Source organism: Mustela nigripes, chromosome 3 (genome assembly GCF_022355385.1).
Source record: "Mustela nigripes isolate SB6536 chromosome 3, MUSNIG.SB6536, whole genome shotgun sequence".
NCBI classification, from domain to species: domain Eukaryota; kingdom Metazoa; phylum Chordata; class Mammalia; order Carnivora; family Mustelidae; genus Mustela; species Mustela nigripes.
Window position 1 is genome coordinate 143,481,473 of NC_081559.1, and position 72,089 is coordinate 143,553,561.

A 72,089-nucleotide genomic window follows, 5' to 3' on the forward strand; every position below is an offset into this window, starting at 1 on the left:
CACCTCAGTTCTCCTCCCTGAGATAATACACAATACACTGTAACCCACAGTAATTAAAATCTCTGTTAGCACATCTTGACTTCCACAACTTCCTCTTCTGGCTGTTAAAGATTTTAAAAAGTTAACAAGGGTCTTCTACTGATATGAGTTCTATCCACCTATGTCCTTTAGGAAATGGGCAGTATATAAATAAAGGAACAATAGTAAACAGCTTATTCACTGCTCCCAACATGAGCTAAGCAAAGAAAGATGGTTGAAAGTATCACAATGGTTTCACCACGTTCAATCCTTTTGAATTATGTTCAAGAGTGTTTTATTATTGTCATTGTTAGTTCACAAGCATTTACGGACTTACGACCATGTGAATCATGAAGCCAAGCACTAAAAAGGACATAAAGATATACACTACCCAGTTCCTACCCTTAAAAACTTTAAAAATGTATTGGAAATCACAAACATAGTAGGTATAATTTATTTAGTATCCACAATGATTTAGGCTGTTTATACATGATAACCCTCAGCCTACCCCAAATCCTGGAAGATAGGTAACTTTGGGCCTTATTATACATTTTACAGACCTAGTACCTATTCCTTAATTTGGATATCCACCCATCCTTATCAAAACCACTTGGTTCAGGCAACTGGGTGGCTCAGTTAGTTAAGCATTTGCCTTCAGCTCAGGTTATGATCTCAGAGCCCTGGGATCCAGCCCCAAATTAGGTTTCTTGCTCAGCCAGGAGTCTGCTTCTCCCTCTGCCTGCTGCTCCCCCTGCTTGCGCTGGCTCTCTGACAAATAAATAAATAAAGCTTAAAAAAACAAAACAAAACAAAACACTTGCTTCAGGGAAAGCTGACTCTTATCTCCGGACTGTTGGGGCCTACTCTACCTCTATGTAGTTAGATGAATAAAAAGGAAAAAAAAAAAAAAAACACCTTTTATTATCAGAGTCAGTTTGGTCATCTTTTCTATATTTTGCAACCAAAACACTCTGATACACAGGACAATGTTTGTCCTCCAAAATTAGTAGCATTTTCTTGAAAAAATGGGGGTTACATTTTCTTTCATTGGGTATTTTTGAGACATTAGGGAAAAGGTTGGCTGATTTCATACTATTAAGGCCCGAAATTTCATTAAAAATATTTGTTGGGTGAATGAATTAGCTGAATAAATGAATGAACAATTAATAAACTACTGAATATAAGATAATTCTCTGTTCCTGTTTGTCCCTACCCCCCAAGCCAAATCCATGATTGAAATTACTATCTTAAAAGAAAAGAAAGAACAATAATTGATGATAAGTCAGCTCTTTGAATTTATTGAGTTTTTCTTCGTCACTTGATGACGGTGCTATCTCGATGTTCTATAGTTAAATATACTAACCTACCCTCTCCCCTGCTTGACATTACTTGAAAATCACACATAGATGAGGTTAGGTGGCTAGCACTCAGAAAGTCAGAAATAGAAAAGAGAAACACATGTGACAGTTGTCCCTATGTATACTGACCTCCTTCTCATATTTCTATCCATTAGTAAGTCATGTTCACCATAGGATGAGAGATTAGACAGTAGAATGTGTGCTTTGTTTTGTTTTGTTTAATTAAAAGTGCAGAAGATCTTATTCAACTGCTATGTGGTAATTATTAAAGACATTAATGCCATGACTTAGGGATCTTGTTCTCCAAAGAAGCTAAAGAATGTGTAAAGATGTTACATAGCCTGAGGGGGAAGGGGGCGGTTGGGAGAAGAATGTTCTAAAGATATGAGTCACACAGAATGCTAAAGATCCTTCATCTCATGACTGGTAACTACTCCACTGAGAAGGAATTAGTTCTCACATTTAAAGTGGGAAATGACCATAGAAAGGGAGAAAATGGTTATTTATTTCCAGACCTTGCCAACTTCCATACTATACTGCTCTATTGCTGTGTCATAGCCACAGACCTGTACAATGACAGGAAAAATAATTTCTAATCTTCCTGTTCAAGAAGTAATTTTATTGATCTCCACTTTATCTATTATTTTTCCTGTGATTCAGCAGGTCAGAATTGCTCTAGTTCCAGTACTTTCTATCACTCAGCGAGATGTCCATGGAGTTTAAATGTCTCAAAAGTTAATAGGAGGTGAAGAAATTTATTTCAGCACCAAGGAGAGTTCCTGTGGGGTGTTTTGTTTTGTTTTGTTTTAATGGTTTTGTGTCTTCAAAATTGCATATTATTCATGAGGCTATGAAGAAATTTTGAAATGTGACTTAATAGAAAGTTGCTAAGAATTTATTTCATTCATTAGAATAATCCCAATCATTTCTTTGTATAAAATTTAAAATTGCCAGGACTTTGTGTATGTTCATGATTTCAACAACGTGTCATTCTTTCAACTTTCAAATGCAACGGAATTAACAATCCTTTGCCTTTTTTTCAAATGTCAAAAACCACATTTTCTGAATGGATCTAGAATGGAGGAAGGCGCAGTGAAATCACAGAAGTGTTAAATTAACAGAGATTAAAATCTCTATGAGAACAAGGTCTAAAATCTTTTTCACCATTGTGTCCTCAAATCTTGGCATATGATAAATGCTCAGTGAATATTTATGTGAGTCTTCTGAGAAAGAATGAATTAATGAATGATGTTCATTAAGTCAACAGGAATGAATTAGTGAATGTCTTCTCTCTAATGACAGGTCACTTTTTGCACCTGATCTGGGAGATACTCGCACACCACATTGCTCAACCTGAAACCTGAACACATCTTTCTTTGGTCCATATCAATGGAGTCTCTGGATCTCTGAAGAATCCTGCTCCAGGTCATACCTTTCATCTCCATGAACTGTTCAGTATAAAGGTTTCTCCTTTAAGACCTGCAGAAATCACTGAGATCTCAGTCCCTATAATCCTACATCTCCAAGTCAGAATGGCACTACCCACCCATGGTTCCTCCAGTGCTCCAGCCAATCAGCCAAACTGGTTCTGCCCTGTAACCAGATGAACAAGACAGGAAACTGACTTTCATCCTCCTCCATGAGGTCCCAGGTAGACCATAACTATTTGTCCCTGTTCCCAACAGCTCAGACAGCCCCTTCCTTCTGTGCCAAGAGGAGAAAACACCAGGCCTCACTCTGCTGAGAGAACTTCAACAGTCCAAGACATCTGAGCCCAAATGTGCTGAGAGACAAAGGACAATAATGCAGTTCTGTTTCCAGCTGCCACCATAGCAAGACACAGGGTCACCCTGGGAGACTAGACACTACCAAAGCAGGGCCAAAGGTGAAGGAGAAAACATGAACAAGTAAACCCACGATGTTCAAACAGATGTTTCCAATAGTCAGCAAGTTGTGAAGACTTCTCAAAGCTCTAAATCCCTTCCCCTTTTTATGTCTATTTGTGGGATAAAACATGTGTGAATAAAGTCAATCCTCCTGGCTCCCAGGTAGACACAGCCCAGTTCTTAGCTCCTAGGAGGCTTCTGGGCTAAGGCTCCACTCTACTTGGACTGTACTAACAGGCCCCCAAAACGGGGGGGAGCTGCCAGGGAAGGACTGATTTCCATTTCAAACTGCATTCTGGTACTTTGTACTCCAGCACCATTGGCCGATCAATATTTAATGCTTGGAGATTCTGACTCTGCGGGAGTCATGTCAGGGGACCTTGGGAGCCAATCTGCTTGAGCTTCTGAGTGATAATTATTCATGGGCTCCTGCCTCTTGCTCTTTCTCTCGCACGGTCCCACTCTGCAGACTCAGTGCCTTATTCAGTCTTCTCTCTCGCGCTCTCCGCTGCTGTAGCTGGACCCTTCGCCTTCGCCACCGCTCAGCATCTGCACATCCCTACAATGGCTAAAACAGCAATGGGTAAGGCATCGCGCCTCCTTCTCCCTCGGCTCGACCTGGAGCCCACCTTTCACCTTCTCTCTTAAGAGCTTTTAAGGCATTGGGAAATATTTTATAAAGAGAAAGATGTTAATGATAAAACAGAAACCGAGAAGGACGAAGGCAGTTCTGGGGCTTTGAGAAGGGCAAAGAGGGGGTCCCTGGAAATCTAAAACTAAATTTTCTTTTGAAAGGAAGAAGCAGGTAAGTTGCCTTCCCATGGGAAGAGAATTTGTTCTGTTTCCATGTTTTAAATTAGGGCTCAGTCGTGGGGGGGAGGGAGCTACCTTCACTGTTTGCCTTAAATGGGGTTAAGGGACATTTTGGAAAGTGCTTGTAACATCCTTTATTTCTTCTCTAGTTAAAAAAAAAGAAAAATGGGGAAGAGGAGAGGGAGGTGGCGGAAAGGAAAAAGAAAAATGCGAAGTCAAATCGGTCCCTTTTAGGTTGTTTGAAAGATGGGTGGAGACGGGGGGTGGGGGTGGAGAACGGGGCAAATTTTATGGTATTGTCTCGTCCGAAAAACCGCTAGTCCTGGGGCGCGGTGCGGGGAGGTTAGGGCGGGGGATGGGGTGCTACGCTCCTTTGTTTTAGGGAAAGGGAGGGGAAAGAGAGAGGAAGTCGGGGAGGGCACAGAGGGCGCGGGTGGGCAGCTGCAGGGGCGGGGAAGCGCGCGGTGGGGAGGGGTGGAGGGACAGCGGTTTCGCAGGCGCTGGGGTGGGGTTTCTTTGTGTGTGGAAGGACGGTCCCAGGGGGAGGCACCTGCAGGCTGGGCGCACAATGCGGACGGCCCCACCCTGTGAGAAGCCGAGCTGGCGCCCTCACTCCTCCCCACCGCCGGGTGCAGCAGCTTCAGCCGAAAGAGGGCCTGGTGGGGAGCGCAGCCCGACACCCAGGAGCCCAGCCCTGGGGGGAACAGCCGCGCCACGCCCCGCGCTTGTAGCTACTGACTCCGACTCGGCTTCCGAATGAGACCTGACCATTACCCCTGCCTTCCCCACCCTGGCCTCATTGTTCTGTTTAACCAAAAGGAGGGAAAAAGTGGGTTAACATTCTTCTTTTCAAAACCACATTGCATAGGGTAACTAGACATTGACGCAGATAAGGCTTCTTTGAGCTCATTAATCGTTTTGGGTAAAAGCTTCGGGAACCTAGATAAGTGTAGATATAATAATACAGATACAAAACAGGTCAACTTCTTAATAAATTGAGCCACGTGAAAATACCCGTCTTCTAGGTCAGACAGGGCCAAATAATGGCAATTTCCATAAGCTCAACCTATATATCAGGGAAACAGTTGAGACCCGAGAGATCCCCAACTGGTTGTACGCCTCTAAGTGTCCCCATGGTTCCAGCGCTCGGTGGCCCCCGGGGTGGACAGGCAGGGATGGGCCCGAGGTCTGGTGACTGCTGGAAGCACCCCTCCCCCGGGACACTGGTGCAGGATGCGGAGAAGGGATCAATCGAGGGACAGGGCTTGCTCCGCACAGCCCCGCCCTGCCCCACCCTTTTTGCGGTGCTGGGAAGACCTCCGGCTCCGAAGCTTGGCGAAGAAATGGAGTTGGGGAGGGGCCGTTGAACGGTCTGCTGTCCTAAAGCCCCCCCTTTTTTCAGCCCCGCAGTCCAGAACAACCCAGACACCCCCTTGCTTTGCGCAGACACCCGGTATTTCCCCAAGTCCTGGTGCCGAGCCCCTCCCAGCCAAGCGGGTGTCTCTGCAGAAAAGCTGGCTCGAGCCCCGCCCGGCCATACAAAAACGCGGCCCCACCCCAGCCCGCGGCAAGACCGCAGAGGTGACCCCTTCCCAGAGGTGCGGGTAGGGTTCTTCTCTTCTCGCCCTCCCACAACCCACGGAGTTCAGGCTACTTTCCCCCCAGTTGAAACCCTCGGCCCAAGCGGGGTTCTATATCATTTCCCGGGACGTAGTCCCTTTGGATAGTCTCTCCAGAAGGGACCCTCACTAATCGAGCAAGGCGCGGCTCGGCCCCACCCCTCCAAGCTGCGGCCCGGACTAATCAGTCGCTGGCCGGGTGGGGGCGCTCTTGGCGAGCCGGCGCGTGGAGCGCTGCCAGCCCTGCAGAGCCCCGCACCGCGCCCTGTGCTCCCCTCCCCGAAGCTGGGCGCTCGCCCCCGCGTGTGCAGCCTGGGAGACGCGTTTCTGCGCAGTGTCCTAAGCTACCCCCACTTCTCACAGTTCGCGATTCACCCGCAAGTCCAGAAAGGTTCTCAGAATGAGGGATGGGGGCGATCTCGCTCTGCGTTCGGCACCCGCACCGGGAGGTTTCTGCTACAGGAGGGGGGGCGACAAACTCATCACTATCAGTGTTATTTCACATTATTATCATGATGATGATGATGATGATTACTACTACTTCATGATTCGATGGCTTTATTTGTTCAAAAGGTTTGAATGATTGAATTTAAAGATTAACCCTGTTGCACTCTCTTTTCTTCCTTCTACTCTTCCCTTCCTTCACCACCCCTTAAAAAAGGAATTTTTTGTCCTGTTCATTTTATATTATAAAGCGAATGTGTTTTCAATTCCTGTCTGGATTACATATGTTCTTGTGGGTCGGGTACTACCTGAAGATGCTTACTAAGGATAGGGTTTGTGCGCCAGAGATTGCTGGAAAATTCTTCGCAGATAATTGTGACTGCAAAGGGTAAAATTATACGTATATAATTGAGATGTAATGATCTTCACTGTGTATTCCATAAGGTCATATCTACCAATCAATATACATAGGTTATGCACACATTTTTAACTGTTTCTTTTCTTTTTTTCTGAAACTGTTCTTCCAATTGCTGATTCTTGATAGTGTCTCAGTTCGGCACAGAAACCTGGATCCTGAAATGGTAGCCACCATTCCATTAATAAAAATCCCACCCAAAGTGTGACAAATGCAAGGGTTCTTTCTGTCGTGAGTAAGCTGTATTTGCAAATCGTGAAGAGAAGCACAACCTCTGCAATACTAAAATAATGGATTTTGAACTCGTTTCAGTTGCACAGCATAATCAGTTAATCACTAGGGCAGGTGCTTTTTCCTGATTCATTAAACAACTATTCAACATGATTGTCCTAGGTGCATATAGTATTCCCCATTATCTACTCTAATAAAGTGGGCACCTTTTAAATGGATATATAAATAACCAGAAGTGGAAAAATGAGGATTTAGTCAGGATTGCAACATAAAACTGAAAGAGAGGGGCACCTGGGTGGTTCAGTTGTTGAGCGTCTGCCTTCAGCTCAGGTCATGATCCCAGAACCCTGGGACTGAGCCCTGCATCAGGCTCCCTGCTCAGCAGGAAGCCTGCTTCTCCCTCTCCCATACCCTCTACGGTGTTCCCTCTCTCCCTGTGTCTCTCTGTGTCAAATAAATAAATAAAATCTAACAAACAAACAAAAAAACTGAAAGAGAAATAGCAGTAGCTTATCAATTAATTATATATATGGTTAATACCAGCTAGTAAGCTGAACCTGTAGTAAGCATTACGTGACCAGTGTAGCCCTATACAAAAAGTTAGTATGATGATATAAATTCGTATACCTGGTGGCATTTGTTGACACATGTCAAAATTCTCTGAAAGTGTACTTTAAAATAATAAATAAGATTGAATGATTTTTAGCATTAAAGTCTGGAATTTTTTTCAGTCACTATTCACAATAGTTTTGCGAAGTGATCTATGGCTTTGTAGTAAATAGTTTTATCCTAAGGAGGAGGGGATTATCTTTATTGTTAGAATGAGTGCCTCTGCTCTTAGTCATTAACATTTTTAGCAGGATTTTATTTGCTGTACTAAAAACACACTTATTTACTTTGGAGATTCTTAAAATTATTAATGGATAGAAGCATTCAGTCATTGGAGCCAGTATGTCTTCCATCAAGTAGCCTGTGATGAAGAGGCTGTAAGAGGCTACATTTTGCTCAGATTCCACAGTGCCTGGCAGTCCTTTCAGAGTGGATAAAGCCGACGCACGCAATAAAATAGTTCTTCACCCTACACTGTAGGATCAAAATAGTTACTGAGTTCTGTGAATATCTAGTAGTTTCTACCATCCAGAATTGCAAGTTAAATCTGTAAGGTTCAAAATGAAATGGGAAATGAATCAATCATTTAATTGAGCATTTTTGTCATTAAAGAATCCAGACCATCTTTAGGAAAATTCCTCATGTGTCAATCACGTTTTGTTTTGTTTTGTTTTGTTTTGTTTTGTTTTTATTCCAACCGAGCAGCACTGACGACATGCCCCATTCCATCTCAGGAGCTCCTTGCTCACAAGGCTGGATGATGCTGGCCCCGGGCAGGTGGCTACCTGCTCTGGGGTGTGGCCATTCCCAAGCTGCTAAAACCCAATTCCCGCTCACACCAATTTCCTATTTGTTTCTTGAAGAAACACACGCTATACTGTTGTCACAGGATCTGTGACCTTATATGAAAAATGCAAGAAATTGGCCACATAAAATAGCAAATTAGCCGATGACCCAGATGTTTCCAGAACGGAGGCTGGTTCTCGTTTCCTGTTCTCTCCATTGGAAAACCTTGGAGTCCGCAAAAGCTTTCACCCCACTAGAGGGCAATCTAGTTCTCTAAATAGGTGATTGATATATATATTTTTTTTAAACCCAGTTTCAAATACTTTTTAATAAAATCTTTTTTTTTTAATCTGGAACATTCAATTGCTTATTCAATAAATTAATGCCATACTTTACCCTACTGGATGAAAATTTGTGCACATTTTCAAGGAGACTATTAAAAATGAGTGGGAGTGAGTGTTAACCCTCGTTAGTCCTTCTCTTACGATTTTACTTTCTAGTTTTATTACATTGTTATTATTATATCATTTATGTTACTTTTGGGAGTTTGTAGTGGATGAATGGTAGAAAATGGTCAGTAGTAATAGCAATATTATTTAGGAACAGAAAGTTGTAACGTTTAAATAAAGGAATAGGTAAACAATGTTTTTGTTTACTTATTCCTTTATTTAAAATGTGCTCAAGATGTTGGGGACATACCTGAATGTCAGTGTCCACCTTTAGGGAGCTTTTGGCTAGAAGTTAAAACATAGATACAAGACGATACTGAGGAGGCGGGTACCAAAAACAAGCCTAAACTAATTTTTAGGATCATCAAAAGTAGTTCTTTTCCATGTTTGAATTGGCAGGGATTTTTTTTCTCTTGTGTTTCATGTAACTATAATCCATCTGTAAAATATTTAATAGTTTCATATTACTGTGCTCCTCAAACTTTAATGTGCATATGAATTACCTGTGATTTTCATTAAAATGCTAATTCTGATACAGTAGGACGGTTGAGACCAGCATTCCTAACAAACTCCCAGATGATGCTGATTCTAACCACCCAATAAGTCAGTTTCAGAAAGAGAGAATTGTGATAGAGGTGTTCCTCATTTAATAAGCTTTGGTATTGGGTCTTAATATTTTCAAATGCATGGCAATCTTTACAAAATATTTCACTTCCCCTTTATACTCTTAGGGATTTATTCCTCTGAGACTTATGTGTTCTCTGCTATCAGTCTCTCATAATTGGATTTTTAAAAATATATTCATATTTTAGGACTCAGCAGAAGACCTTCAAGAAAATGTGGAAAATGAGAATTTGGCTCTGTGTGTGTGTGTGTGCCTAAGAAAAAATGAATATGGCTTGTGGCACAGTGGAGAAAGATACTAAATCAATATTGCTAGCTTAGTGTTATTTACAAAACAATGTGCAGAACAAAGAGTTCAACTCACAATCTTTTAGTTATGGGATAATCTAAAATTTGCCTAATTCAATTTGCCATATAGCTAATCCCATTTGCCACAGAGATAATTTGCTACAAATACTCCACATGCTGTATAAACTAAAACAGATTAAACAGCACTAAAATTGCCTTTCAACATAACCCATAAGTGTTACTTACCAAATTATTCTAACAGAGAATTTCTTCCACATGAGAAAATTATTAATAATTTATTGAGTATGGCTGCATAATTGAAAACAGATTATGTATGTGTTTTCTCCTTACTTAAGCCAATAAAGGACCTCCATTGTTCCATACTAACTTTGGAAGAAAGTCAACCTAAAGGGAAAAAAAAACTGGACTTCGAAAAATAGCTCCGAAAATACCATATGTCAGTGCTCCCATGCAGTGGGGTGCATTCCTATGTTTCTGGAAATGCTATCCTACAAAATTATACTATACATAAAATATTTCAAATTAGAAATACATTATTCCCCAAATAGAGCACTACAAAGAGTCCCCAATAAAACTGGCCCCACAGCTGTAGGATATACTATTATGCAACGTGAAGTTGGATTAAGCCTCAAGATTATCCATTTCTGTTTTGTAGCTGTTGTTGTCAATCAACAGTTTTCCAAAGCCACTGTTCTCTTTCAAGATTCATTTTTTCAGATAGACATAAATTTTAGAGTATCTATAAGAAAGGATTTACTGATTGATTTAACCCTTATATAGCATATATAACATGCTGGGCACCAAGCCTTTTACACCTATTAGTTACGCTAATCATCCAATAAGCCCAGAAAGTAAGTACTTTTACAGAGGAGGAAACTGAGTTATGGGGGTAAAGTAACTTTTATCCAAGGTCACACAGTTAGATACAGAACTTGAACCCAGGCCATCTGGTTCCGGAATCTGTCCCTTTAACCAGTACCAGTTACTCTTATAAATGCTCCATGTCAGAGGTGTTCCCACCATGGAGGTCAAACCTGTGAGACTACCATTTTGTCTAACAAGCCTGAGATGGTCTTATCCTTTTTTAGCACCGATTCACTTTAAAGACGCGATGCCTTCAAATTGATGGCTACCTTTAATTGCTAACCTGGGACTTATTAAAATAATTGCCTTGATTTAGGCTTTGGGGGAACAAGAGCTATGAGACCTTGGGGGTTGTAATGTATGGAACACATGGCTGTCTGAAGGCTAAAAGAGAAGCCTTCTCCTGTGTGTCCACATGAGAAGTCCACTTCTCATGTGGACACACCATGATGACCAGTCTGGAAAGAAAGAAAGAAAAAAAAAATCTTGACTTAATCTAATCAGTGTCATCATGGTTATTGCATTTTAAAATGCACACTTACCTCCTTACATAGACACTAGATATTTAGCTTTAATATTTTTTTATGAAACAAATCTAGAACTAAAAGAGATATACCGCCTAGGCATCCACATTTAGTATAATCATTAGATATTACTTCAAGACTCTTCCCCTTATTATCTCAAAAGCAAGCGGGCAGGAGGAAGGCTCTGAATCCCTTGTGAAACATTTTTAATTATCTTTTAATAAAGGAAACGGGTCCTGTCATTTGTCAAGGAGACATCTGCCGTAGTAAAACCTCTGTTTATATAACTCATTTTTATTAGCCATGATTAAAGATAACATTTTGTGTACATTTGTTCTCACAAAACATTTTTATGTGAATATAAAGGTTAATTAATGCATTTCAGCAATCATTTTGTTAGTCATCTGGAAATACAGCTTCTCTAGGAACTGTACTTAAGAGAAGCAGTCATATATTTTACTACAAAACTGTAACAAAATTTTTAAGATTTTTCTCAATTTCAATTTTGTCGACCTCCTGATTAAAATATCTAATACTTGGAAAAATTACGAAATTCAAAAAATTTGACCAGAAATAGATAATTATGGTTTTTGTATAGTACACTAAAAATAACACTGTCGGGGCCTGACTTTTTTCTTTTTTTTTTCAAGCGAAGTTGTAAAGCAATGCCTGCATGAGTGCTTATTTAGCAGTTATTCTTTTAGAATAAGACTTTTGATGTCAGAGTTTATACACCATCCATTGGACAAATAATTAGTCTAACAATAGATCATCTGAATATCAGTCTGTCAATCTTTCAACCATTCAAGTAGCAGGTCTTTATGTCAGAATAAAAAGAAATTGATGAACTTTATCTAAACCTTGTTCTAGAAATACTTGTACGAGAAAGCATTGTAAACTTCAATTTTTTGTTAGCACTCTATTCCCTCTTTTGGAAGATTTCCCCATGCACCGCAGCCCTGGTTGATTTCCGTTCAACAACAACATTCACAATGAACCTAATGATAATCTTTCAGTTCCAGGTTCCTAGTAGATAGAAGTCTAACTCACGTGACCAAGTTCAACCTGCGATATACTGACTATTGCAAAACAGAGACCAGAAAATCTCAAGACGTTCCTTGGTAGCAATCTCAGGGGAAAGGGCACCAACCTCGTCAGGCAGTTCATCAACCCTGGAGTAACTGGAGGCTCCCTTGGAATCTTGCTATGGAACATCTTGTCCTTATGCCTGCCAAGTTCTTTTTTATTCCCAACACTAATATCTATTGTTGTAATTTAAGTCTTGCAGCTTTCTCTGAAAAGCACCAGTTAGCGTCCTTCTCATTCTCATCATTCAAACACATGAAAAATTACCAGAGTCAGTTCTAGTCTTTTGATGTACAGATTACATGATTATCCAAGACTCCTTGTCACTTTAAAAATCTTTCCATTCTACTTCAGACTTACTTTTCCTTTCATATTAAAAAAAAAGAAAAAAAGGAGACTGAGAAATGTTAAAGTTTCAAAAGAAGAGTTAGATAGCATGATCTATCTGTAAGGACCTTGTAGTTCTTAGAAAATACTTACTTCCTCTATCCTTTTTAATCTTCACACAGTCCCTATGAAATGGGCATAATATACATGTTGCTTTGTTAAAATGAGTCAGTTTAAGCTCAAAGAATTTACTCAGTCAAGTTCATATGTGGTAAGCTTCAGGGCCAGGGCCAGAACATGTGTCTAATAAAGATATATAGATAGATAGATAGATAGATAGATAGATAATTATATATTATAATCATATAGACTAGGTATATTCTATAGAATATATCATATAGAATATATATATATATATTCTATATGATTATAATGGTATAATATATTATGTAATAAAAATAAAACTAATAAAGTTTAGCACTTACTCCTCTAAGTCCTATAAACAAATGAGCATACATGAGGGAGGTCACACACTAAACATATTTGCCTCTAGTCCAAAGTCATTAATAGTTAATAGTTAATATTTAATGATAAGACTTACCAAAATAAAATAGATTCAAGCACTAATTCTCTTCTGAAGCTTATGCTAAGTATCATGAGACTATAAATAAACATGATTCTCTTGCTTGGGGGAATTTAGTCTTTTGTAGAAGACAAGACTCTGTACATACAAAATAGTTGAATGCCAGTAGTAGTAGCTTAAAACCATAATTGGAAGTCTCCACCATTTTAAAAAATTTTATAATACCAATCCTACCATATTACAAGATAGTACATAATGCTGCACAAAAAACATCAGTTAAAAGTACTGTGATCCACCCAGAGGATACAAACTTAAAATATCTAACTAGTGTCCTCTATCAACCAATCCAGCCAGGGAATCCCTTAGTTAAAAGGTTTCTCCACCTTAACTGAGCCTCAGCAGCATTCAGATCCCATTCTGCACAAGCCCCCCCACCCCTGAGGTTTTGATTCCCATTCCCTGGCTCCCATTCCCTTGCATTTCTAACAAGCTTGGGAGGTGGGGGGCACATTGCTGATGCTCCTGGTCCAGAACCACACTTGGATCAAACCTAATGCTGGTGACCAGTGGGGTACCTAGAACAATGTGGGGAGCAGCATGGCCCCCTCGTGTGATCTCCCTCCTCTGAACAGCTCTGCAACTCTGGACTCAAGAGAATAAAGGACTTAAGCTCTAACAGCTCTGCCCCCTCTCCACATGCGGCCAGTGTTGTATTGCTGGAAGAGCCCAGGAGCAGGATTCTGAAGCCCTGAGCTCTTGTCTTGACTGTCTCAGCTAGCCAACCTTGGTCAGGTCCCTTTTCCTCTCTGTGCCCCTATTGTAGCATTATAAAGTGGCAAGATATTGCCTTGTCTGTTTCAGAGGGTCCTTTCCGGAGCCAAGGAAACAAATGTGAAAGTGATTAGTATCTGTCAAACACTGTATAAATACAGCCGTGGCATTATGTGTCATCAGATAGAATGCCTGGATATTTTACCCATGTACTGATGCACATTTAGAATGAATAACGAAGGAACAAGGAGCACAGAAACGGAGTCATTTGGTTTTCTTTGAAAAACACTTCCTAAATAATAAATTAAAATAAAATGTCTAGTGAATTGCTTGAGCAACAGTATCTGATATTTTGAAGGTCTTGTGCTTAGGTCCACTCAAGATTCTTCTTTAAAAGCTTTTTTAAATGAACATCGGCTGAGAAGAAGCAACAAACTTCTCCAAAGCTTAACTTCTTGCAATCAGTCCCCACCCCCATTTTATCTCCAGCCCAACCTTCTTTAAGGGAAGGGTGATGAATAGTGGCCCAAGATGGCAGCCATCAAGGTAAGAGAATTGTTGGGCAAAGTAGGCGTGGCCTTGCAACTAGAAATAGAAAATATCAGAGGGTTGAAAAGGAAAAGATAAAACTCAATACAAATTGTTATGCTGGTTCCATGTTTGCCCCTTACCAGCACCATCTTGACGTTCTCTATCTTCTGAGTCTGCCCCATCAAGCAACAGTACAAGCCCACCTTAGATCAAACAACCTAAACCCAAATGTTCATGCTGCTGAAAGCTTGGTTTAAAGCTGCCTCCAAAAGTTAAAAACAAAAGGGAAAAGCTTTGTATAATAAGAAAATGCAACTTGTCACGGAACTCAAAAGAATGCAAAATGCTATGTAAATTAAAAACAGCCCCCTCCCCCCCAAAAAAACTTAGGTCAGGCAGATTAGAGGTGGGTTGCATATTAGATGGACATAGTTTTGAACCCTGCCCTGCTACTCACTATCAGATAATCATTGAGCAAATTATCATTTCTATACCACAATTTTCTCAATTATGAAATGAGAAAAATAATGCCACCTAAATCACATGGTTGTTATGAGGTGTCATTAAACAATTGACTGTTAAGTACTTTTTAATAAAAAAATTTAATCTCCTTCCAAGTCCCCCTAAATAGATGATGAAAATACTAAATAAAAGTAATCCTTTAAAGTAAACTTCTAAATTCTTATGCTCTGTGAATGTAGTAACAAATCTACTAGAAATTACTTGGAATTTAAGAAATGGCCACTACTCAACAATTCTTTGTGATACAGAGAGAGCTGATATTATATTTATGATGCAGCTGCCAATATAGTATATCTCCAAGACAGATCCACTCTGGAGAATGCCTCCGGAAAACACACCTCTCTTACCTTTATTTCTCATCACATGTTTAACAGTCATATTTTATATCTCATCCAACTTCAAATATATATAAAACTTCAATAAAAGTGACCGTTCTTGTCTGCCCAGTAAGGCTCACCTACGTAAAATGTCACATTCAGTAGAAATAATTAAGAAAAACAATAAGATGTAAAAGTCTACGCTGAGCAGGAAGAGGGGGCATCTTGGTGGCTCAGTGGGTTAAGTCTCTGGCTTTTTATTTCAGCGCAGGTCATGATCTCAGCGTTGTGAGATCTGCCTGAGCCCCTTGGCAGATGCTTACACATTGGGCATGGAGTCTGTTGGGATTCTCTCTCTCCTTCTCCCTCTGCCTCCCCCACCCCCCGCCACCTCTCAAAGAAAGAAAAAAAGAGCGGAGAAGTGGGGATTATATCATGTAACATACACACACCACACACGCAGAGTCTCTTCTCCTTACAATCTTATAAACCCATCAGTTTGAGCCACACAGTGAGAATGTAATATTCCTTGGATGACTGTGATGGGAAAAGACTATGGATACGTAGAGGTTCGTATTATTCCTCAGTCATTGATGACAGTAATATCTTTTCAATCGATAGTGTTTCAGGTACCAGCCAATATAAATCTGGAAGATGTTAGCAGAATGTAATCGTTAGAATAATAAAGCTATCCTGAGAAATCAAATTAGCATTCATCTGACATCTGACTTTACAAAGGCTTAAGGGAGGAGAATTGACTACCAATAGAAAAGAGCATTTTAAGTGTTTGCTTCCAAAATTTCATATAAATGTATGGTACATAAACTAGGAATTATATTTGTGACATAACTGCAGACATATTAATAGAATTGTGTGCTTACATTTATAAGTGTTGTATAGGCCTTTTTTCAAATTAGTTACTGTTGATTATAGCTCTCTCCGTATAAAAGTCCTCAATATTTTTTCACATCTAAAGGCCATAAAATACAGGTAATAATAGACTCCTACTTTCTCATAAACATAGAATAATGACAAAGGAGGAGCTTTATATAAAAGCCTTACAACAATGTAAATCCTCACAAGTTCATAATACATGCACCTGGTAGGAAAGACCAGCTTTAAAGAAAATGTAGATATTTCCCCACTTAAAAAAAAATCTAGCAGAGTTCTGAAATAGCTACCAAGCACAAAGTAGAGAGCAAAGAGCTGCACCTCTCTATCAGACAAAAACTTGGCTTAAAAAAGAAAAAAGTTGGGATGCCTGAGTGGCTCAGTTGGTTAAGTGTCTCCCTTTGGCTCAGGTCATGATCCCAGCATCTGGCTTCTTGCTCAGCAGGGAGCCTGTTTCTCCCTCTGCCTGCCACTCCCCCCTGCTTAAGCTCTCTCTCTTTCTCTGACAAATAAATAAATAAAACCTTAAAAAAAAAAGTTTAGTAACAGAACAAAATAAAAGAAAATGAAAGTCAGTATTTAGAGTGAAAATTTTTTTCTAAGTTCAGGGCTGACATGGAAGAAATACTGAATTAAGTAGCTTTGAAAGAATTGGATTTCACCCACTGAAATGTTTCTTAAAATGCAATCTCAAAATAGTGTTCACAGTTGCAGTCCATATTGGTTACCAATTGCTACAAGCTATGTTACAACATATCCAAGAAAAGAAATGCAGAAAGATGTAGCTTGCCCAGAACACTGGACTCCGTGTCCCGCTTGCCTGGTGAAATTTATTTATTTATTTATTTATTAATTGCAAGGGGAACGACAAATAACAAACAGCCCTGAAGTTTTTCTCTGCAGAAAACTACCGGTTTTATCACTTCTGCTAAATTTTAGAAACGAATGGGCAATAAGTAGGGTAGTCAGCTAAGAAGTCAAACAGGATTTCTCAGAATTGCTTCTGAGAAACGATTTGCTCTCCTTGAAGCATATTCTACCAGCTTTCCCAAGTCTGGCTTTCCTTAATCTTCCCTTCCTGAGAACTCTTACAGCCGATTTACTGTCTCCCAGTAAATGTGGGAATTGGCCATATATCGTCAAATACACATTTTGCTAACATCTTCCTGGTCACTTATTTCTTCCCTACTACGAGTGAACCATCCACATGCCACACATCCTCCTTCTGTTCCTTTTCCCCATTTAATTTTTATGGCAATCCCCAAACAAGTTTCATTATCCCCACCTGACAAGGAAGGAAAGCAGAAGCCAAGGGAAGTTAAGTGACTTGCCCTGGGGTACAGATATTCAGAGCAGTGCTAGGTTTCAATCTAGTGCTCACCTCACTACACTCCAGCTTCCTCATCGTGAGCTGTTCTTAGTTCCTGTTTTACTGCAGACCTTTCTTTGTCTTTGATCCAACTATGCTAAGGGCTTCTTTTAGGACTGAACCATGTTCCACTTACTTTGTAAATGGCTGGTAATAATAATACTGCTATTGGCTAACGTGTACTGAGTACTAACTCTGTCGGGTTCTGTGACTATGCCAAACACTTTCAAGGGGTATTATCATCCCCATTTTCACAGGTGAGAAAGGGAGAGAGAAGTCACACACAGCCTGGGATGGGTCACCCCCCCCCCCAGTGATAGCTCAGGATTCAGTCAAATCAGTCAAATCTCATGGTTCACCCGCTTAACCACTATGTCTCTCTTGGACATGGTAGGAGCTCTGTGTTTATTGACTCAATGAGATAAGGGTGAACTAAGAGAAGCAGGCAGAACTGTACAAAACACTTTAGCCAAACACAATAAAACTTCAAAAGGTCACTCAAAAATATAGATCAGTTGGGGCGCCTAGGTGGCTCAGTCGGTTGGGTGGCTGCCTTTGGCTCAGGTCATGATCTCGGTGTCCTGGGATCGAGCCCCGCATCGGGCTCTCTGCTCAGTGAGGAGTCTGCTTCTCCCTCTCCCTCTGCGTGCTGCTCTGCTTACTTGTGATCTCTCTATCTCTCTGTCAAATAAATAAATAACATCTTAAAAAAAAAAAGAATATAGATCAGTTTATAGAAGAAGAATCTTCACTAACAATACATTAAGTCAGTACAGCATTTCGATTTCCTAACATATTCCTAAGTTGATCCTTACAACAACATCCTATCTCCATTTTGTGGCTAAATAAACTCTTCAGGTTTAATAAATTGTTCAAAGTGGAAAAGATCCTGAACAAGAGCTTAAGTCTTCAGCTCTATTCATATTCTTTCCATGGGCAGGGGTGTGGGGGAGGAGGGAAAGAAAGCCACACAACATACATGTAGAGGAAACATTCACTTGTCTCCTTTTTCTCCTGAATAGAGAGACCTGATTACCTGCTGTTGTGAAAAATAAAGGTGGTGGGGGTTTCTTAAATTTTGTCAGGGAACCACACAACCATAGTTGTGCCCTTTACTAGTGCCATTTTGAAACTATGCACACAGCTACAGCTAAGGGATAAGCGCTAGGTGAGAGAAGCAAACAACTTCAAGTATGCAGAAATACCGGTCTGTAGCATAACATGAAGCTAGTACATTTAGTCGAGAGAAAAGTTGAACTCAATCTGGCTCCAACATCTGGGCTCTTAACCCCCACTCTGTACCTACTTTCTTTTTTTTTTTTTTAAAGACAAAGACCTTTAAGATCGTAAGACTAGAAGAGGCCTTTTAGCTACTATATACCTCATTCTAGTTTCTTTTTTTTTTTTAAGATTTTATTTATTTATTTGACAGAGAGAGATCACAAGTAGGCAGAGAGGCAGGCAGAGAGAGAGGAGGAAGCAGGCCCCCTGCTGAGCAGAGAGCCCAATGCTGGACTCAATCCCAGGACCCTGAGATCATGACCTGAGCTGAAGGCAGCGGCTTAACCCAGTGAGCCGCCCAGGCGCCCCTGTACCTACTTTCAATGGGAGAGCTCCTGGGCCACTGACCCATTCAAATATCATTTGCAGCTGATGAACAGCCCTATCCTGCTTGGCCCCCAATGGATAAGGGTTCACAGAACACTTTCTAACTTTCTAACTTTCTAACACTCCTACATGTTGGGGGAAAACTATAGAAAACATTAAGTGAGACACCTTTCCTCGTCCTCAAAAAACCTAAATATAGTCGGGAAGAAACAATAAGCAGCAAACAAAATGGTAGAGGAATGAGGGCTAACCTCTACGAAACAGCCAGGAAATGATTCTTTTTTTTTTTTTTTTAAAGATTTTATTTATTTATTTGACAGACAGAGATCACAAGTAGGCAGAGAGGCAGGCAGAGAGAGAGAGAGGGGGAAGCAGGCTTCCTGCGGAGCAGAGAGCCCGATGCGGGGCTCGATCCCAGGTCCCTGAGATCATGACCCGAGCCGAAGGCAGCAGCCCAAACCACTGAGCCACCCAGGCGCCCCGGAAATGATTCTTTTAAGAGAAGAAACTCAAAGGCCCTTGCAGTGGAAACCGGTAGGGTTGACTCACTCCTGTATTTAGGGAGCTACAAGCCCAGCCTTATGGAATTGCATGAGTCACAGCTGTGGGAGACATTTCTCAATTGGCCCACACCCCAGTACACAGATCCCCTGTCCTACTCCATCTATTATTATTTGGCAAATGTTTTGAAGATCTGAACAATATTCCCAATCACAAGGCCACTCTTTTATGAATAATATTTGGGCAGAATAAATCTAGGAAAAAAAGACCATAAGATAAAGGCAATATTGTGCCTTCAAATATTATGTATTACCACGTTGTCATTTGTAAAACAATATCAGCCACTTATGCCACATTCGAACCCACATTTGTTTCTACAGATCAAACACTTGATTCCATTTTTGCTTTCCTTTTATTTTATTGGCAATATTTATCACCAAATCATATGGTATTTGCTGTCACAAATGAATAAAATGCATGGGCTCTTTCAACCTCAATCAGTAAAACAACATGTAATCCTTCACATATCTTAAGAATGACTATTATAGATTCCAAAAGAGTTCTAAATGGTATCCAAGAAGCTTACACTGTATGCATCATTTGTTCTAATAGTGAAAATTACATATTTAAAACCAAAGCCAAAAATAAATCTTACATGTGGGAAAGTGAAATTTGTCCTAATAGATGGACAATTTGAAATTTAAAACGTGAATTGTTTTATGAAGAAAATTATATGTTATAATATTTCATGTCATACAAATATTTATTATGGAATATCAAAATTTGGAAAAAGATGGGGCACCTGGATGGCTCAGTGGGTTAAAGCCTCTGCCTTCAGCTTGGGTCATGATCCCAAGGTCCTGGGATCGAGACGCGCTTCAGGCTCTCTGCTCAGCAGGGAGCCTGCTTCCTCCTCTCTCTCTGCTTTCCTTTCTGCCTACTTGTGATCTCTGTCTGTCAAATAAATAAAATAATAAATAAAAAAATTTTTTTAAAAATTTGGAAAGAGGCAACATTTTTGCCAAGTAGAAATATTAAGTTTTCTTTATGTAATGCCTTGGGACACCTGGATGGCTCAGATGGTTAAGCGTCTGCCTTGGGCTCAGGTCATGATCTCAGTGTCCTGAGATAGAGCCCTATGCTCTGGCTCTCTGCTCAACAGGGAGTCTGGTTCTCCCTCCCCCTGCTCTTCCACTCTTGCTCTCTCCCTCTCAAATAAATATATAAGTCTTTTAAAAAAATGCAATGCCTTAAAATAATTTGTTAAAAAAATATAGGTAAAGAAAAATGCCTACTGCAGAAAACACAACAAGATGAATCTGTAGGTAACAGGAAAGTTACTTATTTAATAAGACAAGATTACTAAATTTGTAGGATCACAAAATTTCAGAGCTTAGAGCTATTAGTTATAGATGAGGAGAAGGTCCAGAGTGGTTAAATGACTTGTTCAAGGTCATAAAATAAAAAACCTAAAGTTCTGAAAAGATCTTTAAGGTCCTATAACACAGTTAGCATCTCAGGCTTATTTTCCTACCTCTCACGTGGGATTGATCCAGCCAAGGGCAACTCCATGGGATCATAGTTTCTCTTGAAAGGATCTCCACACATTTCATGATTTTTCAAAGTAGAAGAAAAATCTGTTCTTCCTGAAAATTCTGTGACTGGAAGGAATTCTGGAAGCAGCTATAAGCACGATGTATCCCAGGAACTTTTTTTTTTTTTAAAGATTTTATTTATTTATTTATTTGACAGACAGAGATCACAAGTAGGCAGAGAGGCAGGCAGAGAGAGGAGGAAGCAGGCTCCCTGCTGAGCAGAGAGCCCGATGCAGGGCTCAATCCCAGGACCCTGGGATCATGACCTGAGCCAAAGGCAGAGGCTTTATCCCACTGAGCCACCCAGGCGCCCCTCCCAGGAACTTTTGTATCCACACCTGAGGCAGCAGTCTTCCCACACAAAAAGAGGATTTAAAATATGTGACCATCTTTGAAAGGCTGCCCCCAACTGCTCTGAAAGAGGAAATTAAAGACTTCCCAGGTCCCTGCCACAATGCAAAAAAGATTGCTTCTTACCTCCAACATAAAAAAAGGTCAGACTTAGAAACATGAGAGTCAAATATTGAAGAGAGACATTGATTTATTAAAAGCCTGCCATCACTTTCATTTAGGATGCCCCTTTCCCATTTCTGTTTTCCATTCTGTCTCTGCCACAAGCATCACCTCACCATCGATCACCCCCAAAGGGATCTAAAGGTTATTAGATCTGCTTTCTTCATCTATAAAATAAGAAAAAAAGATGATTTCAAGTGTTCCTTCCAGGCCTAAATCGCTGTGGCCAGTGATTCCAACTGCTTTAGACTATGTTGTCTTTTTTTTTTTTAATTAAAATGTTTTTTTAAGATTTTATTTATTTGACAGAGAGGGAGAGATCACAAGTAGGCAAAGGTGGTGGGGCGGGGCCCCGGGGGGGGGGGGGGGGTTGGCGCCTTCCAGCGGAGCAGGCTCCCTGCTGAGCAGAGAGCCTGATGCTGGGCTGGATCCAAGACTCTGACTGAGATCAGGACCTGAGCCTGAAGGCAGAGGCTTAACCCACTGAGCCACCCAGGGGCTCCTATGTTGTCTTTTATATTTCAACCCCATTTGTAGCAGCGATGACCCCAGCTGACCTTAGAATGCAGACTTCGGATGCATTACTGGCTTTGTATGTTGCTTTACGTTCCCTGCAGAAAACTATACTAATTGAAGCGCCAGGGTGCAATCTGAGGAATCCTATTTCAGAAAATGAGTCTTTACCTGGCAGATCTTGAGGAAGTAACATTTGATTTTCAAAACAAAAAAACAATTTTCGTCACCTTCCGGAATTAACCTGAAGGGTTTCTTTCATGCCTGGAGATCTGACGCTGAAGATAGCCCTGCGGACACAGTTAACGTTAAGGTGCTTCTCGTTCCCCTCCAAGGCTCTGCTACTCCCACATCCTCCCGGAGCAGCTCAAGAATATTACTACAATAATTTTTTTTTTTTTTTTTTACTATCAGGTAGTTCAAACCTTAACAATATTTATATTTACTATTTTTTTAAAGATTTTATTTATTTATTTGACAGACAGAGATCACAAGTAGGCAGAGAGGAAGGCAGAGAGAGAGAGAGAGAGGGAAGCAGGCTTCCTGCGGAGCAGGGAGCCCGATGTGGGGCTTGATCCCAGGACCCTGAGACCACGACCCGAGCCAAAGGCAGCAGCCCAAACCACTGAGCCACCCAGGCGCCCCTATATTTACTATTTTTTAAAAATGTATTTGTTCTTCATATTCTCTGTAACACAGAGTGACCGGGGCACATACTAATGTGACTAGCAAAGTCACGGATGTATTTTCGGTCAGAGGGAAAAATTACCTGATTGTTCAGTTTTGGTTTACTCTACCAATTACAGAAGCATGTAATGTGAGGTTTTTGAATGGATGGCTGAAATAAAACGCCACTGAACGTGATTTAAAAGATCTGACTTTAGGGTACCATTAAGTAAATGTTACATACTGTGCATTTTGCAAAATTTCATTAAATGAGATCCTGGAATTCTCATTAGGTTTTTGAAAGCAAGCAGAAGCTTGCCTTTCCATGAGGTTTTTGCAGCCATTGCCCAAAATAGTTATTTTCTATTAATTATTTACATACCATTTAGGTTTCCTAAGAAAACATTTAGGGAGACTAATCTGAATTCAGTCTGTACACTATCCAGATAAAGATTCTATCCAGTGGACCCTTAAGAAACGTTTGACAATCACACCAAGGTGAAATACCTCTATTCATGGTTGATGCTAGAAACTGTTCTAAGTAGAATGTATTTTGCAGAACACGCTCAGAATTAAAACAACAATATAGAGTTTTTTGAATGCATAGAAACTTCACACCATTCCAAGGAAGCAGAAGTTTACATAGAAACTCTTCAAGAAATATGCTTTCAAGTTTTAGTAAGTTTTCAGCCCAATAGATTAATTAAATCAAGATTAACGGCTAAGGCTTGTCACACAAGTTGCTGTGGAGTCTCGGCTTAATCCTACTGTGTTTCTTCACAGTGTTTTTTATAAATTAGCGTGTTCCTTTATTTGCATACAGACAGCCCATTCTTGTGATTTACAGATAAGTTTCTCTGAATTCATTTTCTGTATCCTCAGTATCTAAACCACTGGTCCATTCAGGGGAAAAGTCCCATTAACTGAGATAAAATCATATAAATCTTATATGAGAGTTTTTTTTTCTTTTTTGCACTTGTGATAAAAGTCTTGCATTTTCCATTTCTGAAAGGTGTTGCTTTCACGGGGAACATAGTAGGTAACTTACTGTATTTGTAGTTTCACACCACTTTATTCAATGCAAAGACACACATCATGGACTTTATTCTAAAACCCACATGAAGGGGTGCCTGGGTGGCTCAATGGGTTAAATAAAGCCTCTGCTATCAGCTCAGGTCATGATCCCAGGGTCTTGGGATTGAGCCCCACATCAGGCTCTCTGATCAGCAGAGAGCCTACTTCCTCCTCTCTCCCTCTCCCTGCCTGCATCTCTGCCTACTTGTGATCTCTTCTCTATCAAATTAATAAATAAAATCTTTTAAAAAATCAAATAAAATCCACATGAAATAGAATCCAGGGCTTTTTTTTCCCGGAGAAAGGTCACACATTATAACAAAGTGAAAGAGGAAACTGACATCCTTATCACTGATAACCAAAACATTTTGGATTCTAGAAATTGAGCCCACAAATTCAATAATTAGTCTGGATAGGAAGTATGAGTTTTTGCTGAATTAAGAATGGATGGGAAGTATTCTTCCAGTTTTCAGCCAATAAAATTAAAAAGTAATGGGAAGGGGAAAAAAGTAATGGGGAGTAATTTAAATTACATAGATGCCCGAAGAAGCCATTTTGCAGGCATAATTCACAGAAGGCACAGCAGCCTCAGATGAGAGCTGCTTCCAGCTCAGGAGGCTACAGGAAGGGAAGAGTCATTTAGATAAGAGAACTCCATTCACCCAGGTGAGCCGACTCTCCTGAGGGTCTGAGATGGCGTTCTCTCATTTAAGTACTCACCAATCTAGCTCTACCATTAGGCTATCATTTTATTCATACTACCCGGTAGTGTTAAGGCCTAAGAAAAAATTTCCTTGAATAGTCAAAATTAGGTTGGCAATAAAGTCTTGAAATATAAACAGAATAAAGAGTTTTCATTACTCCGGTAAACCAGTGTAGATCTCCATGTAGAACTGTAAGAATGTCTTTCATTAGAGGGAGAGAAAAAAAGGGCAAGGCCCTGCCTGATAGAGTGGGATTCTCATTAAACTCAACAGGAGGTTTAACTGGAATCAAGGGGAAGGTGAGGTCTCCGATTGGTACAATTTACTGCTCTTATTACATTTTTGATCACAAGGACTGATTCATGTCATCCAATTTCTTTTCCTTGTCACAGCTGCTTTGCCAAAAATCAATCAAATTGAAATTTAAGAGCCTCATATGTTTCTGTACAACCCAGCGATGGGTTGTACAGCTTTGACCTTCTTAAATGTCCCCTAATTTGATTTGATATCTATTCCTGCAGGAAAAGTATGCCGTTTCAGCTGATCAAACATTAATCTTTCAAACCCTCCCTGGTCATTTTATCTTAGGAAACCATAATTTGGGGGGTGGGGAGAAGGTGGGTAGAATGAATGTAGACTGAATCCATTTTTGTGCTAAGCCAATTAACATTACATCATCATAGCAGAAATATCTAGAACATTACCTCATATCAATGATATTCTGGGATGTTAAAATAGACCTTCAAAAATGGGAGATTTATTTTTCATGTCAATGTTGAATCTTCAATTACATATTCATCAACTATATTCATCAACCATTTTTTAAGGTCCAAATTCAAGCTAATGTGGTATACAAGTGTTTTAAATAAAATCCATTTCATTTATTTCCTCTTTCAAGAAGAAAATCATAGTGATAGAGCACCCAAAAGTATTTCTAAATAGGATAACAAATTTGACTTTTAGAAAATAATCTGACCTCAAGCTCTAGGACCCCAAAGCAATCAGACTATCAAATGCAACACACACACACACACACACACACACACAATATGGTCAAAATCAAGTTAAAAGAAGGATGAGGAGCTTAATTTATGACACAGAAAAAGGTGCCAAAGAAAGCTGTAAGATCACTGATTCTGATCTACGTGAAGACTGCATATTTAGAAGAGTGAGGAAATCATTATATATGTGTTTGTCTATTTCATATTTTACTAAGTACAATTAATTTCTCTGCTACTAACTTAATCTAAGCCAAGATCTAATCTATTAAATCTCTAGTACCAATTGTATTTTTCTCCTGGATGCTCCTTGTTCTTCAAAGAAAAAAAATCCTCAGATTCACACACACACAAACACAAATAGAAAATGAAAAAATTCAGGTAATTGCCAGGCAAAATGTATTGCTCTTAAAATATCCAAATAACCAATGCAATGCATTTTCCCCCCTAAAATGCCTAGATAATTACCACTTATTTCATTAGGTATGATAGGAGTGGATAAAGATATATTCAGTCATAAAAGAATACACATACTTTTTTTTTTTGGCAGGAATTTAGTTGCAAGGAGAGGATTAGGAAGAGCAATGACACCTGGGGAAAATTTGGGCAACTCTACCATGTGAAGAGTTCCTTTTGAGAAACTGTTCCTGAGTTTTGTAGCCATCTGCCAGTATTTACTATCCAAGTAAAACATACAAGTAAAAAAAAACACTTTATACTTTATTTCTCTAAGTCTCTGTACTTGACCTATAGTTCTGTAGTCAGTAAGTCACATGTGGGAATTAATTAAGGAACAAATGCCAAAGAAAAATGGGAAGAGAAAAAAGTCTTGGATTCTTTATTTTCAAAGGCAGTAATAACATGCATTACTTTCTTGTTAAACAATATGGAGATGGTGAAGGTATGTGTAATGCATCTGAACAGATAGTTGGAGGGAGTGAATGGCATTACAGGCAAGGCACATAGAACCAGACAGACCCATAATCAAACTGAACTCCACGCTTCATGATCTGTTGGCTATTGGGCAAACTACTCCACTTCTCTGCATCTTTTTCTTTCATCTGTAAATCTAGTCTCATTATAGTAGCTTTCTCCTAACATTATCGAGAAGATTAAATGAGAAATGCATGCATATATTGTAGCACGGTGCTTGATATATTCTTTGTGCTCCAAACCCAAATAAGCCACTGCTACCATGAATCACAGTCCACTGTAGCCATTTGGAAGAATGGAAAAACAATTAGTGTTCCTATATCATTAGATATAGGTGAAACGAGTATTGCTATAGAATCATTGTACATCATATGGGTTGAGTTTTAAATGAATCCACTAGAGAAATACACTAACTTGAAAACTTAACAGTTAATAGCAAATGCAACCAACTATGAGAAAGATTATATGGAATTACCTGTTATTTCCCACATCCTTACAAACTGCCCAGAACTTTACTTGGTGTTGGAGTATAATGAAAAAATTAATATATGCTGAGTTCCAAAAACCAGTCAATGGGATTGTCAGTTCAAAGTATGAAATATCAATAGTGAAATCTTATTAGCGTATCTCTAATAGCCTTCACATTGGCTTCGGATTTTTCATTGTTGATTAAAAAAAAAAAAAAAAGAAGGTAACCCAAATTCCATATATTTTGACTCATACTCTAGGGTGTGGCCAGCTTATCCTACTGGACTCAGATTTAGTGACAGTTTGTCTGGAAAGCTTCCTTAACCACCCATCTGTAAGGATCTCTTGCTTTCTTCCTCTGCCCTTAACTCCAAATACAGTTATTGTTTACTATCCATTGTTCTTTCATACGGTCTCTAGTAACTGTCTTCCCTTTATTTTCCTTTTGCCATTCCCTACTGTTTTCTTAAGTCATACCACATTACCTGCTGAACCTTATTCGGTTGCATCTTAAGTGTATCTCGTGGTAACAGGTCCTTCCTGCATAATAAAGTGACTAGATAAATCTTTCTAAGAAGAGGCTTTCACCAGGTAACCCCCTTTCAAAATGTTCATTAGCTCCCTATTGCTAAGATAATTGTAAAGGTCAAATTCTGACAGTGAAAGAGGATATTAATTATGGGCTTCACCTAGAACTGTGCAGGCAAACCAGGACTTCCAGCTAACCACTCATTCTCAACTCTGAGCTTCTCAAATTTTCCCACAGAAATATTCCTGAGAGTGGACTCAAAACCCAACCCTCGAGCTTAAATTTCTTTTAAATACCATGTAGAAAATTCATGATATTGTGACATTCTGTTAAAAAATATACAAATGGTTGTCTTAATGTAAATACAGTATCTTAAGTTATAACCTTTGCACATGAACAAAAATTCAGAACTTCCTAACCAACATCTCAGAGCAAAACTGAGTCCCAGGAAGTCTTTCTGTCAGGACACTACTCCTGAAAACCTCATTGTAGTGTAGTCCATGAAAATGAAGTGAATGATTGTCCCCGTAGTTCAGTTATCCTTTTCTTGCATGAATTCAACTCACTGCCCACCCACAAAAGCCTTCCAGATAGCTTCTTCAGAACCCCATTTCCATGTCAACAATAATAAGCACACCTTTTCCCTTCCTTGCTTTCCTTAACACCACTCAGTCTTTACCATCCAGGTCCATTTGTTCTGGTTGCTGTATAAAAAATAAGTCAACCAATGAAATTTAAACCTCAGAAAAGCAAGGAATGATTTTCAGTATGTCCCATGCAATTTTGGGGTTAAAACTTAACTAGACACCTCATATTTTTGCTTGCTGAATCTGGCAACCGTAACTGTAAAGCCATATCTGACCACTCCCCCCATAGCACCAAGGCTTTGAGATTCTTCTGCATTTCTAACACAAATCACCTGTACCTCTATTTGACACTGTATTTTGCATGCGTTTCTATCCATATACTCCATATTTTTATATCCATGTATTCCATTTCCTAAATTTGAAAGCTTCTTGAGAGTAAGGATACTATTGTATTTCTTTGTAATTCCACAGTGCCTTACAGAAACCCCTCTCCATCAGTGGTGATCATAAATACTTTTTTTTTTCATTTCAGCGTGACAGAATTCATTGTTTTTGCACCACACCCAGTGCTCCATGCAATGTGTGCCCTCCATAATACCCACCACCATAAATACTTGTTAATTGAGAGACTGACTTAAAACCAATGAGCAAGGTAGCCAACCACAGTTTATTAATAGTCTTCTGTTCCATCCAGACCTGTGCTGTGAATTTTTTCATAGATGAGTAAGATGTAGTATTTGTTTTCATAGAGCCTATGGTTTCATATGCAAAAATTACACATCAAAACCCAGTAGTGACTGATCGTAGACAGTATAGAACCACATATAACAGTATATAATCAAGATTGGGTAGTACAGTCAGCTAAGGGCAATTGGAGATCCATGTGGGCAGCACCCCTAAGAGAGAGAAACCCTGCGGAGGGAGGGCTGGAATTGGGATTGAAATTTTGGCAGGAATTTAGTTGCAAGGAGAGGATTAGGAAGAGCAATGACACCTGGGTAAAATTTGGGCAACTCTACCATGTGAAGAGGAAACCTTTCTTCACTGGAGAATGTGCCTTTGTTTCAGGGAAAGTCAAGTATGCTCGGACTGGTTGCAAGTGGTTTTAAGGAGCTCCTTAGGATTCAGAGCAAATATATGAATGAGAATCTATGTTCATGCCATGGAGAGTCATGGCCCTCCATAAAAACAATGTAAGGATTCCCTTAAGTAATTGCCCACATTGGTCAATTGAGTTTTGTCCCCAAACCACCTAGGAGAGGAAAGACAGACTTTACATCAGTCATGGTTATACATTACACACAAGGTTCTAAGCTGTTGGTCTCAGACAATCTTTCTAGCTTCCTCCTTCATTAACTTATGGAGTATAATAGAACAGTGGCCTTACTAAAGAGTATTGAATTTCATTTCCAAGAAACAGAAGTCAGATGTTGAGAAGTATTCTTTTCAGAGAAATTCATGTTCTTCTATAGCTTTAATCTTTTACTGCTCTATGAGATAGAGATCTTATTTTATTTTTATTTTGGGTTTAGCCCTCCCTTTAAAAACTTGGTATTTTTAACATGTGTTCCTTGTATGTGCTTAATTTTGCAAAATATTTTGGATACCATTTTGCTTTCTCTTATTAAAAAAAAGGCACCAGCCTGCAAAAACTTGCTGTTGTGAGTTTTATTCTTCATGGAATCAAATGTATTAAACCACCAAATGTTTTTATCTGACAGAAGCTGTGATTCACACTAAGCATTCATGTAAAGACCTGCTTGGAACTTTTTTTTTCTTTTTTTCACAACCTGCTTGGAACTTTAGAAGTGACATAATTTTATTAACCAAATAAACAAATAAGACAAAGAAATACAGTTTCAGTCTTCTAAAATTCCAAAAGCATCTAATGAAATCTCTCAAAGTAGGTGTTAGCAGGACTGTTACAACAAAGGGCAAATTGTGTTGTTTATTTTAAAGGAAATAAGCTACACAAGGAGAGAAAATTCTCTTAGAGTGACCCTCTGGATGTATTAGGTTGAACCATATACAATATGGCAACATTTGATCTTTGCATGTGGTTCAATGATATGCAAGCATGTCTAGCCTTGACGTTGAACCTCATCCTAAAAGTAGAAATAGAAAAAGGCTACTTGGCAATCTTGATATTGATTGATTTACTGCATTTTTATCTGGAGGCCACATATGACTTTAGCCTCTGGGGGCCAGTTTCATTTGCAAAATTGGTGGTGGGGTAGGTGGACTGTTAGCTCAATGATCTTTGAAGACCTTCCTCATCTAGCATTTGGTAGCTCTAGAGCATCTGGGTGTCAAATCTGTTTCCCATTAGCCAACAAAAGATGGACTTTGTCAATAATGCCCAAATTAATCATCTGGGAATTCCTGTCTTCCCAGGGTACTCACCCTCCCTTGCATTACCATAATGATCAGAAGCCCCTGCCAAAAGATGAACATTACCGTGAGATTCAACACATTAGACCATCACCATTGTTTGTACCTTTCCTCAAGTTAGTGCACAGTATGCCTGTCATTTCTCTTCCATTTTTTTAAAATTTATTGATAATCAACAATGGTGGGACCATCGCACTTCCTTATACCCGTCGGGTCTTCTCTCGTCCTAGTGACAACCAGCACGGAGGAGATGCCTTCCCAGGTTACCTGGGCAGGAGGCCTCTTGACAGAGAAAGGGAAAAATGAAATAGGGAGGGGGCGTGAAGGAGGAAGGAGATCCCTCACTGAATGCCTACAGCTGCTTGGCAAGGTGGGCCCCCAAACCAGGTTCCACAGAGGAGATAAGAGCCTTATCAGATCTCAGATCTAGCTTTATGGTATGTGTGGAAAGAAGTTGGGACACGAAAGTGTACTTGGGGATAAAGAGAAAGCATGAACAGAGATCCTTGGAGGATGCATCCACTTGAGAACAATCCTGATGGGTTCTCTGCCTGTCCCCAACTACATCTGTGGTCACACAGGCCGAGACAACAAAGGACACCTCCTGAGTCATAGTTACGTCCGGTAGATGCACATACACGTGTACTCAGACAGACCCGTCTCCCGGAGCATTCCGTCTGGTTTTGCTTCTTCTCTGTCTTCTTTGTCTGTCCTCCCTGTCCTGCTGGATCTTCATTCCTCCTACTTCCCTTTCTTTCTCTCACTCCCTTTCTCTCGCTTTTTATCTAACCTGATAGAATGTGTCATTTATGTCCTCTGTAATAAGGAATATGCACCTGTTTCAGTCTTTCTTTCATTTATATTTTGCGAAGCTGGGTCCCTGCCAACATTTATTCTGAAAGAGTCTGTAATTGTTTCTTAGATTAAAAGAAGCACCGAGAGGAAATTCTGAAAATGAAAGATACTAATCCTGAGTCTTTTGTTTTAGCCTACAAGGAAAAAATGAAGGAGCTGTCCATGCTGTCACTGATCTGCTCTTGCTTTTACCCCGAACCTCGCAACATCAACATCTATACTTATGACGGTGAGTTACCTGCAGTAGAAATGCTCCCACTAACATTGTTTGGAAAAGCTTACATACACTTGTTTCTCTCTCACAGCTCCTGATTGAATTAAATCAATGTTTTGTAGATCTCACTATTGACTTGTTGCGTCTAGCTATTTAGTAATATTGATTGCCTCTTGCTCTAAACAGTTTAAGGGTTTTGTGGCTTGTGTGTGTGTGTGTTTCTCTGTTTTTTTTAAGTAAACCCTAACCCTGAGATCGAGAGTCACATGTTTGGGGCACATGGGTGGCTCAGTCAGTTTAAGCTTCAGACTCTTGATTTCAGTTCAGGTCATGATCTCAGGGTCAAGAGATCGAGCCCTGCATGGGGCTTCACACTCAAGAGAGTCTGCTTGAGATTCTCTCTCTCTCCCTCTCCAGATAATCACACGCAGGCCTCTGTCTTTTGCTCCCCACATGGCCTTCTCTTTCTAAAATAATAAATAAATAAATCTTTTAAAAAAAAAAAGTCGCATGTTCTATTGACTGAGCAAGCCAGACACCCCTCAAACAGTTCCAGTTTGATGCTAACAAGAACACATTTATGTCTCTTCAGAAATAGAGCTAGATGGCTGTTAGCAGCCACATCCAGCATACCAACATGGAGAGCAAGTCTAAGGCTTTTCTTTGCAAATGATATAATATGCTAAGCTTTCGTTAGACCAAACAGTAATTTGCAAGAAAATGCTTTATACTCAGGAAACTCAAAAGAAAAAAATCAACAACCATCACTGTTTCCCCTTATTATATTCTCCATAACGTTCCCATATTTTGAATATGCCTGTCAACAAGCTAACAAGTTCCCATGATAAAAGTGACTTATGACTGAGGCCCTAGATAATAAGAATTGAAATTAAAATAGAAAGAAAGAAAGGTAGAAGGAAGGAAAGAAAGAAAGAAAGAAACCAACCCAGCTTAAAGACCTGGCATGACTACAAACTTCACTGTAGTACAACACTTTCCACTGGATTTATCAAAGTTCAGTCTACTTAGCTTGCTTTTCTTCCTGGCTTTGTAACTATCTGTGTGACCTCAGGCAAGTTACTTAGATTTTCTGAGCCTTATTTAACTCTAGCATCTTCTTCCCATAAATGTTACAGGGTTTAAATGGTCTTGGCAGCAATGCTGACCCCTTACAAGGCCTCAAAAATGGTAGCTGTCATTGCCAATGATCTCATCCTCACGTAATTCAGTCAATGTAATGACGGTGTTTGATAGAGGTCTATGTGTAGCAGTCAGAGCTGAGGTCTATTTTGTTACTTGTTGGCTTATGTTTCTTTTCCAGATGAGTAAAGACATACATTAAAGATAAGCTGAAGGCATCTGTGGCACTTGACCCCTTCCGTGTGTTTATTTCTTTTTTAAGATTTTATTTGTTTATTAGAGGGAAAGAGAGAGAGCAGGATGAGGAGCAGAGGGAGAAGAAGGCACCTCACTGAGCAGGGAGCCCAACATGGAGCTCCATCCAGAACCCTGGGATCATGACCTGAGCTGAAGGCAAACGCTTTAACGACTGAGCCACTCAGGCGCCCCACTTCTATGCCTTTAAAGCCTGACCCAGAACTTAGAGGCTTTTTCCTTCCAAAGTTACGCTAACATAGCACAAGTGTCATAAATGCTAATTAACTGTTTTGTAACCATGTCCTTGTGAAAGGGTTTCAGTTTCCAACCCAAACTTCCATTAGAAGGCAGGGCCAACGCCTACCTTGTGTAAATTCATTCAGTTGACAGATAACCCAGACAGAGGCTTCCTCTGCTAGATACAGCTGTAACCCGTAATCCGGCCACGTTTCTTCTGGGATCCTAATACCTCACTACAGGCTGTCACAGAGGCTGCAAAGATAAATATGGAACAGGGCCCTCTTTGGGGGAACTTAGAGCCGAAGAGAAGAGACATATGTCCAACAGTCAAATAATCAGCAAGCAGAGCACAGTGTGGTTAAGGGATAAGCTGGAGGTGACACAAATGGGAAGACAGTGGCAGGTTCTACAGCATTAGGGATTGAAGACAGGGGAGAAAAAAAAAGTCAGAAGTCATGGGTGAGCTGAGTCTTAGAAGCTAAACAGATAAATTCAACATTGCTCATGCACTGCTTCCTAGAAGAATTGGTAAAGCATTTCAAATTTCCAATAAACCTTTGTTATTTTTTTTCTTTCTCACTTAGCCTGAAAATGCCTCCAGCCATGATAATTTTCAAAGGATAAATCGAAATCTGTGCCACTTTATTTTCATGTGAAGCTCATGTTTATTCAAAAGGAAAAAAAAAGTTCGATTTAAAATCAATTTGAGCTCTTTTCTCCTAAGGACGCCTGCCTTTAATCAACTCCCTATGGACGTTGTTGAATTTCCCAACACTGTACATATTTATTCTGTTGGAATATATCTGTAATGATAGTAAAAAAGAGGTCTTGTATGTTCAAAACCATGTAGAACAGATAATCACACGCAGCATTTATTCCTATTTGCCAGAATAACAAGGCTGCTTTCCATTGCCAGAACTCAAATTATTTCAATAACCCCCTGCTTCACTGCTATGTATGCTTAACATCCTCCAACATTCATTCCTCAGATATGGAAGTGAAGCAAATCAACAAACGTGCCTCTGGCCAGGCTTTTGAGCTGATCCTGAAGCCACCATCTCCCATCTCAGAAGCCCCACGAACTTTAGCTTCTCCAAAGAAGAAAGACCTGTCTCTGGAGGAGATCCAGAAAAAACTGGAGGCTGCAGAGGAAAGAAGAAAGGTAACTTCTCCCATAGGTTTTTCAATTCTTCTCTCTTTTCTCTGTCTCTTCCCTTCCCTCCTCTTCTCTCTCCTTTCTTCCCCCCACCCCACACATTCCAGCAGAGGTTCCAGGGGACAATGTGTGTAAACCTACAATAGCCCAGCATGTGTAGGTCTTCAACAGACACGGAGCCAGGCTAGTTCAAGTAAAAATTGCTGCCTCTGGGCTACTTGAAACCAAACATCTTAGACACTAAAAGAGCTTCAATACCTTGGTGCCCTTCTCCCTCTCTTAGATCCCTCATCACAAAAATCTCCCTGCCTTAGTCCACGGTGCATATCCAGGAAAGCATAAACTTGGGAAACTTAGCTTCACGGTTTGGAGGTGAGGAGGGATATACGAGTGGTGATTACTCCTCTCAGGGTCCGTGTCCCATCCCCAGTGTGCAGGCTTTCCCTGAAACTATAGACCACCAGATCCTCCCCCTAAAATATCTCTGCCAGATGCTGCTCACCCCAGGATAAGGGCCCCAAGCTTGCCTCTGTCCTCAAGGCCTCACTTCCTGCCTTTGAAGTTGGTCCTTCCAAGATCAGGACCCTCTAAATCTATCAGTGTCCTCCTCTCCTTAGTTCTAAGCCTTGATGGCCTTTTCTTCTCTCTTTTCCATTGGCCTCTGTTTGTATTAAAGCACTTTTCTTTTGCCCAATCTCTAATTGTTCACAATTAGATGACTAAGAAGCCAAGGGTATTAAAAATGAGAGGGGGGCACTCAGAAATCCCAAAGACTCTACACATAAAGATAGAAGTTACATCTGAATATGCCTGTACCAATCAAGTGATTGTTAAAGTCCATCCCACCAAAATGCTCTTGACCAACCCAAATGGAATTATTTTTAGGTAATTCATGCCTCTATTGTATTTTTCACTGACTTTATCATAATATATTTTTAGAAGCATGTAGTCCCTAAGAATATGCTCCATGCACTGTCTTACTTAAGTGGAAACTCTGCATTTACAATAATTTTTTATTTTATTAATATATTACCTATAAAAAGTTAGCCAATACATTCAACACCTACAGGTTGGATAGTTACAAAGAAAACAAAGATAGTCTTTCTCACTGAATTCTCTAACAGTTAACATGACACAAAGCCAAATATGTGTATGTGCATATATGTGTGTGTATAATACATGTGTACATATATAAACACATATATATACAACATATGTAATATCAGATAATGAGAACTTATCTCCTAACTTGCTGCCAACAGATACAAGTTACTAACTACAACAGTGATGGTGTGTTACATTCTAGGCGGATCAAGTTCTCTTACAGGTAAAGGGCAATGGGTACGGGTCCTACGTTGTCCTGTAGAGATGCTGAGACTTGATTAGAATAGAAGGTCAGTGACTGAGCTGAGATTGAAACTTGAGATGAAAATTCAGCATCATGGTTCAGAATGTTGCTGGTGTTTCCAGGCCACGTATTTAATTTGAAGGATACTGTTAAAAGGAAAGAAAAACACAGAGATTATCAAAATTGACTTGGTAGCCTCATAAAACTCCTGAGTTAGCTAATTACTAATTCTTTCTGGTAAAATTCCTACACCCTGACAATGATAAATTATCAACAATTACACCTTTATACAAGTGAATTGAACTAGAAATTGAACTAGAAATTGGCCTTAAAATGTTTTTTAAGATATTTATAAATATAATCATCTGGCATTGTGACACCAGGAAAAATTTTTGAAAGCCTTTAAAATCAGTATTCCTTCACATGTCTGGTATTACTTGTTACAATTTTCAAGGCAAAAATCATTATATAGATTATGTCTTGGTAGTAGAGTTTTAATTAGAAGAGAATATAACTAATTAACAGAAAGTACCAACTTAAAAAATCATTAATTGATTTTATTCTATTGGCTTGTGCCAACTTAATTAGTGCTCGCTAGAAGAATTGTTAATTCTCCTCAAAGAGCCTCTAGCTAGTGGATATATGTCAGTGATTACCTTAGTGAAAACATGCATATAACCAAAACTCAATTCAACTAGCTAAAACACAAAGTGGGCATGTGACTAAAATGTCTAGAAATGGTTACAGCTTCAAAAACAAGCTGGATCCAGACGAAGCAATGTGGTCAGATAAACCTTTTTATATCTATCATCAATCTCCTCCTGCCTCTCATTGATTTCAAGACCAAGAGAGTTTCCTTTCCAACAGTCGCTCCCAACTTATTTTCCTCACAAATTAGACACTCGAGCAGAAAGAGCATTTTTCCTTCCCACGAAAGTCCTGGGATTGATCCTCAGTGTCCTGTCCTGGAGTCACACCCTGAACCCTGAGCCCATCCTTGGGGTTGAGAGGATGCGGGCGGTACTTTGATTGGCTAGCTTGGATCACATGACCTTCAGAGGCTGGGAGGTCAGATTCCTGCAGAGAAATGCGGAGGAGTAGAGCCCTAAAAGGAAATTGAAGTGTTGTTATCCAAAGAAGGGGAAGTGGAATTTCGACAAGCAAAATGACAGATAGCCACAATTTTCATCTTTAGAAGCTTAGCTTTAGTATAACAATTGCAATGACTATTTAGCTCCTACACTAATCAACTCGTAATTCTCCTAGCCCTTTCAGCATGAAAAAAGCGATCTCTGCAGCTACACAGAACAGTGCTGTCCAGCAAAAATATAATGTGAGGCACATATGTATTTTAAATTTTTCTAACAGTCACATTTTAAGGAGTAAAAAGTAACATGAAACAGCCCTGCGCAGCGAGTAGCTATTCAGTTGGACAGCACAGATAAAAATGAGACCAGAAAAATCTTAGTGAACCATGGAGGAATTTTAGGCCTAACTGTTTCTAATTGGTACCAGATAATTGTTCAGTTTCAACTTTATTAATTTTTTACATATTTTCTAAGGATTACATTGAAATATAAACTCGGAAAGTTAAAAAGAAACTGCCATGCTGTGATTTCAATCTTTACGTAATCAGAACCAACCCAGGGGAAGTTTAGGACCTACTGGAAGTAATAGGATCTTCTAAATCTCACACTTTCTTCTTTGGCTGGGTGGGCTCTGCATTTACTTGTCAAGTCCTCACTGTGGGGAGGGAGCTTCTCTGGGCCCAATTTTCACCTGCTGGTCTCTCTCCTGGTGTTCACATTTATTTATATATTTAGCACTTTGCACAATTAGTAAGCATATGTTTATCTGCATATATATTTATTTAGCCCTAATATCCCTGCTGTTAAATTATACACTCCATGAAGGCATGGATTCTGTCTTTTGTTATTAGTCCCTAGAAAGAATTAGTACTGCAAATATTTTTAAATGACTAAGGAAATGATAATTTTTAGAACCAAATGTTAAAGTGACAATTTATCACTTGTTTTGACTTTTTATTTTGTCTTCACATCCTAAAACAAAATTATAATTACTACTTTTCCAAAGGATATCTTCTGAAAGTGCACTAAATAAATTATACAATCCAAAGGCTTCTTAGTCTGGGAAAAATCACTCAATCAACAGATATTTTAAGAACCTACTATTTGACAGGCACTGTTCTAGCTATTAGAGATGCCTCATCAACCTTATTCCAATTGGGAAGAAATAGCTAATAACTAAATACAGCAGGGCAAAGGTAATTGATAGTGCTGGAGTGGAAGGCGTTATTCATATGGGATGACCAAAAATGGCCTCTTAAATATGAGAACATTGCAGGGGGAGGAAGCATGAAAGAAAGGAGTAAGCTTTACAGCTCTTCTCTGGGGATAGAACACTTGAAGTAAAGAGATTAGCAAGTGTAAAGGCCCTGAGATAAGAGTGTGCTAGGACAGTTTAAGTACACAGAGCTCCGTGTGACTGAAGCAGAAAGAACAAGGAAGGGCCAGCAGGAATTGGGGTCAGAAGGCAGCATTTTAATGACTTGGACTTCAATTGAAATGGGAGATCATTGAGGAAGATAAAAACATTTCACTATTTGATGTGAATCACAGCATCTCTTTAGAAAAATATCTACTAAAAAAAAACTGGCTGACTAGAAACATAAATAGTGTTAGATAGAGAAGACATGAAAGTGTTCTAGACTAAGAGAATCATTCCAGAACTAAGGATACACAGAGGTAAAAATGCATAATGTATGTTTTCAGGGCAGTGGGTAGACCAGCAAACTAGTGGAGTTGGGTAGGGAGATGGAGAGTAATGAGGTGAGATTGTGGAGGGCCTTGAAGCACCCAGATTAGATGTTCAAACTCTATTACGGAAGACATAAAAAACCACCAAAGGCTTTCAAAAGTAAACACATGTCCAACCTAGTCCAGTGGTCAGCCACATTTTGCTCTGGGTCTATTTCTGTTCTCACAGTTACAAGTTTTTAAAGATTCTGCCTATCAAACATGTTATTAATAGTAGTATGAAATTAACATAATAGTATTAATAAATTAATATAATAGTATTAATAAATTTGTTTTGCCATGGTTATAAGCAAAAAAAATCTATAACTGCTAATTAATATTTTTGATTATCATTAAAAGTAAGTATTTTCTCACTAAATTGACTTAATTCTAACTCAATGAGAGTATAAAAATAGACAAAAAGGTGAAATATGATTGCTGATAAGGTTTCTAAAAGATAATAAAAGCTTATGAGCCCCTTTCCCCTCCACTGGTATCATCAAAAGGCCTGCTTCTGAGAGTTTAGGGACCACATCTGGGAACCAGTGACCTAGGCTATGTTGCAGAGGCCTTCTAGATTTATAACTGGAGGGCTGCAATGCAGTCATCTCCACGTGGGCTCAAACTCACTTCACAGTAAATGTTCTGGCAGTGTCCCCAATTCCTCATACCATCTGCTGACACTATTGCAGCACCGACCATCTGGTTACTAGGTTGGACAGTCCTCCCTTAGGCTCCTTTGAACCAGAATTAATCCCCATTGATTGGTTCACAGAAGAAATCTGTTACACAAGAAATAAGTCTTTTTCCTGCTTTTCCTCCTCTCTTTGATTATCTGTGGGAATCAGCATTCGCCTCCGTAAGACCAAATTATCTCATGAGGTCAGCTTGAATCTCATATTTTGAAATCAAAGTTTCCATACTTGCAACTGACCCCCATGGGTGAAACTCTTCAGTCATCCATCCGTTCAGCCAGCCAGCCAGCCATTTATTCATTCAACAAACGTTTAGCAAGAAACAGCAGAGCTAAGCTAACCCAAAGTCCCAATTGGCCCAGGACAACTCCAGCTTAATCCTGCTTTTTCTATATCATTATTATCATTTCAATTTTACAAGTACCCCAGTTTGGACATAAATTATATGGTCATCATAAGCTGATCATATTGTTTAAGAGCATCTTTAAAAGCACAGTGGGAGAAAACATATGTTTAAGACAATACCTGTGATCAAAGTCTGGTTCTACCACATAATAGCTGTATGACCTTGGACAAGTCCTTAATCTATGTCTTATTTTACCCATCTGTAAAGTGAGCCTAGTAAAGGGACCTCTGTCATGGAGTTAATGTGAGAACCAGAAGACCTATCCTACATGAAGACACTTGACAAACCCTGTGAGACAAAGAGCTATTATTATGCAAAAACACATCTGGTTCCTGCCCATTTAGTCCAGCAAATTCACAATTTTTTAAATTTTATTTTATTTAAATTCAATTAAGCATATAGTGTATTATTCATTTCAGAGGTAGAATTCAGGGATTTGTCAGTTGCATATAACACTCAGTGCTCATTACATCAAGTGCCCTCCTTAATGCCCATCCCCCAGGTCCCCCATCCCCACCCTGCTCCCCTCCAGCAACCCTCAGTTTGTTTCTTATACCTAAAAGTCTCCTATGGTTTGTCTCCCTCTCCCTCTCCCTCTTTATAAAATTCACAATTTTATAAAGAAAAGAAGTTTCTTATCAACAAAGATACTGAAATGTTACTGTACATTTCATAAATACTTCAAATATTATAAAATATTATTTATCAAGTTACAAAGAAGGAGAAACAGTTTGATAGGTGACACCTATATAAATAGGTCTGCACAGCTACCAGTGGCCTGAAAAAATTAGCATTAGGAAAAAATGATGAAAATTTAAGAATTCTAATGACATGGGTAAAATCTCAACCTAAAATAGATTGAATTAAAAAGAGCACTACTCAAACCAGTTCAGTGAGATACCCACACTGACAATATTATCACCTATCAACTCCAAAGTCCCTGAATCTCTGAAAGAAAGATACATTGCTTATTTTTAAGAAAATGGAATAAAGTGGACCATTGGTCACCAAACTTGATAGACTTACCTTTTCTGTTTTTTGGCATCTCCTAGATGGCAATGAAAGTTGCATCCAGGAAAAGAGGGAGTGGTTTGTACAACAGTGGATTATGAGCTAAAGTGCTAGATTATCTGTAATTCAACATTCAGAAAGCATCTTCTCCTTGGTGAATGTGACCCTTGGTCCACAGAACCCTCTTGTGTGCGGTCCCCTCGGGGAAGACCAGCCCTACCCCCGGTAGTTCTTTTCCTAGTTCATCACAGTAAAATCAGTACAGGCTTTAGTCTAAGAGCTCATTCTAAAGGTCTTTAGATTTTAATCATTTTAAAATTTTTATTACACCTCTCACTCCAACACAAAGTGAATATGGCACCCTTTTGTTTTACACAATTATATTCAATTTTTATATCTTAACAAGACATTATTGTGCTCCAGCTGGGTTACTAATGTTTTTTCATTATTAATAGTAAAGCCAATAATTGGAGACGCATCCTCCAACCTATCACTGTGAAGGCACCGAGATACTAGGAGATCCAGTGTCTGATAGAAGGTTCTAGTTAGTGACAAGTAATGTATTCAAATGATGAAGGAGACAATAAAATAAAGGGCTAGAAGTGTGTTCACTTCTGAAATAAGTGGAACACTAATACTATCTAAAATATAGTCTTAAATCTCTTATGTGTACATAAAATAAAGTGAGTTTTATATACCACTTAACTCAAATTTATCTTCCATTTCATTTGTATAGTAATTAAATTCATACTCAGTAATACAAGGAATGGTAATGAACCTCTTTAGAAAATGTTGAAGTGTTCCTAAATGTACAATAACTCCTCTCTCTGTCTCATTATTTTTCCCTTCACGTAGTCTCATGTAATCATTGCAGTGATACTTAGTTCAGTGTGAGGAGGTTGATACCTAGAAAAGGTGTTCACCAATTCTGAGCCTGCATTATTATAATAGCAAGGTGGAGAAAGTTCCCTGATCTCCCAGAATGTCATGTTGGATGTCTCGGTTCTATAAATAGTTTGCCTTGACATTTGCATTGTATCAGCTGATGATTATCATGCCCTAATTTTCCATTTCATTGTGTCCGTGATCTTCTATATTAAGTACATGCTCTTCAGAGATGGTCCTCCATGGTCAGACCTTTTCCCTTAAACAATTTATTTTTAACAACTTTCAACAAATCTTACCTTTCAAGCCTCCCAGTAGGGGCTCTTTCTGCTAATCTGCCCAAGCAAGGAATAAAATAAAAAACACCTCTTCCACCTTGCAGTGAGAACGTTGTATGAAGGGACACTTTTCCACTTTTGTCTAACACATATTTTTATTCTACATCCTTACACACACCTTGTATTTTAAGGCAGTTTTTTAAACCACATCCTTTTTTCTCACTGATGGAAATATTAGAACCATAACCGGTTTTCTTCCGGGCTGTGAGGCTGTGACTGAGAGATTAAGGTGTATTTTTTTTTTAAGATTTTATTTATTTATTTGACAGACAGAGATCACAAGTAGGCAGAGAGGCAGGCGGGGGTGGGGGGGCGAGCAGGCTCCCCACCAAGCAGAAAGCCCGATGTAGGGCTTGATGCGGGGCTTGATCCCAGGACCCTAGGATCATGACCTGAGCTGAAGGCAGAGGGTTTAACCCACTGAGCCACCCAGGTGCCCCTATCTTTTTTTTTTTTTTTTAAAGGTTTATTTGCTTATTTATTTGAGAGACAGAGAGAGAGCATGAGCAGGAGGGGAAGAGGGAAAAGGAAACAGAATATCAAGCAGACTCCCCTCTGAGCATGGAGCCTGATGAGGGGCTTCATCCCACCAACCTGAGATCACGACCTGAAGGGAAACCAAGGGTTGAAGGCGTAACTAACTGAGCCATCCAGGCACCCTTGGGAGATGAAGGTGTATATATGAACGAATCAGTTTCTCCCCAATAATAAATTCAGAGAAGTTGTAGGCAGAGATATCTGGGTGCTAGGCTGCAAAAATAAGAAAAAGGAATATGACTGTCACAGCAATGGAATTATGGAAACCTTAGGAACTGAGGTAAAGACCCCAAGACTATTGGCTCTGTGGAAGAATGTGTTTGAGAGTTAAGTATTTGTGAGGAGAAACCAAAATGGGGCCCCGTCATAAATATTTTCTCAGTGTGGAATTCTTTCCATAATCAACTTCATGTCATATATTTCTTTAATGGACCTGAGCTTTATATATTTGAAACACAGGTAATCATTAGGTCCTCTGTAGAAGGAAAGGCACGACAGGAAGGAACAGCCTTGAAGTGGCCTGGCCCAGTTTGGCCAGTCTTCTTTGTTTAGCAGCAGCCTCACATGAGAACGCTCCAGACTGCCTTCTGTTTCTGTTTCACCCCATTAATTGTGCTAAAGAAATACACTTGACAGTGATGCTGGGTAGTCTCATTTAGTCCCAGCGGCTGCCAAAGGAGCCAAACGCTCCACCCAGTGAGGCAATGGCATCTCTCCGTCACTGATGATGGGGCCTGTGGGAGAGTTTGTTCACACAGACCAAACGTCCCCCGCCAAGGAAGTCATTTGAAAAGACACATGCTGCCATATTGCCCTGTGAGTCCCCAGGGCTTCCCTTCTCGATTCTGTTCCCCTGCTGTCTCCTGAATGTCTTTAGGCCTTTCACAAAAGAAAACTAAGAGTGCAAATATAAACTGTAAGTTAGAACCCAATTTTAGAAGAGCCACAGTAAATTTGAGCACCTGAAAATGAAAAGTTCCTCAGTTGCCCCTTGATACCCATCCATGATAACTCTCTCTATGAGCAGATACAGTGGAGAACAGCAGGCACGTGGCCCCTTGCCCCACAGTCCATCAGAGAGAAACTGTATAACTGTGTACACACACACACACACACACACACACACACACACACATCTGTAATCAGTGTGTCCCTGTCCCAGTTCAGTAGTCCTAGCAGCAATAAGGAAGCAAAATCCGTGTAGGATACTTTACCAATAGTCCCACCTAGAGGCAGGAGGATGCATCAGCTAGAAAATATTTTTTCATGTTTTTTCCCAAAAAGCTCCATTTGATTTTGAATTTATTCTATGTTAACATTTTCTCATTATTTTTCTTACTGGTTTTTTTTGTTAGCTATAAGAAAGCAAGACTGATGAGTCTAAAAGGAGACATGGGGCTAGTTTCCAAAATGTTCTAATCTCCAGTGAGTCACTAGACCTGTTCCTGATGAACTTGAGAGCAAACACGTCAGCAAAGAGTCTTTAAGGCTGCCTGATGTTACCATTCCTGTAGAATTGTATCTGAGGAGAAGCTTCTTCCCCTGTCAAACTTCACAGCGTTCACGTACCAAGATCTCTCCCGTAAGACCCCATGACCACTGCTAATTAAAATGGTTTCCCATTAATGCTTCTAATAGTAATCAATATTTGACAAGCCATGAGATATTTTTTTGATCTGTCATTGTTTAGGTGTTCACATTTACAATTACTCCTATGAAGCTTTCCCTCAGAGCGCCAGCCAGTCCTAAGGCATTCCCCAGGAACAATGAGTATGCAGTAATTTAGTCTTAAACCTGGATAGCTCTGCACTGAGTAAGACTTCTTTCAGCTGCATATTATGGAGGAAAAAGTCAAGTTAAATAGCACATCTGGGTCACCAATGCAGCCCTGACCTCAAAGACCATGCCAGAGCATTTTCCAGAAGGTATTCTGTGAATAGTGTGCATTAGAATCACCAGGGAAGTTTATCAAAAATATAGATTCCTGGGTCTCAAGAAAGAACCACAGAATCAGAATTTGGGAAGGGAGGTGGATACCAACCAAGCCTCTGCATTTTCATCAAGCACCTCAGTGATTGCTAACCTCCACTGCACAGAGTCATACAGCCCCCTGATGCTGCAGGAGAAATAAAGACACAAAATGTGGGTATGCTGGGTGAGTGCTGGGTGGGGTGTGTCTGGCTTTGATGTTTCTGCTCTGACATAAGTAACCACAGGGTTTCAAAGATTGCCCAGGTGACCTCAGCATGTTCAAGAGGAGGCCAGAATAAGGGCTTTCTATTTTCTTTGGCCAAGTGGACATTAATTTTGTGCTGTTCACAAGTCTCCAAAGAGAATTTGGCTAATGAAAACAAAATAAGCAGGTTGTGGGACAAGTGGGGTGGGGTAGGTGGGGGGTGGAATAAAATGAGAAAATGAATTTGGGGATTTGATTGGCTAGAGTTGAAAGTTTACTGCGGGACTCAGCCTATAGCTGGTGAAAAAATGGGGCAGGGAAAAGACTAGAACTTGCCCTAATCTTCCCATATTTTCCTTAGGCTTCAATGGACGCTGCATTCCAATGATTAACTGCAGCATCCCGGTTGCATAAATGCTTAGCAGCAACTTATTCTAAAAAAAAAAAAAAAAAAAAAAAAAACTCCTCAGTCGGGGTTAAATGCTTCTTCTAAGATAGTGCCTCCAAAAAACTCACAGCTGAAATTTCAACTGACCACATCTCCCAGCTAACCACATTCTACAGAAAACTCTAAGCTGTGCAGATGAGTACTGAATGGCAACCATGCTCAAGGCTAGAAGTGGAGTTCATTTGAAAAGAACACTCTCAAATCAGGAGGCCATTGTTCCCCCAGGTTTGTGTGTGGGTGACTCTTAGATGAGTATGTTTTTCTTCCACAGTCTCAGGAGGCCCAGGTGCTGAAGCAATTGGCAGAGAAGAGGGAACATGAGCGAGAAGTCCTCCAGAAGGCTTTGGAGGAGAACAACAACTTCAGCAAAATGGCGGAGGAAAAGCTGATCCTGAAAATGGAACAAATTAAAGAAAACCGTGAGGCTAATCTAGCTGCTATTATTGAACGTCTGCAGGAAAAGGTAATCCAACGAAGTTCTGGGCATAAGCATGCGTTGCTATGCAACACAGCAGGGTGAGCTCTCAGATGTCCAGGAGCCAGAGACTTAGTCAAAACCTGCTTCAAGTGCACAGACAGCCAACAGTTTGGGTAGGTTCACCCATTGTAGCATCGATGTCATGGGCACTGCAATATGGTAGAAGAATGGGAATCCAACATTAAAGCTAGAACTGTGTCTGGTTTTTTTTTTTTTTTTTTTAAGCAGTGAATGAATTCAGGGAGGCTGATCCATGTTTTCAAGTATAGCAAAGAGTTCTGTACAAATTTGAAGAACAATCCCTTAGAAAAATATTAAATTGGAAATATGAAGTAGACCATTCAAATATATATTAATAAGTAATAATAATATATAATAAAATAACACATTCAATATTTATTTCAATTCAATATTTATTTAATTAAAACATGATGCTAAATATATAAATAATAATTTGGAAAAATACATTTGTAGGAAAAGGACAGAATATCTATGAAAAGAAGCAGGAAGCCCAAACTCTCCATGTAGGAAAATCTACATGTGAAACTGGTGTATAATAACATTGCTTGAAACCAAAGCAAAGGGAAGCTAGTAAGGGATGTTCATTTCCCCAAGTTCTGATATCCTGGTGTCTTCTCACCAGCCCTTCAGTCAGGATGAGCAGTGCTGGAGAGCCTCTGGAAAGTGTTCTGTCTTTCCCTTTTGTGGGCTCCACTGCTATCTACCCACCACCACCACCCAGAAAACTTTCCTTTGAAAATGTGGAGTATAGCTATAAATGGTTAGGCTTTGTCCATCTCCAGAAATTGGATGAAACATTGAGAAATACGACTTTTGAGAAACAATTCCTAAGTCCTTTTCTGAGCAGTTGCCCCCTGCACCAGTACTGAGTACAACGACATGTCACCACTGGAGAGAGAAGTAAGACTGCCCCGTCATCAGAGCATTAGGAGTCTCGACAACAAGAGTTGTGCTCCTGTTTTCTGAGTTTTTCTTAGGAAGACTCATGTCTTCAATTAGAGTTGGCTCATCTCATCTAAGGATCAGGCAAGCCCTATTCTGATAACTCTGTTTTTGCTCCCATTCTCTGATTACACCTATCAGGCCAGAATCAAAGAAAATTAGGCATAAAGCCTGAAAATAGATACACTTAACTCCATAGAGAGTTTGGTGGACATCTGTGCTCTTGAGGAACTTTTGAAAGCATTGCTGGGGAAGTGTGTGTGGGCTCTGATACAGCAGTGGGACACTGAAGCTCTCTGAAGTGTGTAGAGGAAGTACTACGTGACTTGGGTGGGAACGGAGAGCCACTGAATGCCTTAGTCAGAACTTTAAAGTTAAAATTTAATTTACTTATATAAGCTGGTGTTTCCCCACTCTCAGAACAATGTCATTGTACTTCATCTAAGTGCATCAGGTCAGAATTTGAAGGTGGCCCTTCAACTCTCTGCGTGTTACACATGGTGGTACCATAGCCAGTGCTTTGCTGAGATGCAGGAGGGCAAAGTTCCATTGGGTAAAATTTATGCCCCTCACTTTGAACCATTGGGTCTTCCTCCATTTGCCCTCAGTTCACATTGTTTCTGCACAATCAAGGAGATTCTTGTTGGTACCATGGACAGCAGAAGACCACCATATATTCTCTTCTGAATAATTATAGCTCAACCATCTCCTATCCTAGGCCCAAAATAAAATAAATCACATGGAGTTGCTAGGAATGGGGCACACTGGTCATATTCCAGTATTTTCCATTAAACCTTAGTATCCAGTGCAAGATTTATATCATCAACAACCAGGACCATGATTGTTTTTGAAATGACACATATACAAGTAGATAGCATGTCCCTCTTGATTGACATTATAAAATGGTACGTGAAATTTGCATGTTTTAACTAGTATTTCCAGAAGTGTTGGATTTTAATAGGCAATTTCTTTTTCTCTGTGCGTTTCTCTTCACTCACTCCCTGCCCAGGACCTTGCACTCTTCCCCATTTTCACCCAGATTTAGTCTCTACCCCCTTTCAGACACACAGATGCATACAGACATGCAGTTTGTCCTGGAAATAATCAACTTGTGGACAGCTTAACATTCCTGACATCAAGCTGCAGAATCTCCACGGGTAGAACCTATTTTTTTTTAATCCTCTGGATGACTCCAATATTTAGTCAGGTTTGATAACTAGGGGTTGTAGCCTATTCTGATTTAAATCTCAGCTGACAATATTCTTTTTTTTTTTTAAGATTTTATTTATTTATTTAACAGGGAGAGAGAGACAGTGAAGAGAGAGAGACAGTGATAGAGGGAACAAGCAGGGGGAGCTGAGCAGGGAGCCTGATCCTGAGCTCAGTCCCAGGACCCTGGACCAAAGGCAGACGCTTAAGGACTGAGCCACCCAGACTTCCTCAGCTGACAATATTCTATCCCATGCTGAATGATACAATGCAGATCATTTTTAAGACCACATTTCCTCTGGTATTTCACAGTCACAGAGACATTTTTCAAATCTAATGAGATCTTTGGCCAGTGTTACCCAAGTTCTATTATCTTTTCCCTGAAGTGGAGAGATTTCTTAGGTAATACCAAATTTACTTCCTTTTGATGTATTTTAAATATGTGTTCTCTTTCTTAAAATAATACAAAGTAAGTTTTTTTTATTAATACCAGTATCTGGCCTTCTGTTTGAATGAAGTTACTGCAATGAGATTAAAATTACAAAGAGAATCAGTAATAAGAATCATGTTGAAAATGCATGAAAGTGCTAACATACATAAGTTATTCTGGAATCTGATACTTCAATAGATGTTTACCACTGAAAATGAAACCTATTAGTGAGCCATTCAGTGAGTATTGATCGAGTACTGACCATGTGCTTAGGAACCTGGAAGGGAACGTAGTATCAAAAAGCATTAACTAATCATCTTTCTCCCTGTGCAGACAATATAAAACCCAGCAATAAATGACCTAGCAACAAAAATTAGAGAATAAGTCAATGTATCATAATGGACCAATATAAATACTAAATAAAAAAACACTGGGAAAATGTTAATAAAAATAAATCCACATCGAGGCTAACACACTAAATTCCCACCATTTGACAGGCCTCACTGACCCTATCCATTAACCAGGAGACATGATACAATTCCATGTTGAGTTCTTGCCAGCACTTTGCCCCACCCCCCACCACCCTCCCCCACACCCCTCAAGTAAGAGAACAGAGCATCCGAGCAGAGCATGTCTTCGTGTGGTATTCGTGGCTTCTTTGGTGTCATTCACTGATAAATTTCACAGACTTCTTGGAGACCCAGCCATGCTAGACTCAAGATCTTTAGCTAGAACTGAAAGCCTAAAGCAAAAGCCATCTCAATTGAACTTTAGAATCTCTGAAGTGCTCTTTAAGCAAAGAGATTTTTATATAATTGTCTGGGATGGGACCCAGAGATCAGCATTACTTTTAAAATTTTCCAGTAGGTGCTAATATTTAGCAGGAGTTGAGAGCTACTGAGCTAAAGACTTCTTTTTTTTTTTTTTTAAAGATTTTATTTATTTTATTTGACAGAGAGAGAGATCACAAGTAGGCAGAGAGGCAGGCAGAGAGAGAGGAGGAGGAAGCAGGCTCCCTGCTGAGCAGAGAGCCCAATTCGGGGCTTGATCCCAGGACACTGAGATCATGACCTGAACCAAAGGCAGAGGCTTAATCCACTGAGCCACCCAGGCGCCCCGAGACTTCTTAAATATGCTTTGTTAGGTTTTCATTATATTTAAAGATTATAAAATAAGATTATAAAATATAAAATTATATTTAAAGATTATTTTAATTTATTTATTTGACAGAGATCACAAGTATGCAGAGAGGCAGGCAGAGAGAGAGAGAGTAGCTGAGAGTCCCCACTGAGCAGAGAGTCCAATGCGGGGCTCAATCCTAGGACCCTGGGATCATGACCTGAGCCGAAGGCAGAGGCTTTCACCCACTGAGCCACCAGGCGCCCCCATAAATTATATTTAAATATTTTTTACCTTTGTTCCATAAAACTGTTCTTTTTTCCTTCAGATAAGAATGTGACACTTTTTTTTTTAATTTCTGTTTTCATAACACCTCATCTCAACACTCCAGCTTATTATATAGAAAAGAATCAAATGTGGAGAAAGGTGTGGAAAAAAGAATGCCTAGGCCACGAAGACCTGCACTAGGCTGATCTGTTTATGTCACTCAGATCGAAATTATACATACCCAATAGTCTTCAAATTGAGTGACATAAATTGTCATATCTAGGACTCAAAACTGTAGTCTCTGGGTTAATTGACACTCTGGTGTGGGGCGCCTGGGTGGCTCAGTGGGTTAAATAAAGCCTCTGCCTTTGGCTCAGGTCATGATTTCAGGGTCCTGGGATCAAGCCCCGCATTGGGCTTTCTGCTCAGCAGGGAGCCTGCTTCCTCCTCTCTCTCTCTGCCTGCCTCAACGCCTACTTGTGATCTCTGTCTGTCAAATAAATAAATAAAATCTTTAAGAAAAAAAAAAATTGACACTCTGGTGAAGTTTCAAATGTTCTTACTCTTAGAATAGTGTAATAGAAAGAGACACAGAGACAGAGACAGAAAGAAAAGCACCGGTTCCTGCCACACAGAAAGGATTAAAGAGACACTTTCTTCCTCCCCTAACATGTCCTTCCTCCCCTAACGCTGGACAGTATCCTGCAGAAAATTCACCAGCTGCCCCTTCAGGAGCCCTGAAGAGCAACAGCTCTCTCCTCAGACCCATACAGGATCTGTAGTGGGTAATTTTGAAAAATCAGTTAAAGCAGGTCTAATCATTTTAACAATAATACATACATTCATTAAACACAGAACTTTAACATCAAACATTTAAATGTATAGCCAGTTACCAATCTTTTGATGTAGACCAAGACCTTTGTGAGAAATGGATCGGTTAATAGAGGTGCCATGTCCTTTTTTTCTCCCATTTTCCACCTATATCCTCTTAGCCATGTTTTACAGTTTTAATTTCTTTAAAACTGGGTGAGAACTTCTGTATAATAATATGGATACATAGGATCTTTACAACTTTTCTTTTTTACAGTTTCCCCTCGCTTTTACAGTTGATCCACTATCTGATCATAATTCCCTTTCCTGAGTATTTCCAAAGCTTTCCCTCCACCCTCACAATTTTCTATTACTATAATATTTAACTGAATCATATAATGAAATTCTCAACTAGCTGGTCGAACAGGCTGGAAATATCACTGACTGCAAGCAAGCTATATAGCTCAACCAGTGAGAGGAAAAGTATGTGGAGATAATAGAGAAGAGGCTCCCAGCCTCACAAACAACCCAACATTTAGGAGGTTCCAAGATAATGGGGGGAATGGAGAATGTTGTTTAACCTAGCAGGTCAATTGAGAGGACTTCTGCTGAATCTTGTTGAATTCTCCACTTAACTCAAAGTTGTCACATCCTCTTGCTTTGATAACACAACGCCACCATTCACTAGCCCCTGCCAAGACAGCTCAGATCATAATATTGTGACAAGAGACCAGAGGAGCTTTCCATGGTGTTCAGGGGTGAGAGAAGCAAAAAAACACAGACGACCTTGACAGCTACTTTACCTAGCCAACCACAAAGGATAGCACTTAGGAAATAAGGGACATTGTCTTACTATAGTTGATAAATTTCACCTCTAACAATATAGAAAAGTTGAACTGAAAACATCATAGCCATTATTTCAGTGACAATCACATCACATAACATGATATAACTTAAAATAATAAAAATATTTTGAGAGAATGTTATATAACTTTAAATCAAGATTTTAGCCATTATTAGTTTTCATCTATTGTCAAGTTTTCTCATCTGACTTTGTTTTTTTGGGGGGGGTCATTCTCATTCATAAGTGCCACTTATGAAACTATTTACTGTTGAACATGTCTGATGAAAGACTAATAAAAGGAAAAGGAGTTAAACCCAGCCATTACTGATTGGTTCCTGTAGACCAACCATTTTGAGTGTACTATTGCACGTAATCCAAACAACAACCCTGAAAGGAGATCTTGTTACCGTCCCCTAGAGAGATTACACCATTTGGTCAAGATCACAAAGCTAAGTAGACCACAGAGTCTAGATTTGAACCCACATCTTTTTGATTCCCAGTGTCTGTACTAAGCTAAAACAGCAATTCTTTGTCAATCATCAAACACTGCTCAGTAAGAAAGCTGGGCAGTACCATTGGGAGTTTATACTCAGTGACCACTGTCATCTTGATATAAATGAAAACATGCCTTCCGGGCACTCACAGCTCACTCTTGATCCCTCTTTTATTTTACAAGTGCCTGTTCTTTTGTCAAAAGAATTCTTGATGACACCAATTGACCTTGTGAGGCATTTAAATAGATTCACCTAACAGAATTTCATAGGTGGAACTGATAGTCTAGGTCATCTAATTCAAATCCCTGGTTTGTATTTGATAGCTAGTGAGGAAAAGGAGACATTAAAATGTAAAGGGAAAAAAGAAGGAAGACCTCAAAGAAATCTCTAATCACATATTCTTAAGGAATCAGAATTTTTCCTAATTTTTTCCTTTAATACATGCTTGTATCACACAGTTGCATACAATGCTAAAAGATGATGTATTACACCTCCCTTATATAGACAGGAGGAAGGAGGGAGATTGCAGAGAACTTGGTAAATGTAGTTCTGCTTCAGTCTTTCTTGCCAAGTGTCTGATAGCACCCACCAAGTAGTAGAAGCTCAATAATGAGATGCATCTTATCAAAGAATAGCCTTGACTTTTGAGGAGCTATCTCAGAGTATCACAACTATGTCAGTAACCTCTGACAATTAGAGTTTCCTGATTTAAAAAAAAAAAAAAAAAGACTGTTGAAAAACTCCCACATGTCTGCCCTTTGATTCTCCCACATTGTTGTTGTTTTTTTTTTAATATTTTATTTATTTATTTGACAGACAGAGGTCACAAGTAGACAGAGAGGTAGGCAGGGGCGGGGGTGGGGGGAAGCAGGCTCCCTGCTAAGCAGAGAGCTCGATGTGGGGCTCAATCCCAGGACCCTGGGATCATGACCTGAGCCAAAGGCAGAGGCTTAACCCACTGAGCCACCCAGCTGCCCCTCTCCCACATTCTAATAGGAAGTGAAAGTACAATTTCATGGGTATCTCTTTGGTGATTTGAATAGAAAGTTTTCAAATAATGTATTTAGTAAAATACCTGAAAACAGACAATATTTTTCCTAGAAACTCAGAATTTATTTAATTTCCCTTTTTTAATGTTTATCTCCAGCTCACAGATGTAGTTGTTCTTTCCTATAGCAAAACCTGTTTCCTTACAACTAATTTTGAGTTTCGTAAGAAGTGCGCTCCAGAGTAGCCCAGTAATATTAATTATAATGCTCCCTGTTAGAAATTGGAATTTGTATCAACCCTTATGCTTGGGTGTCTGCTATTTTGCTCAAGTATACTGATGGTCTGGACTTTTTCTCAATTTTTATCAGAGCTCAGCTCTAATTAGCTTCTTTCTGCCTGAGAAAGGTTTTGCTTATCTTTTTCCTTGTAATGGCGGGAAAAAGGAAGGAAGGAAGAGCCAGTTTTATCCCTGCCCCTTCCTCAGTGACATTTCTGGATGGGACAGAGGTGACTTCCCTAACAATGCCTTTTTCTCCTTCTCCTCATGGCTCTTCAACAAACACAAAAAGCTCATTTAAACCAATTAAATAAAATTGTGTTTCAACTCTCTAGAGTCAACTTCCTGTTTGCTCCAGTTCTTACTTTAAAGGAAGTGTCAGATGTTATATGCCTTTATGTCCCAACACCTACATTTGAAAAGACACATTTTTCCTCACAACTATTAAATTTTTTTCCTTCTGCTAACAGTGAGTTTGTACAGCAGTGGTTAACAGAGTGGGCTGTAGAGACAGGCTTCCTGAGGTGGAGTCCCAGCTCTGCCGCTTGTTAGTTCTGTGGTCCTGGACAAATGAGGTAGGCTTTCCGTGCCTCAGTTTCTTCATCTGTTAAGTGGGAACCAGAATGACATTTCTACCATGGGATTGTTGTGAGGAAGAAAGGGAACTTAACAGATAAAAATCTGTATTTATGCAGAACTGATTCCATATTAAGTTCTAATAAATGCTCAGTATTATAAAGAACACAGCAGAGACTCCTTGAGATTACTGGAGTTTAATGGTAAGATTTACTTTATAGTTGGTCCAGGTCTTTGCCCCTGAACTAAGGGAATCCATAGAGCCACAAGAAACTTCTGGAACTGCAGGGAAAAAATGGGAATGTAAATAATATTCTAATTAGAAAAAGAAGTAATACTAGTAACCATTAGCGTTTTAAAATTTCAATTCAACAAGCAATTATTTAGTACCTATGATATGCAAGACAAGGGGATTATAGTCATTTGGTACAGAACCATGTACTGAAAAATACCTGATCCACCTTTCCTCTCAGTTCCCTCCACAGTAAGCTCAGTTCCCAAACCAAACTTAGCACCTCAGTCCCTCACATAAATAAACATCCACCAATTACAGGCTGAACGTAGAACACTCTGTTATGCCCAGCAAGGTATAGCATAACTTATATAGTGAGAAAATATAGTCCTGGCCCTCAATGAGCTTATATATAAGCAACTACTTATATATGGTAACTATATACATATATAGTTATATAGTTATATGGTGAGAAAATACAGTCCTGGCCCTCAATGAGCTTATATATAAGCAACTACTTAACACAGAAGATGAGACAAGCACAGAAATGCCCATAGTACAAGTTAAAACAAAATGGCTGCCACATATAAGCAAACAGTTATGCAGGTGTTCAAAAGGAAGGTAAGATTAATTTTATTTTGTGGTCTCCTGAAAATCTTCATGGAAGAAAACGTGACTGCTACAGGCTTTAAAGACTAGGTTTAAGATCCTGACCAAATAGAGACAGAAGACTAGGAATCTCAAGCATTAAAAATTCATGAAAAGACAACTCCATTATACAAAAGCCTCGGCTTCACGTGGAAAGGAGAAGAATGGTGGGCAAGGCTGCAAAGGTGATTTGGACAAGCTTTGAAAGGCCCTGACAAACAGGGTAAGCATTTAGGAAGCGTACAAAAAGTTTTGCAACTAATCCTCTCAAAGTATCCACCAGCAATTATAAAGCCCTTCATATATATTTGGGAAGTGGGGGGAAAAAAACACCATTAAAAATGACAGGGTAAACAACAATGTGATGTTTTATTGCTATTTTCTGGATCTAGGACAGTAGTTGGCATATTCAAAATTCTCTTAATCATAGACCTTCTGATCATGATTTTGATCAAATATGGCGTGAAGGTCTTTTTAGTCTCCATAAGTCTTATACGGTTTTCCCTAGCGTGACACTTCCTGGGTCTCCTGTGGTCATTTATCATGAAATGCGAAAATTTCCTAAAGATAGACACCAAACAACTGGGTGATGTCCAGTGAGATGCAGACTGTGGAAAGGAGTAGGCAGTCCTTCCTGGTTCTCTGTGGAGCAGACAGCCAGGCTCTGTGACGTTGCTTCTCCCTTTGGTGTTTTCCAGGAGAGGCATGCTGCCGAGGTGCGCAGGAACAAGGAGCTGCAGGTTGAACTTTCTGGCTGAAGCGATGGAGGGATGGCACGCCCCACCGTTAGTAAATCCCCCTGCCTATATTATAATGGATCATGCGATATCAGTATGGGAAATGTATGACATGGTTTAAAAAGAACTCATTATAAAAAACAAAAAACAGAATCAAAAATTAAAAAAAAAATTCAATGCGGTCTCTTTGCAGAATGTTTTGCTTGATGTTTAAAAAATACCTTGGATCTTATTTTGTAAATACTTACATTTTTGTTAAAAAATACAAGTATTGCATTATGCAAGTTATTTCATAATCTTACATGTCCTGTAACAGGCTTTTGATGTTGTGTCTTTCCACTCAAATGAATTTGCTAGGTCTGTTCTTTTTGAAGCCCTCATGTTGAACTCCATTCCCTGCCCTTTTCACACCAACAGAAAAATGAGGTCAGTAGACAGTCCATGGTGCTAGAAACCCACCATTGCCTAATGACCTAGACGGCTTTGTAATATCTGAACTTGACTAAGACCATGCCTAGGTTACAGGTATTAATTACAATTCCACGCAAACCTCCACATTTGTTCACTCATAATCTACTAACTGCCTAGAAACTACAAAACCAGGCTAAGAAAAAACAAACACACACCAATCATAGCATTTACTTCGGCTTCTCCTGGATTATGTGCTACAAATGTGCTTTGGCTTTAGAAAGGGATGGATGAGAAGACAGATCTGAGATCAGTCTGGGTAGAAGCAAAAAGTCGAACCTTTTAAAACTGCTGAACACAGATCCAAATCCCAGTGGTTCAAGCAGCCACGAATTCGCTCTTCATGAAATGGGCTTAATTCTCTAGTTTAAGTTCTTTTGATGGAATGAATTACTTAATGTGTCAGGTGGCTTATTTGTGGATGCCATGATTGATGATGTCATTTTAAGCTCTTACCTATAGTACAAGTACATGATGCTACTGAATATTTTTCCACTTGGAAACTGTGAGCTGGTTGTTGCATTAAAACACACATACGAACAAGGTCAAAAACACTGCGGACTTTCACTCAAGCTGGTCTTTCTTCCCCAGTGTGAGGCAATCCTGCCTGTTAAAATTAAAAGAAACTCCATCTGTGAGGGCTGGTACAGCTAAGGGGGCTAGGCAGGGCATTTGTGCCAACTAAGAATCACCAGACACCCACCATAAGTACCTATCGCAGTTTTGAAGTCGTTTCTCCCCCAAATCCCAACTCCTGAAGGTTGCTGCCTGCATATTTACTCTTCATTAGTGCTATTTTCCTGTGTCATTGTGAGCAAGCTGTGATTAATAAAGAATTGGAGTTCTGTGAACTAATAAAGGTTCGGTCTGGTCTCTTGCCCCTGTACATATCTGACCCCAGAGTTCAGATTTCCAAAGAGTAGCCATGGGATTAGACAATCTCCAAAGCCAAGAGACAATAATTAGTGTTTGAAGGAAACCAATGCCCTGCTGATTCACTTCCCTTCTGGGGCAGCAGGTGGCCTCTCTCTTCTCTCTCCCTCTGACAGGCCAGCCCGGCAGAGGAGGTCTTCAATCTGTTCCCCTTAAAAAAAAACATTCAGGGCTGATGGAGATAACCTTAGGTTCAGATTGATCATTCTGAGAAAGAGACCCCCTTGCAAAGCATTTGGGAGGTTCCTGGCACACCTTGCATTCTCCCATGTGGCCCCAGACCCCCTTCGCCAGTCTGTGAGATGTGATTTCCCTGCCATGCTGCTGAATTTTGCACTGCCAGGAAGCGCACAGCACACATGGACACAGCGGGGTCCTGTCAGTGACCCAGATGGATCCTCCAGGACCAAATGAACCACATCCAGGTTTAGCAGAACATCATAAATAATTGAAACCACACAGACTTATGAATAAGTGAACTGGGCTATCGTCCATAGAAGCACTAACAAGCCAAGTGTCGGGGGCAGGCCACCTGGTCCCTGCCTTGACTAGCCTCTGTTTGCAGGACTCTAATGCTGCAACCCTCAAGACGCATGCTTACAAACGTGGGCGCCATTATCTTCCTTTGGGAAATCTATTGCAGCTTCTGATTAGCATAAAGTGATCTGTATTTTCATACTGATTTTTATGTAACTTGGTTCATAACTTTTTTATATAACGTTATTTGAAGGGCTCCCCTCGGACTGGACCCTGTGATTAAGCCCTGAAAACACGAAAATGAGTGACCACAAGAAGCTCACAGTTTAAGTGCTTATTTTTGGCTCAGAACTAGCAAGTAAGATATTTTGGTCTGTCTTTTCAGCATACTGAGGGGAAACATAGTTTCTGTGAAGTTTTCTGAAATATTAGAATTAATCGACAAACCCCTCACACTACTTTATGGGATCCTAAACTGGAAATGCTGACCATTCCAACTGCCCCATCCCAAAGGTAAAGAGACTAAGGCACAGAGAGACAGAGAAGTTTAAGTGATTTTGCTCCACGTCACAAGGCCCACTTAATGGGATTTCTCTCCTTATTAGTAGCTCATCAACAGACCATCCTCAAATCTTTCCACAACATTGAGGATACGTTATGTCTTTGAGGCTCCCCTAGACAACTGGTTCCCAAATTTTGGCACACTTCAGAGTCATTTGGAGGGCTTGATAAAAACAGATTGTTGAGCTCCAACCCCAGAATTTCTGATTCCTGAGGTCTGTGTGGAAACCTGAGAATGTGCATTTCTATCATGTTTCCAAGTGGTACTAGTGCTTTTTGTCTGCAACCTCACTGGAGAGACCCCACCACAAAATCGATTTGGTATAGATGCGTGGACTCTGGGCAATGGCCACAGTCATGATACTGTTTCAGTCAGGGCATGTTCCACTGAAGTGGGGCATGAAAAGAAACTCCATCTTTCTCAAAAAAAGTAGAAGCAGAACCCAAAGGAATCCAAGAAGAAGAAAAAATGAACAACTACATCTTGCAGGTTAATAAAACACCAGAAAGAAAGCATCTAAGAGACAGTTGAGGTCAAGGAACCAATAGTCTTGCGTCTCCTGTCATTTAAAACATCTAAGATGCTCCTCACCCTTTAAGAGCTGAACTACATGCTCTTTGCAGGGATGATGTCATTTTGTGAATTATCCAGGTCATTAGTCTTATTCCACTTATAATTTTTTTTTTAACAGAGTCTGTTTTCCTCAGGACTATGTTTAAATTGTATATATGACTGAAATGCACTCTGAAGAAAATTCATGTAATCTCATTGGTTTAAAGATTTACCCTCCTCTCTTGTTTCTTCTGTACTGAAAAATACATGGCACAACTGAGGGTTGACAAATGCTGTTTTCTCTGGAGGCAAACACCGGCCTTTACAACACTTCTGAGGAGAAAACTAGGCAAAAACATATGGATAGTGATCCACCATTCCTATCCCACTGAGGGAAAAGATGAGAAGGAGGAGACATGCATCCTGACATTAGCAACCAAATAATCAATCACCTTGTGTGTTCCCAGCCCTGAACAAGCATATCTTTGAGTTCTAATCAGGCAATTTGCTGAAAATTCCTAAGTCGAACACACAATCCAATGCAAAACGAAGATTCTCACGCTCCTCCCCCAAATTACTGCAGTCATCTTGGATCCTTCCCTGTCCCCACTACCCACCTCCTGCTGAAATCAAGTAGCATCAATGTGACCTCCACACGGTCCCTCATTTCTTACTTCTTTTCTATTTCCATAATCACTGCCCTAATTTGGGTTGTATTAGCCTCTTACAACAACAAACATGTCTCCTTCACTCCAAGCTGCACTCCTCTGCAAGGCACTAAAAGTGCTTCACTATCCCCCTCATTTGTCAAGAACATTACTCCCCTTGGACACCAAACTGTTCACTCTGACAAGAAACTTCTGGTCTCTATGCACATACTGCACTCTGTCTGGAACTATCTTCACTACAAATGAGCCAGAAGATGCTAGATCAGGCTATGATAAAACCCACAAAATCTCAGGCTAGTAAATCACAGTTGTGTACTTCCTGATGCACGGCCAGTGTGGGTCACAATGGACTCTGCGTCATTCCTCGCTCTGCACTGCAGGCCAGGGAGCTGCCTCTGTGAGACACTGCCGGTCACTGCAGAAAAGGGGATGTGAAATCAGGCAAATCATGCACTGGCTCTCCTAAGCTTCTACCCAGAAACAGCCCACATCACATTTCATTGGCCAAAGCAAGCTATATGTCCACGTTTAACTCCAGAGTGCAATCCCAACATAAACTCAGAAGGAAGAAAGCCAGGAATATTTCACAAACAGCACAGGTGACTACCACACTACTGGTCACCAAACATTCAGTCATTCTCCTTCCCACATGTAAAGCACATTCACACTGTCCCTGCAGGAAAATCCCCAGGTCCATTTGACCACAGCAGCAAGCTCAAGATCCAGGGTTTCAGGGTGACGATGCACAGTGTCACATGACGCACAGTGACAGATGTGGACATGAGTCCTCTTGAGCAGAGACAAATTAGTTAGGAAGACATTATTTTCCCCAACATATTCAATATACAATGATGAGATGGGGATAAGATGATCACAATAAACATACCTGTTCTAAAGGGAAACAATAGAAGATACAGAGCATTCACTGACAATAGAAATTCTGGAGAGATATTGCGAGGGCCGTCGACCCTTAGGATAAATAGGGAACATTCCTTGCTCCTGTCTCTATTCTGATACCCAGAGAGGAGCTCTCCCATCCATGGCTCTTGGCTCTAAGCAGATCTGCCTGTTCCTTCATTCTCCTTGGCCACATCAACAGGGGCGTTGGAAAATAATGCCTTCCTTGAAATCCGAGCAGCTCTCCCAGCCAGCTTGCTGCCCACCATGTGGATCCAAGAGTTGCTGAGTTTTTCCTGGTCATCCTATTGGTCCAGATCCTGGCAAGAAACAGATGATACATCACTATAAATGGGTAGAAGAAGAGAAATGAATGATGATTCTATTGCGATAGAATGGTATGTGCAGATTAAAAGAAACCAACTAAGGAGGTAAAGCACCGAGGGTATATCAAGAGAGAGAAGCCATTTCCGCCCACAGCCTGAAGACCCAGGAGACAGTTGTTCCTGTAGAAGAAGGTCTCCCGACCTGGGGCCATGATCTTCTGGAGAGGAATTCAGCCTCTAACAAACACAGACTGGCAAGGAAGGATTGGGCAATAAACGTCTCAACATCTTTCTACTTGCATTCTTCAAGCTCTAGCCAAAGCCTCACATTGGCCAAATCCCCAACCATAAACCAGAGGGTAAGGGAGCCTGGTTGACACAGTGCATAGAAGTCAGCCTCTGACTTCTAGGCAGGAAGAAGAAAGGTAGAGAAAGACCGTGGAGGGACAAACAGAGAACGTGGCCACCTGCAGCACAGACCACAGACTCATTCAGTGGCCAGCACTAATGACAGCTATGACGTCTTCACACTTATTTGTCGCTAGCACTGCTCACTATTTCTAGCATTTTTCTTTCAGGGTTGTACTTTCCCAACACTTGTAGTTAGGTAAGATTGTGTGACCTACTTTGGTCACTGAGATGTGAGCAGAAGTCACGTGTGTCCCTGAAAACGGAAGCTTTAAGAGCAAATTCATGATTCACCATCCTGCTTTCCCTCCACTGCTGTGGCCTGGAATAAATATGAAGAAGAGCATAGCCCACATCTGTGAGAGACATATAACATGAGTGAGGTGAACTCCTTCTGTTCTAAGCCTCTGAATTTTGAAGTTGTTTGTTATTCATTAATAAGGATTAGTGGATTGAAACTCTTTTCACTGTCATATGGGTCCTTAGCTAGCCGCATCATCCTCCATCTGAAATTGAATGTTTCAACAGCTTTCGAGTGGCTTCCTTATCTTCAATTTTTCTGAACCCTACATGCCAAGGAAACCAATTAAAGCCATAATATTGGGAGGGAGGCTTTATCTAACAACCGAACTATTCATCTCAGATACTAAAGGGCAAATTGAATGTTTTCATTGGTTTATTATGATGGCAACGATACTCACCTGCATTGTTTTCAAGACTAAGAGAGGAAAGAGGTTAAAAAAAAAAAGAAAACTCTAACATACAAAACTTCACAGGCATACTCCTGTCAACTACCTCTAAAGGTTATAATTTCTCAGTCACCAATTCCAGAAACTGAGGTTTCAACAGACCCTTTGTGTATTAAAGGGAGATGTAAGGTGTACTAACATTTCACTTAAATCCATAGGTACTTGAGGAAAGTCTTTTCACACCTGCTTGCAATAAATATGTTACCCTCCCCTGAATACCAGATAAATGAATGCATCTGTTTGGTTCTGTAAGCTATAGGACAGATGCTCGGCTAGAGCACACGTTAGTATGCGGTGGCACACACTATCATGGAAATTATCTCCACTCCCTCTTCTTGGAGTCACCTCCAAATCTTCTTTCTTCCCTACCCCCAACAGCACATCTTGTACCGATGGGCAAGGAGGTGGTGGATATCTTAGAGGCCAAATCCAGCAGTGCATCTCTACTAACTTTCAGGTTAGCATTAAGCACTCAGGTCTTTGAAGAAAAAAAAAAAAAATTGCTATTCTCTAGTCTCTTCCAATCCTAGTTCCCCTGCTCATCTCAGTCAAGTTTCCAGAAGCCATTTCTCTCCCTTCACTTCCCGTGCTCTCCTTAACCTACAGTCATCTGCCTTCCGTTCTCACTTCTCCATTTAAACTACCTGTACCACATTACCAATGACCTCTTTGGTGCCAAACCAAATAGAAACTCTTAGTCTGACCAAATACAAGGCTAAGGTTATCCTCAGGTCGTATCTTCCCTAAAAGCTTTCCTCATACCCTTCACACCCTACTAGATTGGCAAGCCACCCCCACTGCCGCCATGTTCCCAAATTACCTGTGCAAAATAGTGTAGTGGTCAAGGGCATGGTCACTGGGGTTTAAGGTTCCTGACTCCCTGACCCTGGCCAAGTTGCTAATTTTCTTTAAATTTCTCACCTGTAAGTTGGGGATGATACAATACTAAATGCCTATGGCTGACTGAATCACGGTTCTCAATCCGTTTCTCTCTCCATGTGGCCTTGCCATTTGCCATGTGACTTGCAGGACCTCTCACTAGAGGAGGCAGAGCGTATTTTCCTATCCCACTGATGTTGAGTTTGACCCCATATCATACTTTGGCCAACTGAATAATAACAGATTTGACGAGAGCGAATTCTCTGAACAGGCAGAGGCTGGCTACCTTATACTCCTATAATCTGTCATGAAAATACGTCCTATTGTAACAACAGGAGTGTGGAGACGCATTAACCAACTGAAGTCTAGTCAAGAACCTGGAGCCAAGACTATATATATATATATATATGCAAGAAAAGTAAATATTTGTTATATTTGTTGTCATGAGCCATCGAGGTTTGAAATGGTTTGTAACAACATTATTATGACACGATTAATATTATGTGTGAGGACATTGCTGAGAAGATTAAATGAGTCAATATAAAAGATGTCCACATAGGGCGCCTGGGTGGCTCAGTTGGTTGAGTGACTGCCTTCAGCTCAGGTCATGATCCAGGACTTCCAGGATCGAGTCCCGCATCCGGCTCCCAGTTCCTTGGGGAGTCGGCTTCTCCCTCTGACCTTCTCCTCTCTCATACTCTCTCTCACTCATTCTCTCTCAAAGAAATAAAGAAAATCTTCAAAAAAAAAAAAAAAAAAGATGTCCACATAGCACCTGCTGCATAGTAAATATTCAATAATTATTAATTATTAACCCATATCATACTGTATTACAATTTCTGTTTGCTTAGATGTTTCTCTCATTTAACTCATAAGCTCCTCTAAGACAGAGTTTCTAATTTATTGTTGAATCCCTAGTATTTAGCAAGTATCACACACACACATACACACATACACACACACACACACAAACACACACACATTTCTGTTAGTAAGAGAATGAAAAAAATCAATTCATGAATCCAAATGACAAAGATACTTATGCAGTGTCTGGTATACAGAGGCATTTAATAAATACTAGTTCCCATCTCTTTCCTCCTATAGTCTGATAGCGTCTGCTTGGTTTCAAACTGTTTGAACTTGCAATTAAGCTTGATGTCACACAAAGGACCATCTTAGATGACCAAAAAAGCAAACTTCTATGAAAAGTAGAAAACCTTCTTATATCTAATGACAAAGAAAAAGAGAATAAAATCACCTGGGGGCAACTCTTGGCCAGAACTTTCGGCTACACACCATCAAACCTATACCGGTCCCAAAAGATCACACCCCCCGGGCTGCCGATTTGTCTTGCACCTCATGCCATTTCACGGAGCTGCTAGTCCAGCTCTCGGAAGCCTCAAGCTTTCATTTATTCCCGTGGAAATGGAGTCCAGCTGAACTGAACTTTCTTCAGAAATGGGAAATTATAGCATCAGGACAGTTCTTAGGGTTTGATAACAAATAAATCCCTGGTATTTATGTCCCGAACACTGGATGTGCTTTGTTTCCTTCAAACAACAAATTCCCTCTGGAAACGAGGTTTTTCCCAATGGAAACCTTTCTCTCTCCTGAGCACACTTCTTCCTCTGCAGGTGTTCTCAAAGAGACATGCTAAGTACCAACCTTGCTCTTGTTTGCAACTTCTAGATCATTCTACTCCCTCCCTAAAACATGCAGTCTTGAAGCTCATGTCACCCTACTAGTCAATCCCTTGTCTTCACTACCAACCTCCAGGTGATGTCCCCTCATTTTTCTATGACTTTTAATTCCTGGATCACTATGACTCTCTTCAACTCTACTTCTGTTCTAATGATTGGCAATTTTAGTATTCACACAACAGGAGCTTCCACATTCTGCTTTGGGTTGCATGGCCTCTCCTCAAGTGACCTTGCTTCCCAGTTCTTAGTCACTCAGCCTTGTGGTTATTCCTAGACCTTCTCATTATCAGTAATCCAAATCCCACCATTATCTCCATTCCTTGCATATCTTTGACCACTACCTCCTGTCTTTCCAGTTGAATTTTTTTTAGTACCTTGACTCCTCCCCTTCAACCAACTGGGACACCAGTGCCTTGATAGTAACTCTTCATGTTCCTTTCCCTCCTCAGTCACCACTCCCCCCACAACACACACTGACCAGCCTATTTTCCATGGGCAATCATTGCCATTTTTCTCTTATATATCCTTACAACTCCCTCCCTTAATGTGTTGTGCTTAGTTAGCCAAACCCATAACCCCAGATAAATTAACTCTCCATATGGCTCGTGCTTATACCCAGACAGATAAAAGTAGCTGCAGAAATCACACAGCTATCCTGACTGATCTCCCTTTAAATTCATGGTTATGGAGGCACTTGGGTGGCTCAGGGGGTTAAAGCCTCTGCCTTTGGCTCAGGTCATGATCCCAGGGTCCTGGGATCAAGCCCCACATCTGGCTCTCTGCTCAGCAGGGAATCTGCTTCCTCCTCTCTCTCTCTGCCTGCCTCTCTGCTGACTTGTGATCTCTATCTGCCAAATAAATAAGTAAAATCTTTTAAAAAATAAATTCATAGATATGAACTTCATTGGAGCCCTCAATTTTTCCCAGCACTTTATTTCTCTGGTTTTATCCTTATGTTCTCTTACACCTCCTCAAACTTCCAACATCTCCTCCCCTAAGTCCCACACTTAGCTGATGACTCTGCTTCCTACTTCACTGAGCAAATGAAGTAATTACAATACAATATCCATCAACTCTCACCAACACATCTATCCACCTACCACGCTTACATTCTGCTTTTCAGGACATGACTGCAGATGAGCTCTCCAAAGCCAGGCCTTCTCTTTGTGCATTAGAGCCCATCTCCTCTAACCAAGTCAGATATATTGCTCCAGGAAGTCTCTCCTCTTCCTCCTATTTCGTCATTATTTTTTCTTTCTACAATGTCAGTAAGCAAACATGCTACTATTTCTTCCATCCTTTAAAAAAAAAAAAAAAATCTATTCCATTTTCCACCAGCTACTGACTTATTTCTCTGCTTCGTTTTGTAGCAAAACTCCTAAAGCATTTTCTCTACTCACCACCATTTTCATCCTTTCTTCTCTCATGAGCCCTCTCCAAGAAGGCTTTGACCCCCATTCTACTGTACCCACACTGTTCTTGTCAGAGCCAACTACGTGTTAAACAGGATAAATAACAAAAAGCGAGACCCATACAAATGCTGAAATTTTGAAACATCCTGTCCTTTAAATTATAAAACCAGGCAAAAATAGTTTACTTACAAAGGAATAAAAATCAGACTGCCTCTGACCTCCTCCTGTTGGCAACTCTGAATGCTAAAAGCTACTGGAATGACATTTTTAAAGTCTTGAGGAAACAATATGGGATTCTATATTCATCACATGATCAGTCAAACGTGAAGGCAAAATAAAAATATTTTCAAACATATAAAAACTCATAAGAGTCATCATTCATTTCTGAAAAACTTACTCAAGGGTATACTCTGCCAATACAAGAAACCAGTAAGATGTATAGATGTTCTTATTATCTTAGTGAATACATCCTAGATATCATCTAACATCATTCAGCTTCATTCTCATGCCCTCTGTGCCATCTCCAGAGACTAGAAGCCTGTGAACCACATTTCCTTTGCCAGAAGAGTTCTCCATAGTTTATAGATCCCATCAATCATAAGTGCTTACATCCGATTTGGAAGGTGGAAGAGAAAGCGTTCTTTTCCTTCTGGAATTAGCAGTGGATGTGTGGGCTTCAGTAAACACCATCTCTTGTAGCAGTCACATATCCCTGAAAAGGGCTCACTTCAGGACAGCTGGGACCATGGAGTGGCCCTTCCCACCATCTCCTGTCTCTCAGGTGGCAGCAGCAAGTTTCCGACTTTCTGGAAACATAGCTGAAGGCCTTCTGACTTGCATTCTTGCAGGACTTCCAAAGTTGTGGCAAACACTGAATTCCCTTAAATCTCTTTCCATTTGACATAAGCACACTGGTTTCTGACTGAATCTTGACGAATAATGGCCGTTTTTAAAAGTAATAACAATTTTGAGCTTTAGAAAAATGTTGTCCAAAAAAGTATTAGTCATAAAGTGAAATTGTCTGGAGTTCAAGTTCAAATAGGGTTTCTTCTCAAGCCTCTTATCAGGCCTCACATACTGTCTTAGCACTTAAGAATTCAGCAAAATTGGGGCATCAGTTAAGCCTCTGGCCTTCAGCTCAGGTCATGAAGTCAGGGTCCTGGGATCAAGCCCTATGCTGTGCTCTCTGCCCACTGGGGAGCCAGCTTCTCCCCTTTCTTCTGCAGCTCCCCCTGCTGGTGCGCTCTCTCTTGCTCTCAAATAAATAAAATCTTAAAAAAAAAAAAAAAAAGAGTTCAACAAATTTAAGAATACAGGAAATCTCAGGAAAAATAGATTATATCTTTAAAATTTCACAAAATCTAGAATACTTAAAAAGTGTTAGTGCTAGACTTTTAAATTCTCATGTCCTCTAGAAACTACAATAAATTCCAGGAAGTTTTTTTTTTTTTTTTTTTTTAAGATTTTGTGTATTTATTTGACAGAGATCACAAGTAGGCAGAGAGAGAGGGGGATGCAGGCTCCCTGCCGAGCAGAAAGCCTGATGCAGGACTCGATCCCAGGACCCTGGGATCATGACCCGAACCGAAGGCAGGGGCTTAACCCACTGAGCCAGGAAGTTTTTGTCATGCAGTGAAACTCACTAAGAGTTTCACTTAGGGTAATAAATTTATTGAAAGACCCATGAATTTCAGTCTCTGCAAAGAGAAAACACGTGTAAAGAAAACTACTGCAAAATAGATATTGCTATGTCTATAAATCTAAGGCAAATCCCTATTCTATTAATCAGTGGGAAGATAATTTTCATGGCAGGACAACAGGAACAAAGGTTATACACTTTGAATTAGGGATGAAATTTTAGAAGTGATACCCAGATTTCAAGGTTTCTTTCCTCAATCATTTTAGAGTTGGAACGTTACAAAATGTAGGTTACAAATCTAAGCCCATCCATGGTCTCTGTCTGTACGTGGCACAGACTGAAACGCGACACCAAACAAAACAAAAGTAGGACTTGATTAATGTAGCTGACGAACATTGAAGAAACCACAGAATCTGGAGGATTTTATTGCAACAGCTTCTGCTCACTCTTTCTCTGACAACCAGCCCTTAAGGTTCATTGATGCACTCAGCAAACATTCATTGAGGATCTGCTGTGCAGTTTACATAAGCTGAGAAAAGATGCCACATTCATTCTCAGTCCTCTGCTCTCCCTTCTACACACAAACATATGTCCACTCTCTTCACGTCTCTCCTGCTTCCATCAGCCACCCTCAGGAATGCCCTTATTGGACTTCCTTTCTTACCGAGTCATGTTTGCATTTGACCTTTGTGGCTTGCCTCCTGCATACCAGCCTCAGCGTATAAGAGAACCGGATCCTCATCTCTGGGGCCATCCAGAGTGTAATCTGCTTCAAAGACAAATGTAGCTATCTCGTGCTCTTGCGGTGGCCGCTAGCTGCCCCCTGGAGCATCTTCATCATGGCGGCCTTCCAACATTGTTCCACTGATCACTGCAGCCCATACATTCCATGCTTGTTCCCAGGCCTGCGGTTTCAGTCATGCTCTTCTCTCCATTTGCTGGCCTACCTCTCAGTGCTGCTCAGGCATCCAGTGACTCCTTTAAGGAGCCCGTCTTGAACATGCCTCACCCTCTTCCCTCCTCCCCAAATTGGCTGGCTCTCCTCTCTGCTTCTATAACCCCTTGTGTTTGCTTCTTTCAGCAATCATCACTTTACAGTTGAAGTAATTTAACTTTTATCCATTTATTCCACCAATGTTATTGAGGGACTATGAAGTACCAAATACATAGCGAGGTGCTAAATAGACAAATGTGAGAAGAGGTCAACAACCATCAAGTACAAACATACACATCCACACATGCACACAACTTAGGAAAATGACAAGCCTCGTACTCTGTTAGAATAATGGGATAGATCAGATAAAGTTGTCCAAAATTTTCCGGTGGTAGCAAATGCCTGGCACACAGTAGGTGCTCAATATATGTTTTCTTGACCATCAAACTGAGCAAGTAAGACAACACTGGAATTTTAAAGTGTACATGGCAGTTGCAGTGGTTTAAAAAAACACGGTGGAGAAGAAAGAACAGTATGGAAAGAAAGGGGGGCTGTGTGTGTGTGTGAGAGAGAGAGAGAGGTCCTCAGCCTGGGATGTGACACATTCCCGTTTCCCCCTCCAGGGAGGAAATGCAGGATCACTTTAGACCACCAGGGGGCAATGTCTGATCACATGTGAGGACAACTCCCGACCCCGGCGATCATTTTGTTTAGGGGGCACTCCCATCTGCTGTGTTAAGAAACAGAGGACTTGAACATAAAACACAATTTTTTTTTTAATGTTACTAATGAAAAACACATTCCTCGAAGATAATAAATACTCATTAGATTAAAATGTATTAAAATGGAAGAAAAAAAGAGGCGTTTCATATTCATAATTGTATAATTATCCTTATCTAACGGAACAAATCCCCACTTCCTAATCACTTATAATTTTCATCACTCAACTATAGGACACAGCAGGTATTAATATGGGGTGAGAAGGAGTTTTCCGGTTTCTCCTCAGCATTTATGCTGTTCAAGCACTTCCAACCGCTGCTTCCTTCATGTTGAATAATCTTGTTTAGCCTCATCATAACTCATTGAGATAGATGAGAGGCAATTATCATTTTTGCTTGGCACATAAGGAAACACAGAGGAGTTCTCGGCTGGTTGGGGTAGAATTGAAAATGGCCACCCAAGTTTGACAGGCTGCCCAGAATTCACTCAACTCACCACCAGCCAGAATGAACAGGCCCTGGAGCACCGCCATTTCCTGGCAAAAGTCAATGACCAGGTGCTTTCAAGAGCGTGTTATTTAAGACACCTAGAGATGTTATTCCTGTCAGAGCACATCAGGACGTGTATAAAGAGCTTAGAGCCGTTGCTTGGCCCAAAGTAGGTTGTTCCCAGAGGCCTAGGCAACATCTTCACTAGGAACCATTAATGGGAGAGGCCAGATACTGTTCCAGGAAATAAAAAGCCATAAAAGTTGGAAGAAAATAATCCAGGCTTTGCTACCTGGTTATTCAATCAAGGGATATTCATTAAACAGTACTGGAAGAGTCTCTGTGAGGTTAGCAATGCATAAAATATTGTCCTTGCCCTAAAGGAACTGAAAACTATTTATGAGAGCATGGGATGTAGGCATAAAAACGTTTGTTAATAATAATATAAAACAGATTGTACTGCCATGTGGCCAAGCTCAACAGAGATTGTCAATAAATATTTCCTGATTGTCTACTAAGTTCCAAACATGACCGAGATACAATAGTGTATATAAAAGCCACTGTGCTTGCCTTATAGACTTTACTTTCTAGTTGTGAAGCATATGAGTTATTGTTTATTAATTTTTTCAGTAAATATTAATGGACCTCCTAAAACACATGAAGCATCATGCTAAACAAGAAGGTTATGAATAACCTACAATCCCACACACAAGAAACTCAGTCTAGTAAGGGAGCAGACCTGTAAACAATTTACTTTCAATGTAGTGTGTATGTATAATTATATAATTATATATATGTATATTATTATATATAATTTATATGTAAAATGGAATTATTTTATATTTTATTTTATAATTTATATAGTATACATAAACTTATGTTTATATAATTTATAAGTTATATTTTATTTTATTATTTTATAATATAACATATGAAGGCAGAATTATTTATAGATAAATGACAGAGAAGAAAGATAATGCTTAAGATGAGTGTAAGAACTAGAAGAAACATTACAAAAAGGTGACATTTAAAGAAAGTTTTGAAGGTGTTTTCCAAGTAGACTCATGAGTGAAGAGTCTTCCAGGGAGAAGGAACAAAGCACCTAAGGGTACAGAGTCGGGAAATGGAATGATGAGCCATTAATGGCTGAAACTCAGCGAAAAAGTTGAGCAATGATGACAGATGAGAATAGTAGAGGGGTAGAGACCAGATGGCAAAAGGAAAAGGGATTTTATCTTTCCACAGTGGAAAGCCTTTACAATATCAAAAGAGGAGACAAGGGCAATTTCATCTGTGTATTAGGAAAATTATTGCAATTACTCCAAGGAGGATGGTTTAGAGTGGATCAAGATTGGAGTTAAGGAACTAATTAGGAGTCGAGTTTAGTAATCAAGACAAAAGCTAATGAGAAAGATGGAATAAAAAATGTTTTAGAATATAGAACCAAGACAACATGGGAGCCAATAGGTATTGGGAATAAGGGAGGAGAAGTGTCAGAGATGACATGTTTCTACTGGGTGCTCTTAGTTTCTACTGGGCCAGATTGGGTGTTCTCAACTCACATGCTGCATGGCAGGTAGCAAAAGGAGAGCAATTATTAGAAAGTGAATGGGAAGAATGAGGGATCAACAGCTTGAATCTAAATATGTTGAGTCAAAGGTACAGGTGAAACATGGAAAGCTAAGGTGGTCATAGATTACATCCTGGAAACCTTTGCATTAATCTAGATCTAGGATAGGTAGCCTTTGTGGAGTGGAAGTGGAAGGAGGGAAAGAGTTGGAAAAGAAGGACATACCAGCTAAGGGAATATTCATAATGAAGTCAAAGAGGAGGGAACGAGGAAGTAGACGAGACCAACCTGCACAAAGCAAAGGGTAAGGAAAAAAGGCAATGTTTCACAAATAGAAGGAATCCAAGTTCATGGTGGACGTGAGCTGAGGAAGAGTGTTCTGGAGGTGAGATGCAAATGATATCTGGACCAGGAGGGCAAGTCAAGGTGAGTAATTTTTCAGGGCATGAAGATAATGTCCTTTCCTTTAACAACATACAATATAGAAACTACAAATTTTAGTTCCTAAAGTAGTTTCCTGGTGAAATGCAGAGATTGATATATTTATGACAGGCACTGCTTTAAGCACTTTCCATACACTAATCTATTTAATCTTCCTAGCAACCATATTGAGTGGGTATCGTTATTATTGTCATTTTATGACTGAGGTACTAGAGACACAGAGGATCCAGTAACTTGATAAAGGTAATATGGCTAGTAAATGGGGGAGCACAAGGCTGGCTATGCAGCCACCTCTTCAACCAATCCACCATTGCCTCCCAAGTGCTGTGGCTGCTCTGATCGGTTCCTTCCCTTCAAGTCCACCTACCACCCCCACCATGCTAATTCCAGGAGAGGTCTGTTCTGTCCCCTTGCAGCACTGACACAAGCCAAACTTGTAAAAGTTTTTGCTAAATCATAAAGGAGAACAAAGTAGGAACACAGGAAGGGTACTCAGAAAACCGATCTGACTTATGAAACACAAGTCTCTAATCTTTTTTACAGCAAGCTTGCCCTGTTTTTCATGCTCTCCCCGGAACACTACACCACCCCAAAGGCTGATACCCCTGCACGTCTCTTGTCTGAGACCCTCACCTTCTAGCCTATTCCGAGTGATTAAACCATCTCCAAAACATGGAGCAGCTATCTAGAATCTAACTTAAAGAAGATCTTTGTTGGTGGGATTTTTTTCCTCATTTGCACAGGTTTACCTGCAGGGACGACCTGTTTCTCAAGCAATCGACGTCACAGATGACTTCATTCTACCAGTGAGATTTCCTGTCCATCGCCCCCAGGTCCACAGCTTCCCCCCTGGATTGTGTCTCCACCCTCTGAAGTACAAGTGGATTTCCTAACATCATCACTGTGTCCTCCTGGGAGGGACGACACATCCGTAAAAATGGGAGTATTTCCTTACAGAACGACAGGTGTTAGACCAGGGAGGGGCCATCAGGCATAGAGAGGAAAGGATTGTCCTTGACAAAACTTGGATGAGTGCCTTGCTATCAGGGTTGAAGGTGAACCCAAAGTTTCAAGCCCCGTAACAGACAACTAGTGTATTGAGAACGTCAGGAAAGTTGGCAGGAAGAACTGGTTTGGGAAGTTAATACAAGGAGTGTGTGATCTTACCCAAGCTGTCCGTGAGGCAAGGAAGCCAGATCCAAGCTCAGATGACTGATGACCAACCGGACATCTGAGGCTATAGGTGGGTGTCAGAGATTAGATC

At 40.1% G+C, this 72,089-nt stretch overlaps 1 protein-coding gene across 2 annotated transcripts; it reads left to right on the top strand.

Moving 5' to 3' along the window:
* Positions 1–3,539: 3,539 nt before the first annotated feature.
* STMN2 (stathmin 2) lies at positions 3,540–56,321 on the top strand. Of its 2 annotated transcripts, none has more exons than XM_059394760.1 (5): positions 3,540–3,845; positions 31,415–31,510; positions 34,102–34,274; positions 45,200–45,391; positions 54,964–56,321. In XM_059394760.1, the coding sequence occupies exons 1-5, from the start codon at positions 3,827–3,829 to the stop codon at positions 55,021–55,023; spliced, it is 540 nt and encodes a 179-aa protein (XP_059250743.1). In that variant the 5' UTR covers positions 3,540–3,826; the 3' UTR covers positions 55,024–56,321. The 2 variants fall into 2 exon arrangements, with proteins under 2 accessions (XP_059250743.1, XP_059250744.1); XM_059394761.1 differs by lacking the exon at positions 3,540–3,845 and adding an exon at positions 3,940–4,067.
* The last annotated feature ends 15,768 nt before the right edge of the window (positions 56,322–72,089 follow it).

What these genes read in the sequence shown, in the direction of transcription:
- STMN2 (XM_059394760.1), top strand. An exon ending in CTGCAGAGGAAAGAAGAAAG is followed by an intron (nt 34,275 to 45,199) that starts GTAACTTCTCCC and finishes TTTCTTCCACAG; the next exon opens with TCTCAGGAGGCCCAGGTGCT. An exon ending in TTGAACGTCTGCAGGAAAAG is followed by an intron (nt 45,392 to 54,963) that starts GTAATCCAACGA and finishes GGTGTTTTCCAG; the next exon opens with GAGAGGCATGCTGCCGAGGT.